Source organism: Anthonomus grandis, chromosome 8 (assembly GCF_022605725.1).
Source record: "Anthonomus grandis grandis chromosome 8, icAntGran1.3, whole genome shotgun sequence".
NCBI lineage: Eukaryota > Metazoa > Arthropoda > Insecta > Coleoptera > Curculionidae > Anthonomus > Anthonomus grandis.
The window spans coordinates 10,330,943-10,403,031 of NC_065553.1; the positions used below are offsets into that span (position 1 = coordinate 10,330,943).

Genomic DNA, 72,089 nt, shown 5'->3' on the forward strand with positions numbered 1-72,089 from the left:
ATCGCCGGATCTGACTCCTTTAGATTTTTTTTTGTGGGGGTATCTTAAGTCCAAAGTTTATGTTAATCGGCCAAACAACATTGAAGACTTAAAAATTAGAATAACGGAGGAAATAAGATTGATAGAACCTTCTGTTATCGATAACGTTTTACAAGAATTTCAGCATCGACTGGGATATTGCCAAGAGGTTCGTGGCAGCCATTTTCAACACTTAATAAATTAATTAAAATATTTTTATGTATTCTTGCTTGATATAAATAACTCTTCCAAAAATAGCCTTTTATTGTGTTCAATCGTCAACGGTCGAGTTTAGGTATAGGACATGGTACATGAAATATACTTAGAATTTGATGTAGAACCTAAATCTAAAATAAAAAATAGGTGTTTACATTTAAAAAAATTACGTTGATGACCGTAACTTATTTTTGGGCCACCCTGTATACATAAAATTATAGTAAGAAAACCCGCAGTTAAAAATAAAAATCGACATGTCCGAGCGTTTTTTTTTTGAACATACCCCTGAATTTTAAATGAATTTATTCCAACCTTTACGTTCGCACTGTAGAATAAATCATTTTAGAAATTTGATACTGTAGTGCTAAAGCCCACTTTACGCTCACGCTCATGCAAAGGCGAATGGCAGACGATCCCTTTTGGTAGTTGGATTTGTTTATGAAATTAATAGTATTAAGAACCAACCAAAACCAATGCTTCTTTTGACTAGTTTACAATTAAGGTGCACGATACAAAATACAAAAGCGCCACTTTAGGCGCCCGGCGCATGTACCAAAATTTTACACGCCATTTGAAATTTAAAAGCGCCACTTTGGCGCAAATGCGCCACACCTGGCAACCCTGGTACGAGGCGACAAAAAATACAAAATTTTCGCCAATAACTTCTAAACGGGCAAACCTACAAAATTAAAAGTTATCTTGTTTATAATTGGGAGAGCCAATAGTTGACCCTATTAGAAATTACATGGGATTTCTTATGTCCTGCCTGGCGGTGGAACACCCTGTATGTAATGTCTGTATAGATATGGGCATTATATCGATTAAATAATAGGGAGCTCCGATTATAATTAGGTGGCTAGCAAATGACATATGCTGCGTTCTCGTACTTCTCGATAAAGTCGGACGCTACCTATCAATTTACATGTTATAAAAGAAAATTTGACTTACTGTTACCAGAACCTCTGAAAATAAGATATTTATATGGAACATACGTATTATTCAAACACTTTAGGTTACCCCAGTAATATATTTCACCAATAAAAAGCAATAACCTAGCAGATGGCGACACAAAAAAATGCAGATTCTTAGCTCAATATAATAAATTAATTCTCTAATTGACCGGCAGATGTCTAGAGGCAGTTCTTAATTTTCGATTCTTAAAATCAAAAGACCCACCTAAGTCGAAATACTTTAATTTACTTGTAGTAAAAGAGAATTTAGTCATTTTGAATAAAACAATTTAAAAGTAATATAAGAGTATAATTTTTTCCACGAATAAACAATTTTTAGGCAAAATACGTGAAACCTAACCAAAGATAATATTCTTGGCGCCAAATGGAACCTCGTTCGTTTCAATGACAATCCCGTAATTTTCCATTCAATGAACCAATAACAAGATTAGACCTATATGAGCCACATGCGCTAAAAAGAGACACATCTAAATCGGAACATGTCAAAACTGATACAAGAAGTTTAATGAATCGACATATAAAGCCAATGGGGAGACTTTTGCCGCACAATTTTTGTTTACACTTTGAGTCAACCAGGTTGTGAACCCCTTTTTTATGCAGAATTTGTGGTAATAAGGCAGATTTTTCAGCAAAAACATTTTAAAAGGTACGTTAAGCTATGTAGTATTGATTATGCAATAAATGCTGACCTATAAACTTGCACTATAAAACTACATTTGAGCACAGGACTTGCATTGAACAAACTCAATTAATTCAGAGGCTTTTCATGTATTCTATTGAATGTATACGAATTACCACGAATTTCACATCAATTTAAAGAAAATCCTGCTTGAATATAAGCCGTTTTATGCTCTTTTCCTGCCAATATATAGTGACTCATTTCAGGGTTAATTACTTACAAGTCACGTTTTTTTTCAGCTTCACAATGTCTCTCTGCAACAAAGAAAATTACAATAATGAACTGAACATCAGAGTTAACAAGATGGTGCTTTCTCCCAGCAAGTCAAATATTATCCAGAAGGAAATCAACACATCTGGAGCACCCATTCAAGATGGTGACGATTACAAGGAGTTTGATCCTGAGTTAGAGCCTCTACTTCGAGAAAATCCCAGGAGATTTGTCATTTTTCCCATTGAGTACCCAGATATTTGGGAAAAATACAAGAAAGCCGAAGCATCATTCTGGACCACAGAGGAAGTTGATTTGTCCCAGGACTTGCAACATTGGGCAAGACTAACGGACAATGAAAGACACTTTATTTCGCATGTGTTGGCCTTTTTTGCTGCTTCCGATGGTATTGTTAATGAAAATCTTGTCGAAAGGTTCAGTCAAGAGGTTCAGGTTACTGAAGCAAGGTGTTTCTATGGTTTTCAGATTGCTATTGAAAATATCCACTCTGAAATGTACAGTATGTTAATTGAGACATATATCAGTGATCCCAAAGAGAAGGACTTTTTGTTTAATGCAGTAGAAACTTTGCCTGCTGTGAAAAAGAAGGCTGACTGGGCAATGAAGTGGATTAGCTCGAAAACTTCTACTTTCGGTGAAAGGTTGGTGGCTTTTGCTGCAGTTGAGGGTATTTTCTTCAGTGGGAGCTTTGCAGCTATCTTTTGGTTGAAAAAAAGGGGACTTATGCCCGGTTTGACCTTCTCAAATGAACTAATTTCAAGAGATGAAGGTCTACATTGTGATTTTGCTTGTTTGCTGTTTTCATACCTAGTTCAAAAACCTTCAAAAGAAAGGGTGACCAATATTATTAAAGATGCTGTAGTTATTGAGCAGGAATTTTTATCTGATGCTCTTCCTGTCAGCTTAATTGGAATGAATTGTAACCTTATGTGTCAGTATATTGAGTTTGTTGCTGACCGGCTTCTTATGGAACTCGGATGTGAGAAAATTTACAGTGTAACAAACCCATTTGATTTTATGAATATCATCTCCACTGAGGGTAAGACGAATTTCTTTGAAAAAAAAGTTGGAGAGTATCAGAAGGTTGGAGTTACAGGAAATGGACATGATAATGTTTTTACTACAGATGCAGATTTTTAATTTTAGTATATTTTTTTAATATTTTTTTACACTGCTCTACTTTTATTTAATTGCACAGATTTTGATTTCATGTTTATTTTATATCAAGTGTATGTATAGGTTCCTAATATTTTATTTTATAAACTTATAAAAGGGTGAATGATGATAGAATGTTTGATGTGTTTCTTATTGACTAAGATTATTTTGTAAATATATATTTTTTAGTTTAGTGCACTTCAATAAAAATCTACTATATAAAAGTGTTATCTGTTTTTTTTTCTTTATTAGAAATATCAAATATTGTGAAATATCCAGATTTGTTTTAATTGGTAATTGTGAAAATTAGAATTACATAAGTTTAAAATACTTTTCAGTGGTATTTATTAATACTAATTTACATATTAATACAATATAGAAGATTGGCCTGTCTATGAATGAATAATTTCATAATTTAAAAAAATAACTGAACAAAAGTTAATTGCCGATCTGTGATCAAACATCTGAAGCATTTGCTTCGATTTAACTGAAGTTATAGAATTCTGTTAAATTTAATTGATGTGTGGCGTCCTCTCTTTGTGATTTTTGAAGCTAACAAAAATACAGGAAACGTTTGAAGAACTTAGTTTAATTCAAGATAGATGGCAACCTGCTCAATATATTACAAGCCTGAGTTTGGCTAGGACAGTTTCTGAGTAGGTTTTTTTTTTGGTGTCTAAAGCCTTGTCCACACTATGTAACAAAACACGTGAAATAACAAAGTTCAAGTAAAAAAGTTATATAACACAATGTTAGACAACAATTTTCCTGCTTCATAGGATGTTATCAATTAGATGTCGGTAAAGATCAAACAAAGTTGTAAAGCTTTGTTTTATAACACGCTGCGACTATCCACACTTGCGTTATTTAACAGAACAGGGGCGTTTAGGTTTAGTGTTGCCAGAACTCTTTGGACTCACTGATTTTTCATTTGAAGTTGAAAAAAGAAGGCTTATGCTTATTGGGCAGTTCCAGCAGATGTTAAAAAAAGGGAGGAGTGGCGATGGAGCTGATGCACCATATAATAACAAACTGGACTATTTGCTAAATGATTTTATTTTTAAAAGAAAAAAATTTACGTGAGTAAGAATGAATTAAAGTTTACACCAAAACCTTCTGAAATTGTCCTGATTTGCTCTAATTTGGATTCAATGAATAAAAAGGTTTAGAAGAGTCTATATATTTTAATTTTGTTCCTTAAACAGTCGATGAGAGCGTGGCAGACTTTTGGCACAATATTCCAAATACTCTGTTTAGAAAATTTGAATAAGCTCAAACTCTGGTAGGACTCTTCACATGCTAAGAATCTCGACATAACCGCCATTCTTCTACAGATATAGCATCTCGAAATTTCGTGTCTTTTATGCCTATTTTATCGCCCGTTTGATTTATTCAATTTTTATTAATAGGTATTCAAAATCAAAACTTGTCATCCTTAGAGGTTTTAAGTGTTCAAAGCTACCATCACAATTATTATTGTCTTCTGTCAGTATGTCTAGTTAGTAAAACGTACTCATTTTTTTAGATTTGATTTGTTACATATAATCTGGATATCTCCGATATTTTATAACAAGTTATAAAACATAATTGTACAACAAATTTGTTGTATAACTTTGTCATATAACTTGTTTTGTTACACAGTCTAGAGCCGGCATAATATTCCTTGCCTTATTTACAAAATCAAATAAAAACCGAATAAATATAGTCGGAAAGTTAGTGTTGTTGAGAAAGTCAGAACTAAAAGTTATTTCCTGATCTTGAACCCTGAGTATTCAATAGAGAACTTTAATTAGAAACTAGAACTCCTCTAATTCTTCGCCAAGGCCTATTGAATTTATAAATAATCTTGGCAACCTGTCTTTTACTAAGCTGCTTTTTGTAGATGATATGAAACCGTATACCAGTGCTGAAGACACACGAGATTTGATGGATGAACTTACAAAAGACCATATTATTGAATATGGACACATATGAATCAGTGAACTTTACTAAATATGGTTTAATTTATTTTAGCAGGTCACTTAAGTTTATTTATATTTACAGCAGTGATACATCCTGATCTTTAATTGTCATTCATGTTATAGGACTAGGACTTTATATATCTTATTTCAGGACAGTATTAGAACATTCTTTTATAATCAGGCATCCGTAGCACCAAATCAATATTCTTAGATGTATTTTTTGCTTACAAAGTTCTAATTAGTTAGTTGTTCCTAGTCAGTTATTTAATGCATTTTTTGTTACTTGTATTTACTAAATACTTTATTTAGCTTCTATTTATAAGTAATTAACACTGTAGGAAAGCTAGTTTTTTTCTCTTTCACCATTTTTTTCGCAAGGATCTGCTTTTTTTACGAGTTTTTTATTGGGAAAGTGATAAAATAATATTTTTATTCATCCGAACCCAATAAAAAATTTGTTAAAACTCGGCATTTTTAATAACTAAAACCGAGACGTACCAAACGTAATAAAAGCCACAAATTGCCCTTTAAACGTAATTTCCGCAATTCCGACAAGTTATTACTGGGAAAGAAAATTTGATTGCAGATTAAGGAGGTTTACGTATGACAGGGACGTAGATAAGTTTTTGATAGGAAGAATAAAAATTGCAGTAGAACGAATATTTTGGTACAAACATTTATATAAGGATACAAGCAACTACAAAAATTGAAAAATATATTATGATTTTTGATTCAAAGTTATATGTTGGCGCACAGAACACAAATATAGGGTTGGCGCCTGACTTTTTGACCTGCAATCGGTTTCATACCCGCGCAATCTTTGGACTTTGTTCACATATTCCTTCTTCTACCTCCTTGCTATTCATTCTGCAAGCATCTGAAAATAGGAAAGAAAACTTAATACTTGATAAGAGTAGATAGGTTGTAATAATACTCTATATTAATAACTCATTTATTTTTTGAAATGGAGTTTTAATTTATCGAACATAATTTAATCTGCTTGCACTGCAAAATAATACAACTAAGAAGACAACTAAGACACAGGGTGATAAACTTAACGTAATTTTGGTTTTTCGTTTTTAACAAAATTTAGCCAATGAGTCTTTTTTATATGACAAATCATAAAATTAACCTTTTTTTAAAATTATGTCATAGAGGGCGCAACCACCAACATTTTGATTTTTTTAAAACACCGTTATGTTTTTACGCTTGGCATAATTTAATTTTTATTTAAAATATGCAGTTTCCAAACAATTAATTAACAATTAACTAAACAATATAGTCACTATCTGATACTCCTGATATTAGCAAAATAATTACTGTGCAATGCAAGCAATAAAATGGCACTATAAAACGAGCAAAATACATTTAGATATTTTAGAAAATTCTCTTTAGAGGAGACTGTGTGATATATATAAAAAGCATTTAAAAATGCGATTGTGCATTGTGCGTTTTTTTCAGGACTCTTCAGGAGTTTCTCAATTTAACCAAAAACCATGATATTAATTACAAGACAATACTAACGTAAATCTAATATAATATACTCCATATAAAATGAATCAAATGAATCAACTGTTCTAATTCACGTATAAAAAAGTCGATTGCTCATGAAGAATACTTCGAAAGGAAAATTACTGTCCTTTCATTACCAAACTCGGGATATAAATAGCAGTCCTTATATACTTGTAACTATATAATTTTGTAAATATTTTAAAGAGAAAGGTTCAGCTTGTAAAGGCTAAACTTAATTATTGCCCAGGTATCCCAAATAAAAAATATTTGGCCAAATCTTCTAACCCATGGCAAAAGTTACTTTCTACCGCATTTTGTTAGTGACTTTGTTGACCCTTGTTTTGTTTTATGTAACAGACTTTCCAGTTGTCAGGAACCGCTACCTTTCATCCCTTGGCATGTAATATATAATATAAAAAGTTATTTCTTCTCGGTTTCCATTAGTTCTGTAAGGACTATTTAACCGAAATGTCTCTTACAGAGAATTGCATATCTTCTGTACCTTTCTGTAACAAATAAACCCTCCCTTATGATAATTTAAACCAAAATAGCACAAGATTACGGCTTCATTCGCAGCCGGGGTCGTCTTAGGTACAGAATAGACTTTGACTAATAACTGGCAGAGATAATCTCTATTTCGCTTGAGACTTGACTCTAGTCGACACCCGGTTCCGCCAAGCAGAAAAGGCAAAATTCGAGCGGTGCAGGAAGCGTTTTCCGTTTTAAATTGAATTAAGCGGGAGCCGGGAGCGTCGTGTCCTCTGAACCGTTGGTAATTTGTCTCCGTGTAATTGAAATTTTCGTTAATGTTACTCTAATTATTGTATAGATAGTGCATAGCTGTTTGAGAGCAAGCTGCTACGTAATGGAAATATGATAAGCGATACATTAATTACCAATCTCCCTGGCAACTATAGTTTGGCAATACCAGTCTTTCAAACAGAACTAAAGCCTAGATAGTTAAAGTAATGTTTCGCGAACAAAACCAAATATGCAGGTAATTTTCAAAGTTGTTATAGGATTTTGCGAGCTGTTGTACTCTCTTAGTACTAATATTATATTAATGTTTGATTATTGTAAGCGTTGAGTGAACGTTCCCAGAATATTTCTTTAAAGCTGTCCATGGAATGTTCAGAAAGATTATACCATATCTGTAAGTTGAATATGAATTATTCTAGGATAAAAAAGTTCACCAGTATCTCAAATTATCATTATATTCTTTTTTAATTTTTTTGTTTTTCTTTACAAGGATTTCGATGTTTATAATTCCCAAGTTAACATGGTTCCAGTTGAACTAGTCTATAGATACCAGATCTTCACAGAGAATAGGGATAAGTACTAGAAAATGTAACGATTAATTCATTGTATGATCCAATACAATGTTTCAGGAATATTCAAATTACTGACACAAATCCTTTCCCACTCATTTTTCTCACTATGTTTTTGAAATATTCACAGATGGTTTAGAACATCTGTATAATGTTTGATGTAAAGTTCAATAATCTATAGAAGTTCTACGTGAACATTCAGTTAATCGTCATGGCACATTGCGCTCTCAGGATGATTAAAAAAAATCATTTTATCAGCTTTTTCCGTTCTTTAGGTGTGAACTTGTTTTATTTTAATGCAACTTACATTTTTTCACCTAATTATCTTAAAAAGAAATTTTTTGATGCAAAGTCACCTGTTTAAATTCTAAAATTGCTTTTTTCATGAATTTCCAGTTTTCTTAAATTAATAAACCTTTAAGAGCCATATGAGTTTTTTGCAATTTCAAATAATCCTTCACAAATTATACTTGTTCTATTAGTCTGTCCTATGGATGTCTTAATAATATCACTAATATTGATTTAATGACTAATATTTAAAATTATACTTTTACATTTTCTAAAAGATCTTTTGCGCAGACGTAAATACCACTTAGAGGTACAAAGGCTTATTATTTCATTTAACCTAATTTGCCCCTGAACTTTTAAAAAGGCCCAGAGCCCTTGTCAAGACTAATTATCTCATCCTAAACAGGCGCGTGGTGGTCTTGCTAATCCAGCTTTAAGACTTCTTTAAATAAATTGTTTTGAAACGGCGCGCATTTTAGGTCGTTTGCCTTAATTTTAATGAAAAAGTGTTTTTCTGCAAGAGAATGAGATTTACTTTGAAATCTTCATTAGGATAAGAGGGACAAACTTTATTATTTTTAAATACAGTCAGCTTTGCAAATAGTTGCCTAAGAACAGCTACTGCTTTGACGTCATTTGTGCATCCAAACAGAGGCGGTTTCTAGTCAATTTTGCGAAACTGCGATTCCTTGCCTCTTGGAGTAAAATTTTAATCCGATTAATTTTGTTTTTATAGTTTATTTATAACTAAGATTTTATTCCTAAGATACCTTATATATTTTACTTTCCTAAGAAAGTAAAATATATAAGGTATCTGTTTTAAGTGATATCAATATAGATTTCTGTCTCGGAAACGGTAAGAAATCCATCTTTTTAAACAAAAAATAAATACAATATTTCAAGAAATTTAAAATGCGTTGTATTTTTTATGAAAATGTTGAATTCACGGAAATAATTGGTAAGGGATATTTTATGTTTCTGCATCTGTTTTCCAGAAAAATTTGGAAAAAATCCCAGAAATTTAAAAATTGATAAAAACAAGAAAAAGTATTGTACAATTTAAAATCGGCATTTTTAGGATTCAAATGACCTTTGGATTATGATGAAAAAAACTGTTCACGAAAAATATCTATGTTATTTGTTGCAAACTACCAAAAATGTTACGCTTTAGGTCAAAAAAGTTACAATTGATGTGAAGTTTAAATTGAATGTCAAATAAATAAAATATATGCAATGGTAAATGCACAAGTCTTTTACCCTATAATTTTGAAATGTAGGCAGGCAATTAATTAACTCATAACTCGTTTTTTTTAGTCATATTTGAGTCCGTGTGCTTAATTCGCAAGCATCTATAACCAATTCCAAAAAGGCTATCTCACAATTCTCACTTAGGAATGGGAAGCATAATTTTTATCTTCCAACCTCATAGTCAGAAACCTCATGGTACAAGCTAAAAGCTCTATAATTCTGATTCCCGCATTTCGCATGGCTATGAAATCACTATTGCTGGAAAGAGTTTATGCACTAAACCTATGTATGTATTTTATTGAACAAAGATTTTAAGTGTATTTATGTGTATTCTGTTTGTTACTGTGTACGCTTTTTTTACTATTTTACTTTGTCTACCTTTTTTTGACTCCAGAAGCCAGAAACTATTAATAACAGTTAATATTTAGTACTATTGCGTCTACTAGTTTAAATAAAACTTTTAAGTCCTTTAAGATAAACCATCAAAATGGATGACGGAAAAACAATTAAACCCGAAGAAGTTAAGCCTTAAAAAAAGGTAAACAGTGACAAAAAACAGGCAAATTTCTTAAAGAAGTCCGCAGAGAAAAGCCCGGTTACATTGTTTGAAAGTTTGTGTCAAAAACTTTTAACTTTACCTGCTAATCCTTAAAACCTCGCTTAGCTTAAAACCGGGAAGTTGTCGAGAAGCGAAAGAATGTTACGGCAAAACTGCACAATTTCAGATAAGAACTTCGCGAAGATTGTAGCAGAATTTCCGCTAGAATATTAAGTCTTTGTTATTGCAAGAAAATATGTTTTGTCACATAATAAAATTCTTTGGAAATTAAGCTTAAGAAGAGATCTTAAGATTTTAAGGTAAAATTGATAAAGTCTTACAGAAAACAAAATATAATGTATAATAAATTATAAGTTTACCAATTAAGGGTGGCTTATGGCAGATAGGTGTTTCCGGGGTTTAAATATGAAGCTTATAAGTTCAATAGAATTAAATCAATTTATTAAAGTTAAAATGATGAAAACAGGAGGTGTATGTTAAGTAAATACGGTACAATTTTTAATATACCTCGCATATACGTATAATCCCCGCAAAAATATATGGCAACAAGGTAACGCAAAAATTAAGTAAAACTAGTAAGTATATTTGCAATAAATTACTAAAATTAATATTAAATTGTGAAAATCATGTGTGTGGCCTTGATTTTACGCTTCTAAGTGGTTATATTATTAATGATACCTGTGAAGCTTGTGATGCCTCAGGAAGGACAGTGACAGTTATAATATTGATAAACAAGTAATAAATACATTCTTTAAATTCTTTATCAAAGACAGTAATAAAAAACTGATATATAAAAACGTTCGCCCTAGCTCCATTTGATCCCTATGAAATTCTCTACGCCAATATTAAACTTCACAAATACCTACCTGTCAAGCTTTCAGTAATTTTCTACAAAACTACGCACTGACATTTCCTTAGATCAACTTTCTAAGGTATTACGGAACTTTCGTAACATGTCAGGGCTCGAAAATGGAAAAAAATCCTTGTCGAAATACGAATATCCAGTAGTGTCGACAAACCAACGACGGAAGAAAATATGGACTAGGTTAGTAATTAAATATTATCTTAGATATTGCAGAGAGCATACTTTTATTATTGTAACGCTTTTTAGAGTACATTATTAAGTTTTTGTTTAATAATTTTATTGAATGTTTACAAGATATGACTTTTGCCAATAGTTCACATCGTTATTTTATAATTTTGTTTCATTGAGTAATAATTATGATTTATTGGAAAATAAAATATACAGGGTGTTTTTCATAATTAGTTGGACAAACTTATAGGGGTTGTAGAAGGCCTCAAAATAAGCAAGATCAAAAAAAATCTTATTTTTCACGATAAATTTGACATCTCTGTAGATATTTTTCTGAAAATTAGTAGGTAGTTTTTATGCATCTAGTAGTATTTTTTAACACATAATTTAATTTTTTATAGCGTAGACCATGACTATTAGAGAACAAGAAAGGCTACTCGCTTTTGAGATTAAAATTTTAAGAAAATGCAGGTGTGGTGAAGTAAGGTAAATGACTAAACAACCATGGATCACTTACACCATAAGACCCAGAAGACTTGCATGTAATTAGAGCGGTAAATAGGGATATAGGGACTATTTATAGATGTACACCACATGCAAAAACGTCGCCAAGAGGACCTAGATAAACGTGGAAAGATAATATAGAGAGAGATGCTAATATGATGGATTTACGAAATTGAGAAGAAGTAGCAAGAGAAGAGCGGTACAAGAGTTAGGAAACAAATCTGATAATCTTTAACTTTTTTACTTAAAGAAATTAGTAATATGTTCTACCGCCTCGTACATTTATATTTCTATTTAAGTATCCTAATACCTTTAATGCCAATTTCGATGCTTTTCAACTTCTTATGTAGGCAAAATCTGAGAACCCATTCACAAACTATTACTGTAATTGTGTATATACCGGGTCCATACTGCCCGTCTGTTCTTCCTAAAATTCAGTTTCATTTGATCCCACATGATGTATTTAATTAACTAACATAAGATGCAAGCATCATTTAATTCTTACAACATTTATTCTTGTGGGTACAGAACTATCCCACCAATAAAACCTAAAAACATTTTTTTTGCCAGCAATGGTGTACCTTTATATTCTTTAAAAACAAGAGCGATATATTTAAAGGTGTTATCTAATGTAGCTGTAGGATTGCATAATAATTTCAACTTCGAAGAACTGCCTACAACGTTTAGTATAATAATATTAGGATTATTAATAAAAAACTTTAAAATTAGACTCACCTGTCTTGGAGTAGAGTAAAATGTCAAGAATTTGCAATTTGACCCATGTTAATTTTATAATAATAGTTTTATAAATCGTTAAAAATATTGTCAATTGCAAATTATATTTTGTAAATCTATCTTAGATTGTAATATATATACATATATATTAATAAATAATTTAAAGTGATAACTTTTCGTTTCTTTCCTTCAACCTTTTCCTTCTGTCAACTTTGTTTTCATACGTCAAGTTACTAAATGTTACAAAATTACATAATTTACAAGACATACCATTGTGACAATTCCCTAATATGTCAATTTTTCACAAAGACATTTTACACTGTTGCCATTTTTGACAAAATTCCAGAAAATTTAGTTAAAAGTCGATAGTTTGTGAAGTAAAATTTGTATTACTAATACAAAAATATTAATAATATTAATTGCTCTATTTTCACACATATTTTTTAGAAAATATTTTTTTTTTATTAAAAAAGATAACGATCCCATATTTGATAAAAAAAATTTAAAAGTATTAAGGCTGGTATGTCTAAAACCCAATTCAACCTAATTCAACACTAACCAACCCACTCGCCTGCGACTCGTGCAACAAAAAACCTGTTTATAAATTATTTCCTAATATAAATAGTATGAGATGGTAACACAAGTTACTAATAAAGTACTTTTTGAATAAAATAGACTCCCTGACCTGAAACCTTTTTGTACTAAAATACATATAAGGAATGAAACTTAGAAAATTGATTTACAATCTGAAAACGCTGGAGTATCCATAAGTACATAGAAGCATAGGAAAATCGTCGTCCATATAGAACATAAATTTTCATTCTTTTTACAAAATTGATCCAAGGCATTTTTTATTTTAATATAATAGATTTAAAGTAAGCATCCTAAACAACCAAAAATAACCTAAAAATCGTTGGGTTGTAAATTGCTCAATAACCAATTTTCTTAATTATAATATTTATTGTGTTTCATGGTCCTTTTTCCCACTTTTACGAAATTATTTGCTGTTTCTGAAGTTCAATTTACATTCCTATTTTTTACAGGTAGTTGATTAAATCACTCTCTCTCTTTTAGGAAGTTAGTCACAATTTTACAGCTATTTGGAATAATTTGTTATTCCGTCCAGGTACATAATATACAGTAATTTGCTATTTCTGACAAAAAGTTCAAATTATATTTTAATTTTTTATTCGCAGTCCACGAGGCATTTGCTCTCTTTTTCAGCTACTTGAATGCAAAATTCCAATTTTGTGCAAAAAATTACAATTATTTCTTGTCCTTTCCAGGTAGTTTTATATTATTCAGATAAGGAGTTATTTTATTTCCGGAATTTCATGCAATTTTGTCTGCCTTTCAGGCATTTAAAAACATTTTAAGGTTGTTATTTGTTTCTCTGCTGCATCTGGGCTTTTGAAGTCGTCTGAATAACATCTACTATAAACTTCTATTTTTATTATTCACTCTTAAATTTGTATTTTTTAATATATAAGATATTAGTTAAGGTTGTAACCAAATTTTTTGATTGAGCAACTGATTTTAAAACGAAAAGTTTATATTAACATATTTAGTCAACAAATCAATTTTCTTTAATATTATGGTACTACTTAATAATAGTGCTTACGAAAGCAAAAATCTTTATGTAACCTCATGTGAAAAAATGGAAACTAAAAGAGACAAATTTAGAAACTGTAGCGCCAAACATCTCTGGTAAAAAATCGGGAGAGCAACCTATAATTTTTTTATTTTAACTATAAATACTACTTACTACTTTAAATCTTAAATAACCATCCATAAATAATAAGATAAAATTTTAAAATACCGTAAAATTCGCAGCTTTCCAATCTTTCTTTTTTAGACTTTTCGGGAAAATCATTTTCCTTTAATTTTAATCAATAAAATTTATTTCAAACATTTAAACAAAAATCTAGTGGTCAAACAACCAAATGACTTAAAACATTTTTCCATCACGTTTTGGCGCACTATTTCATACCAAATCAAAAACATTTAACTCATACAATACCAACACTAGCTTTAAAACTAAACATACATTAAGATCATTTGTTATAAACTGTAAGGACAAAGTCCTTCAAGAACAAAAATCAGAAGTTTATCAGATAGGGTGCTTGAGTGAGAGTTGCAATGCATTTTACATTGCATAGACTGGTAGAAGATTTTCCACAGGTATTAGTGAACATTGTAACTTTCATCAAATCTAACTTTTCCAAACATATTTACACTAACAATCACAATTTTAATCCAGCTACTGATTCAATTTTTATATTTAACATAAAAGTAAAAAACTTGATGTGTTGGAAATACTAGAAATAAATAAAGCTACACAAAACAACAACCATTACTGTGTTAATGATTAAATACATCGTTCTTGCCCTTTACAGTTTCTTTTTATCTGGTATTTATTGCTTTCCTTCACAATTTACTAATACTTATACTTTTGTAGTACAATATTTTTGTAACACACCATCAGTTATCCTAGTGCTTTTAGAACTTCTTAACATAAATATCACCTAGGTTTAAGTTTAGTGTTTTCTTAACCATACTATTTAGTCCAAAAACTGACGTCTCATTACATCTTTATCAATAATGAACATAAAAATAAATAAATAAATAAATTACTTTTATTTACATAAACTCAGACCCTTGTGTGTGTGACTTGTGCCAATTTTAAACATTTGTAAGTGCGACTTCTTTGTTTGAATTCAACATGTGCTTAGAGGTAAGGAGGGTGTTTTGTTTACAAACATATTTACCGATTGTCTATTGTCAAGTTTACACACATTTTTAAATGAGGACAAAAAAGGAGAATAAATATTTATCATGTAAATATTTTTTGACGACGTCACTGGTAAAGATTCCCTATGTCGGTGGAATCAACAAGGCGATCTAGCGGCGTTGCGATGTTGTTGCCTTTTTCTCTAATACAAGTTATCTGCATTTATTTAACTTTGTTTTTTGACTTCTTTATAGAGTATCTTATCATATTTTATTTTAAAAAAATACTTCCTATTTTATTAGATAGGAACAGTCGTATTGTGTAATGTCTTGTGCCTTTCAAAATAACTGACAAATTTTTATAATAGCATCATTGCATTAAAGATGTTGCTGAACTGCCCCTAGTTCCAGGGCATTGCTAATTCTAGCCTTTCAATATTCTAAGATATTAATTTTAAAATATTTTCTGTGTCTTTTTGTTTCTTGTTTCTTTGTTCAAAACCAATTCCTTTTAGTATCTCCCTGATGATCATGAAGTATCATCTGAGTATCGCACCGCTATGTCCAAGACTGTGTGGTTTTCAATTTACCTTAAAAAAAGTAGGATAACGCTTTTTAAAATGAACGTCGAAAACTAAGCGCTTAAGCATTTGGCAAGTTCTATAATCTACAAAACTGAATTTCTAAAACATATTTAAGAAAGAGTCCAGAAATTCGTCCGTCGTTCACCCTCACTTTTCTATATTTTAACCCCCCGTGCCGAATGACAGTGGCTCTCTGATGCGATATGTGCTATATGGTTTTTTTTTATAAAGCCAGGACAAAATGCTATAAATCACAACGCCAGTAGGAAGTGGCAAAAAATTTAAGGGGAAGTAATGCAATTTTTTAGGATTATATACAGTCGGTTGGGCGGTGAAATACGCGCAAAGTCCATTAACAGTTTTAAGGCGGTTTTAAGCGATTTATAAATTATCATTTAAAAAATTTTTGCTTACCTGCTTTATATACTTTTATGTGTATTAAAATGGAATGCTCCCGATGATTCCGACAAAATGTAAGAAACTATTCGCAAACTATCACAGTTATTTGATATTTGCCAGGAATATGGTCTACACTTGTATATTTTAGACACTATAAGCATCCATGTTGCCTGTTTCTTCTTCCTTAAATTTAGACAAGTAAGATTTTAATTGTGTTCCTTGGATGAAATTAAGATTAAAATGTTTTCGAATGCTCATACTTCCTAACGAATTTCAGTTTTGGAAAACAACAATGTGTGATAAGTTTTTAACAATAAACATTATTTCTCATATACTTTGGCACTTATGAGAAATTTCAAGCTAGAAGAAATTATTTTCTGCATTCTTTTAGAGCCAAATTCAATAATGTGTTGCCGTCTATTTACACGAATACAGCGGTATGTTTCTGGTGATTTAGGAAAACCTGTATAACACAGATGTTGTTTGTTGCTTTACCTTCCCAGGTATGTGCGATGGGCAAAAATCATTCGAATGTGCAGGACTTGGGGATATATTGTTATTGGAGTCTACAAAGAACTATAATGTATTTACTGCATTAAGAGTAGTTGAAAGTTTGGCATAGCAAAAGGTGTTAGAACCTCGTTAATGTTTAGTTAAATATTAAATTGTCCTTGAAAAAATACAAAAAAAAGCTTTTTGACTCCTGACTCTTCTAACAAATAGAGATAGGAAATGGAATAATGGTAAATATCAATTTTACCTATAGAAACTTGATGCTGATAGACTATTTAAGTATTATGAAGTTATGGAACGAAATTTATAACTATGTGAGGCATACTTGTTTTAGCAATGAAAGTTTCTGTGTTTTCATTGTTTTATGACTATTATTCAAAACAGAAGGTTGTTCATAAATCTTGTGGTTGATGATAAACATTTCGTAAAACTTAAAGTTAATTTCACCAAAATATAACTGTTACCAAATCCAAAGAGTGCATTGTTGCTTTTTTTATATTAGTACTATTATATAGTATTTTAAACTAATTTAGTTTTTCTATTTCTGGGTAATGAACTATAGAACCAGTAATACCGAAAACGTTCAGCAATAAAAATCTGTTCTCTATCAACAAAGCATGTGAAGTCAAAAACGTAGTTAAGCATCATTCGTCCTCCGCATTGTAGCCTAATTTGCCATGCCAGTATACCTAAAAGAGTTAATTTTAAATTCATAGCTATCAATTTTAGGCCTAATGAGTACCAGTTACATTTAAGTAATAGAAAAAAGCAAATACAAATTTGTAAACTTAATTTTTTATTAAACATATTTCATTTATGACAGGATATAAATTTTCAGGTAAGGGACATTTTTGGTGTCGCACAAGATTAGGCAACTTTTTCACTTTTTATCTAAACGGGTTCAACATGTTTGGTAGTTAACGATGAGGTATGGTGATGGTTTGGTTAAGGCAGATCCCACATCACTTATGCCTCAAGCTCCAAAATTGAGAGCCGCTATTTTTTATTTTATAAATAAGTTTTCTAAACATCTTAAGGTAAAAATTTTTGTCATATGATGCTGATAATATAAAATACATTTTACAGAATTAATAACTGTTCCGATTTTCGTATTCTTTAAAATGTCCTAAGTAAAATTAAGACCTGGTGCAAAAATAAAAACTTACAACTTAATGCCTCCAAGTGCACAGTGAGTCTTTAGTCTGAAAATTAATTGTACACATTCTAATTATAAAATTGATGATAATATAATCCTAGGTCAACATATTCGGAGGACTTAGGTGTTACATTAAATACTTATATATATTTTTAAAAAATTTTAAGGGTTTAGTTGGTCAAAAAAAAATCCACGCTTTTCAATTTTGTTTTAGCTTCTAACGTTTCAGCCTATATTAGGCCTTTTTCAGGTAAACAGAAACCCCAAAGCTCTTTGTTTAATTATGATAAATAGAATATAGTGGTTTCATATGACGGTATTTGGTTTATTTGTTGTTGAGGAATATGTACCTGTTGGTGCGTAAAACAATGTACTTAACAATAATGATTGTTAAGTACAATATGCAGTAACAATAACGTAACAGGATATTGTGTATATTGTATAACTTTTATTTACTCAGCTTAACTTATTAAATGCATCTAAGTACCCAATGAAAACAAAGCAATGATTTTCAGAGGTTTAGTTTAAAAATTTTTTGGCGCCCAACAGACAACTGCACTATTATAATCACATATAATATTAGGTTAGATGATATACTGCCTGTATTCTGAAAACAACCTTACTTAGGATATTATCAAATAAGAAGATGTTCAGAGTACTGTGGATATCGAATCTGCGGCTAATTCAGACAAATATTTTCGATTTTGCCGAGAGCTCAATTGCACAAAAACAAAAAAATAATACAATTGCGCCAACTTTGAAAAAAATAGAAAAATAAAAAAAAGTTCATCAATTCTTTATTTTACATCACATATATTTAATAAAATTGTAATAATAAAATCTACTATATTTCTAAATTTAAAATACGAATCAACATCAATAGACCTTTAAAGTTTTTGCCATTCTACCGTAATCCTAATCTATATTATTATAACAACTTTTGTCTTTCCATTATTAAATGAAAGAAAACTTTCTGCTTCCCGATATCATATTATTACAATGGTAGTTTCAAACAGAATTCCTAAGTATCCTGTTTCAGAACTGACATTGTTTATGCAATCGCGTCGCAGACGCGTCTACAAAGTGCAATCAAACTTCGAAATTTAAAACTGACAATGTAAACGCAATTTTGAATTTTTAACTTTCGAAATTTAATATTCTTTTATGGGAGTCTGCTAGTTTTCGACGGGAGTGGTACACTGTATGTAATTTTGGTTTAAAATTATTATGTTGATTAAAAGACGTTTTTAAGTTAGACCTCTTAAAGGCCTACGATGCTTATCTTATTAAAAAGCTTTGCTGAAAATCAAATCCAATCACATATAATTTAATTTTAAAATTTTTGAATTTAAAAATTCCTTAAGTTGATCTTTACACTTGATTTTCTAAAAACTGAATTAATAATTTTAGAATCATTCCAAACATGAGAAGATAATGTTGGTCAAATTAAAACAAAAAGTTGGGGTGATTTTTTTGTGGTAAAGTAATATAAAATAATAACTCTATTTTATTGTGTGTTTGACTAAAGATTTGATTATGTATTTGATTATAGGTTACACATACTGAAAAGAGAAGAATTTAGATGTCTATTGTTACTGGCTACATATGGAAGGTAAAAACTAAGAGCTTTTTTTAAATTATAACTTAATTAAAGAAACATGTAACGCGCCATTGTTTTGAGTACGTTATAAGTCATATCTGTAACATTCATAGTATGGCTTCCAAATTATGCAGGCATATTCTACAAAACTTGTTATGTAGGCATAGTACAGCTTCCTCAAACAAGCTGGATAACAGAACTCTTTAGTGTGTCTTATTATGAACCTAATTCAATCAGGTATAAATGAAGGAATGAGGTATAGATGTTAGTTTTTGATCAAAGACTACTTCGAAGTCAGTAACCTCATTAACGTGTTTAAGTAACACACTATTTAATTTATACGGATACATGTTACTGTTTTCTTTTCTATGATATGAAAGAACCACACATTTACTTATATTAAAGTATATTTTATTCTCGATTAATTACTGAATGACATTATCCAAATCTTTTTGTAATTTCGAATAGTCAGTCAAGCTCTTTATTATCTTGTAAATCTTTTAGTCATCTGCAAACAATAAACCTGTTGATTTTTTAAAAACTTTTGTAATACTATATATAAAAAATAAAAATAACAAGGCAATTGGAACCTTGAGATACACCAAATGTTACACAGAATAAATAGCTGAAATTTATATACTTTAACATTCACCGAATGCTTCTTTTTATAAAAATACTTCTTGAGAAACTCTATTAAATTTTCATCAGCATCAGAGATCTCTTGGGTGGTATTTGTTAAATTACCTAAAGTAGACTTAAATACTTTTTTTACCTAAAGAGATTTAAGAAAGTCATACATGAAAAATGGATATGCTATTTTCACTTTAGGCGGGTATTTTTTTGAAAATTTTTTATTTTTTGGTAAAGTCAAGAATTTTATATAATTCATCATAAATCCATTCGACGCCGACGGCAGTATTAACGTCTTTGTATATACATTTAAAAAGCTGCAATTGGTTTGCTTAAAATTTTCATATAACAAGATATTATGATCTCTTTTCAAGTTATACTTAACATTAATATTTTGTATTTTTTTATGTTTCTTTTACTAAAGCGAAACCGAAATATTTCATGTGGGATGGAAAGCACCTTCAATAACATGCTAAAATCACTTTTAGATATACTGCATTGCTCTTGGCCAATAATCACATTATTTAGTATACGATTTTAAAAATTTGTTTTATAATTAAAAGGAGAGAAAGTTTTTAGTTCAGAAGTAGTAAAGTAGTGACGTAATAAAAATGTTGAGTCATAGAGATAATATTGCTCCTTTATAAAGTCATATAGTTTTCCGTATGCGGAATTTTTATGTGCAAGTCGGATTACTTATCCAGATATCCAAGCCGTATATGCAAGCTACTTTTTCTCTTATGTTACCTACGCAGAATATCTCTTTTATTTAAAATTTATATTTAGGCCTGTTAATAATAAACATCGGTAGACTCCAGTGTGGTGTCAGATTCGAATCCTGGCATGGGCATGGTTTTATTTACAAGAAGTTAAATAAATAAAGTAAACTAGATGCAGGCAATAAAATAACGCCGTCTACAGACCAAGAAAAAAAATCAGTAGTGTTCAGAGATATTCTGAACTGATTATATTACAAAAATGTAAATTATTGAAGAACGTTACGTTTTTTCTAAATTAGTCTAGGAAATTTTTGAAAATATTTTTTGGATGCAAATAAAACTCATCAGCAAGAACTTTTACGTGTTTCCACCCCAAAAAAATTAATGCGGCAAACAGAGTCCCTAATTCTGCCAAAACTTATATTCTCTCTTATTGCAGTAGGGATCAAACCGCATTAAAAGGGGGGCAAAAGTACGTAATATGTTCCAGAACATTTTCCGGATAGTCTTTCCTTTGGTATTTTATTTGACGTGTTCGCTAGGCTTGGAGCCTTCGCAGCATCAGCTAGCATTAAGCTGCTTAAAATATTATCGACCTGCTTTGGTAGTTTTTTTCACATGCTGGGAGAAAAAAGGTGATTTGCTGAATTTTAAATTTCAAAAAATGGCACGTATTTATCATAAAGACGTGACGCAATAACAACACTTAAAGAAAAAGGCAATTTTCCTACTATCCTTCATTCCGTTTTAGATAAAGTCAGAATGTATAAAACGATATTACGGGAGGGCCCAGACGTTCGTCTGGTTTTTTTAAAAGTGGAACCGGATGCCTTGGCAAAAATAAATACGAAGAAATATGAGAAATTTAGTTATTTTTTGGATATGCAGTGCCACGGAGCGGTGGAAATCTTAAAAGAGGTAAAAGGGATACTTATTTAAAGAATTTTATTTTTATTTGTCAGTAAGTGGTTTCATTTAAAATGTATAAAAGGGATGTTTTAAGCAATTTTAAAGAAAATTGCAATTTTTTAGTATATAGGGTTGCTCATCCAGACAACTTGTTATCTTCTTCTTTACGTCTCGTAATATTACTTTAATTATATAAGCTCAAGTAATATAAATAAAATCAGAAATAGATTTGCATAACTTATGTTTGTCCTCAGCTTTACCCGAAAAATAAAACGTTTTTAAAAAAACAACCATTACTTTATATTGTTATCATTTCGACCTCAACATAATATAAATTAGTTGTCTGCCTTATATTGTTCTAAGAATGACCTCAGAGCCATCGAAACATTTACATAAATAAGGAAATGGTTGGAATTTTGTTTTTGGCAAATATAAATATAATCTAGTCACGAAAACTATTAGCTTTAAAGGCTGTTTCAATAAAATGGCCAGATTTCAGTATTTAATAAAATATGGTTTTCTGTAGCAAAGTATTAAAATATTTATTGATTTAGAAAATATATACATTTGGGAATTATGCATGAAACAAAATATATGTAAATGGCCTTCACGGCTTTGCTGGCATATGCGTACCCTTTTGACGAAATTTTCAATATCTTTCGAAGAAAAACGGTCCAATTATTCCTCTAGACCAAAATGCACACATAGTGACAAGTTGTCAAGGCATTGCTTTCTGATGAATCATTAGTGGATGCCCTAAATGCGATAGTTTTACCTATTAACTGACCATCGAGGTGAAAATGGACCTCATCACTGAAAATGATTTTATTTGCAAAATCAGCAGGTTTCTCAAGGATCCACTTGGTGAGTGATCCACTTGGTGAATTCTATTCACTGTTTAAGGTCTGCTAGCAGAAGTTGTTGAGTCAGTAGGGTTTTATAAGCATGCAGCTGTAAATCTTTAGTCAGAACTCGCTGAAGAGTACCTGTTGAAATGTCAAATTCTTGTGACCGATAACGAATTCACGACTCTGGTCTTTCTGTCACACTTTCAACACAACTGCTGTGATGTTTTGTCCTGTATACGAGCTGATATCGTATGTTGTACATCACTAACCGAACCAGTACTTTTGAATTTTTTGAATATTCCTTTCACAGTAGATAAATTAGGAGCACTATTTAGACCGAACGTTGGATGCACTTTACGAATAGTGGCAATCACCATCTTGATAATAATTTTTGATAATCAGGGCGTGTTGTTCTATCATGATTTATCATCATTCATTCAACACCCATCTGTAAATTTTTGACTGTCAAACATGGCGCGCAATTTAAATCTTCTATTATTATTGAAATCCCCTAGATAATTTAACAATATTAGAGAGAATAAAAAAGTTAACAGCAAAAAGATGAAATTATAGTCTGGGAGAAAGATTACTTAATCATAAAAGACCATTTAAAGGTCAACGCAAACAACTTCCAAACTATTGCTCAGTTTACGAATTTGAGGCATAGTTTGTCCTAAAGAATAAAATAAATAAAATAAAAATAAATAAATCTGGCCTTTATTTGAAAAACTATACAAGTTTATGGCGAAGTCTAGCAACACTGCTATTCTAGTGTTGCTAGACTATAATAGTATATGAAAAGCAATTGCATTTACATGAAGCAAGTATTGCGAAATAGTAAATACAAGAAGATTTGTGCAGTGAGATCAAACACTCAATAATTGAATAAACAATCTATAGAGAAGTTTTTTGTCCTTTTCTCTTTGACCTGACACCATTTGAAGATTACGTAATAAGCAGAAATAAATCAATTACTAAAAAACATATAGTGAATGTACCCGCAACATTTACGTTAAACTTTTTACAACTTCCTTAGGTTTCTTATATATATTCTATACATATCTTATATGATATGTATAGTTCGGGCTCTAGGCAGAAGATGAGTACAATCTGAGAAAGAATGCAACATTGTAATAGAATTAATGTCATTAAAGTTTCTGGTGCTATATTTAATAAAGTAGCAACAATTATCAGCTTCTAGATACAATCGAATTGAACACTAGAAAAAACCCAAATCCCTGATTGGTCTTACACATTTTAGCGAACTACCATGGACATAAATAAAATCAGTCTATTGTTTTGTTTAAAACTCAATAGTTATAAATTTAGAGATGTTTAGGTTTATAACATTAGTCTAAAAGTCAGTACACTCATCAGAGTATATCAGCAGGGCAAGTGACCGTGGCTAAAAGAATGTTTGATGTAATTGATAGAAAAATAGAATAGCAGAATACCCAGAGATCTAAGGAGATTCATCCTATTAAATTTAGATAGAGAAGTAAAAAATACATAAGTAAATTTAGTTTAGTTGAATGGAAACAATGATTTTTGTGACTAGGTTTTAAGAATGTGCTCAGAATATATATAGACGAGCAATTTTTACATCTCGACTATCCCCATACTTGGGAATAAAAACAACAAAAAGAAAGCGAGTATGAGAACAAGTAAGCAGTTTTTAGTAACCTAGTAACTAAATATTATAGGTAAAATGCAGTAGTCTAGATAGAATAAAGCAACAGTTCCTAAGTAGAATTGGCGGTAGGTTATCAGAACCTAATTCTTTGAGAGGGACAAGATTTCTTAATTCTGTGTAAATATTTGAAATTGCTGTAGAAAAATTACTTATTATTATTATCACTGAAATCTTTCGATAACCTTTTTCATTAAAATAAAACTAGGTTTATTTATATAAAAAAAACAAAATAAAAATCATATCCATTTATGTTATGCTTGAGAAAAATTTAATTTTCTAAAGAGATCTAAAGGATTAAAAAACTGCGAATCCTTTAAATTATTTTATAACAAGCAAAGTTTCCAAATTGCGTTTATTGAAGTCCAGATTCATAATATTTTTATGCCTAAAGTATGGTACCAAACATGGAGCCTCGAAATCGGTAGAAAATAAAATTTGGAATTCAAAAGTCTATATTCATATATATACTTAAAAAAAATATATAAATATATAGTTTGACGCACTAGCATTCATGCGAATATAAAATTTATTGGTTCTTTATCACCTAATTATCATCAACTAGGAAAAAATTTAAAATCACTTTTTGACATCTTTGTTTTAAAATTATACCTAAAAGGCATCTACCATCGGCAAATTTGGCATGTTACAATACATCTACAGCTGGTATTTATTGGGTATAGACCAGGAAGTAAATATGACGGACTACCTAACTACATTTCGTACAGTTAAAACACGAATGGATATGGATGTAAAGCTTTTTCAACCCTACAACGAACGAAGTTATAATATATATGAAATATTTAAGCCTGGAATTGGTAGGGAGCTTCAAATAAGGTAAGTGAAGCGCATATTTTTTTATAAAGAAGTATTAGGGTTATTTTTCAATTATTTTTTTAAAGGCATATTGGTAAACTAATAAATAGTAAAATTATTTTGCACCAAAATGAATCCTATTATAATTCAAGAAAGAATATGACGGGGGTGCTTATACGATCTGCCAATGTGGTAAATTAATGCAGTCAAACTCATAAAAATTTTCATATTAAGTGAGATGCATTTTAGATACGATATCCATTCAAAACATCCTTTCATGACTATATGGTAGCACCAAAATTAATGAAATATGATATTTACAGTAAATTTCATTATCAGTTGTTTCTTGGACTTGCAGATATTCATGGTTTTAGGTAAATAACCAGCAATATTATTTAAATCCACTTCAATCTTTTTATTTTGAAGGTTTAACACAGTTTTACCTTTTTCCTGGTTTGGTAACACTTCAAGCGGTGAAGATGGTGGTTTAGCTAAACTACTATGGGATGACACCATAGACATTGGAAGCGCTGGTTGCATACTAAGACTTTTAGGTTCAGAAAGGATTGATTTTTATGACTTTATTATGCCTTACTACAAATTTAGGTAGATTAAAAAGCATAGAAGATTTACGAAAAATGCACAAGCTGCCTTTTAGGTCTTGTTTCTACTTTCGCAATCCCGGAATAGTAAAACCGAACTTCAAAGAAGTACTTAAGCCCTTTACCAAGCAATCATGGATTATAACCCTTTACGTGACTGCAATAGTTTGTGTTTGCATTGAAATTTCGTATTTTGTCGAGAAAAAAATGCGCGGACTTAATGAGAGGACTTGGCTTCGGTCTGTATTTATTGTTATTGCTGCATTTTCTCAACAAGGTAATAGATTGTTATATTCTTATTATATAAAAAGTAGAGCTTATTAATTTTATTTTACTTTACATTTCTTTAAAACATTTTTTTTCAGGTTTAGATACTGTACCAAATCAACTGCCTGGTCGAATAATATTTCTGCACCTTCTGATATGTTCTTTGTTGCTCTACAACTATTACACATCTAGTTTAGTTTCTTCCTTAATTAGTACTGAACCAGAAGTGCTTAAGACTATTAAAGAGCTTCTGGATAGTCAACTTCAAGTTGGAATTGAATATCAACCATATACAATAACATATATGCTTGATAGAGGTAAAATTAAAAAAAAAAATTAAATGTATGCACACGAATCTAAGGTATTTTTTAAAATTTTTGTACACGAATTTAAAATACATTTGATTCTGGCATAGCATATAAAAGTCAGGTTTAAGGAAAATTGTTTTTTTTTCTAATACTGGAGGACCGAATTAAAAAAAAAAAGTCTTTTAAAGTTGTCTAAATAATTTATTAACTTTTATAGATCTTTATTCAAAAGCCACAAATTTAATTTTACATTTAATTAATTTGGATCATGTCTAGAACTAAAAATATAGTGAACTGTATTTTTATGTAATTTTACGTAACTTTTAAACTGGAAATTCGATCGGTTATTATATCTCTACACAATAAAAGTAACATGGATTTCGGCATGTCTCTGTGCAGGGTTCTGCTTTTCTCTAGTCTTTACAATCACTTATGTTACTATCGAATTTAATAACAAATAAAGAAATATGTACATATTTGTTCAAGGATCAATAGCGGTACAAACTTTTTGTCAACACAATTTACTTACTATAGGAAACACAAAGCATAAAAACTTTTATACAGTAAGGTAAATTGTTCCATTCATGCTCATTGTAAATAGGTAATTTTGTAGATTCAGGTCGCTGTAGATTGTTGTAGATTCAGTCGCTTTCATTTCTTTACCTGTATAAACAATATTATATAAATTGATTAAGGACACGAATTTTGAAAGAACAAATAATAGTATTTTCTTTACCAGTATGTTTTTCTTTACTTAATATTTTTAGATATAAGTTGAATTTTAGTTTTTAAAGCAAAGACTTTCGAAAGAAAAAAATTCAGAGGAAAAATAAATCAAGCGGCCTGAATGACTAGGAACTAAATTTATGATTAATTAAGGCTTTATGTTATAAAAAAAACAGAAGGTGTAAACCTAAGAAGTAATGTACGTGGTAATAGAGTTATCAGCAGTTAGAAACCTCAATTACAATTAAATAAATACTCTCTGGAATGTAAAATAACTTTAAGCCATGAAAAAACCGCAAAAACCTCTAAAGTTTTCTTATTTCCATGACTATGCAAATATTTTTAGTAATCATAATATGTCGTAAACTACTAATTCCTTTGCATTTTTACAGAATTAAATACAATAAAATATTTTACCCGATTTAAACAATAATTTATTTTTTTTTAGTAAAACAAGATCACTATTTGGATCTCCTAAACAAAACGAAAATCTATCAAAAAGACACCCCAAACATTTTTGATGTCGACGAAGGCATAAACAAAGTACACAAAGGCGGTTTTGCTTTTCACACAGAATCAATTACCGCCTATCCAATAATAGGAAACACTTTTGAACAGGACACTATCTGTGACTTGGCTGAAATTACCTTAATTAACAGCGATACATCACTAATGGCTCAAAAAAGAAGCCAATATAAAAAATTGTTCCAGATAAGGTAAATCTAAAGCATGAAATTGGTTTCGGATTATTAAAGTTTTTAATCCGTTTTAGCTTGCGGAAAATGTGGCAAACAGGAATAATTAGAAAACTTCACAAAACTTGGGTAACGAGCAAACCGGAATGTCTTTCTAGTGCCCGGGTGATATCGGTCGGAGTAAACGATTTGTTTTTGCCTTATTTTATCTTAGGAATTGGAGTATTCTTTTCATTATGTTTATTTTTCTTTGAAATTTTCTGGAAGAAAATTCGATATGGTATGAAATGGATTTTAAATAGAGAAACGAATTATAGTGTTCAGAGCTATATAGATTAAGATAGTTTTTAGATACATGGTCATGAATCCTTAATGAAATATAATCATAGTAAGCATAACATTTATAGTAATAATTTATTCGCAGTAAATAAATTAGCTTAGAGAGTAGCTAAACTAAATAAATCGAATTTTATTCACAAATTGTTTGGGTTTTAAAATCAAACCAATCTTTGCACAAAACATAGTTTTTATTATTATATTAGCTTTCTATAAGAAATATTAAACTAAGTTATTTCTTAATTAAAAAATATAATATAGTGGCCTAGGAGTAACACTGTTTTATTGGTGCATATTTAGACATTTTTATTCCTTTCTTACTTGAATAAATAAATTTAAGATAAACACATAATCTAACTCAATTAATCTTTTAATATTTATCTTATTAACGATCACGTCTCTATACAGACTAGAAGAACAAAATTCTTGCCTTTAATCAAGTTTCTAAAAAGACATATCGATTGTTGATGCTATATTATATGATAAGAAAATAAAATTGCTATTCTATTCTTAAATCAATAGCAGTTAGAATGTTGTAGCAGTGTTTTGTGATATATCGAAAACTTTTGATTGTGCATATTATAGAACTAGTAATAGATGTTATTTATGTGTGCTTCAAATAATAACAGTATATTAACTTGGAGTGATAGAAATCCCAGAGCGGTTAATTATTGTTAAGTTCGAATAAAAATATAACATGACTCTAACCTACTAACCTATAACATTAAAACATCTAATATTAGACCTATTCCTTATTTGTCAACGATTTAAAAAATAATTGAAAGGCTTGAAACATTGTTGCAATAGTTCACTAAATTTGGCTTCTAAAATAAAAAATACGAAGGACAGAGGGAAACATACGATCTTCTAATTTTTGAGGTAAAATATTTTGGTGATAAATGATGAATGCAGTAGCCGCAGTATTTTGTGGTTTCTTAAAGGCTTTCGATTATGTTGATTGAAATTTTATGGTTTATTTGTAGTATTGCGCTATGGTGGTTTGCATTGGGAAGTGACATTGCAAGCACACTATTGTATTGTACAGTGTGTAGGTCTTAAGAGACCTAAAAAATGCCATTAAACTTTTTAGTTTAGTGCCAAAGCTTTATTGATACTAAATATTTCTTAGCACAATATTTTGATTTTTATCAAGTGTCATTTTTGTCCTTTGAATTCTGATCCTATTGAGCCTTAAAAGATGAGTTATACGGCATTTGGATAAATTGGTCTTTAATGTTTTTAAATTAAATTGCTGAGTTAAAAAGCAGGCATATAGTTTTCATGTTGAATTGATAAGACAATATCTAGAGTGCATATATCATATTTTTTCTATGCGTATTAATTTTTTGAGATTCTTTATGATATAACGAGACTGATTGAGTTGAATAATCAGCAAATTAAATAAAACGCTATCACTCTGGTAGGCGTTAATTTTTGCCTGTAAAGTAAAAATACTACCAAACTTGTTCACCTTCCTTTTTACATTTTTAAAATTACTTACAAAAAATTTTTACAATTACTTACAAAAAATTTAAAATTACTTACAAAAAAATTAAAATGCAAGAAGAAAGGTTGCTGCCAATTAAGGTGTAGGAGTCTAGGGAGTAGTTTTTTATGATGAATTATTAGGGCACTTGTCTGTCAAAACGGACGTTCCTTAGCGTTTAGTCTTGGGCCCACTATTTATATGTCAACGATCTCCCACAAATTTTAATTGAAGCAAAGTTCACTGTATTTGCAGACGATACAACTTTCTTGTGGCATAGCGCAGGTCTGTCTCAACTAAGCAAAAAAACAACTGCCAGTCTTTATAAAGTAAAAACCTTGTGTGACTCAAATTTGTTAAATTTTAATCTTTAAGAGCATCATTGAACATTTACTTTGAATAGAGGTTGAAAATCAAGGGTAACAGTATCCCTCTCTGCCGCATTCCTCGCTTGAAGGTAATTTTATCCGATAGTTGGTGTTGCAGTAAAAATTGGCAATTATACGAATATCTTTGCCACCTATCCCTTTATCTTTAGAATATATAGGATCTTGTCTTAAAATACCTTATCAAAAGCCTTTGGTTAACATCAGGACATTTGTGGATCAGGATATAAGCAGCAAACAATCTGATTTAAGCCAATCCGATAATATTCCGGTCTTGTAGATAAAATAAAATGTTTTGTAAGAGTCGTTATTTCCTCACTGTCTAACAGTTTCAAAATTTTAGTGCTCACTTGATAAAATCCAGTTTTTTTCCATTTTTGGCGAGTTGTATCACTTGATCTAGTAATTAGTAGTTCTCATGTGGCACCAATCATAACACATCGAAATCTTTTATCATCAAAAAGCTCCTCAATATATTCTTTCCACCTGTCAAGTTGGTCTTGTTTCTTTTTTGTCTTGTTTCTATTTTGTTCTTCTAGATAGTGAATTAATTTCAGTAATAGTCAGTATGCCTCGTAGTTTTCAATATTTTCTTATTGCTTAATATGCCACTTTACTATTGCTCGTCTTACTTTGTGTCTTATTTCAAAGTGTACGATCTTGTATTTGTTCTCGTTTTTATTTTTATAAATACGTCTTTGAGCCATAAAGTATAGAATATCATCGATCATCGATCTTTGCTTTGCCCTCTTCTCACCTCTCTCACTTCACTCCTTTCAATATGTCTCTAGATTTGCTCCACATTTCTTCCACGCCTCTTCACTCTTCTTTCTTCTTAATTTTCTAAAATACTTGTTATATATTTACTCTTGTAGTTTCATCCTTAAGTTTGTCTCTATTCATTGTAGATATACTTTTTTGCAAAAAAAGCGCAATCGTAATTTTCCTACTTAGAGATTATAGTCCGTTGGTACATTTGTGCCATGATATATTTTTGTAGACAAAAGAAAGTTTTTATATCTCTAAATGATATAGATAAAATCAATTTAAGTCATAACAATTTATTCAAATTATTTTGCAGCAGATCTCTTGATCTCTTATATTCGTCAGCAGAAACTTGTAGAATATGTTGGTGATTATTATTTGTTTTTTTAGCAGAATATTGCAACCTTGTGCCTTGGTCTTTACGTGTACCCAAGCCATAGTCTCCTATAAAGTTCTCCTGTTTTCTGCCAATCTTGATATTATAATCGCTCATAACAATGGTTATTTCGATATTTCGTGTACCCTTGTCAAAGCTAGTACTTGATCTGGATCATTATAAAAACTCTCTATTTTTTCGTCATCACATTCCGAGGGTTGAGGTTTGAAGCTGTATTATTATAAGTCTGTCCAAAGAGTTAACCACCTTCTTAATGGCTTTTGCAATTTCCTGTGGCAGTATTATTGCCACTTTATTTCATTTTGACATATATTTTATGTGAGAGATACAGAGAAACTCACATTCGCTTTCTAAATATTCGTAAAAAAGAAGGAAAAATTTTTTCTTTCGTAACAATTATATTATTAGCATCAAACTGTCTTTTAAATATCCTTTTTTTGTAGATTAGTGTGCAAGATACAAATTTATCAACAAAACAAAATAAAGGCCTTGGTATTAAAGAATGCTATAAAATAAGATAAAAAAAAATTATGGCTTATGATAGTTTAATAATGTTTCTTAAAAAAAAATATCTTCTAAAAAGCAATATAAAATAAATTCTAAACAGGTTTGTTCAACCCCCTTGCAGAAATAAAACTCTATTAGTATAAATCATTATTTTGGCGGGGGCGTTTCCCCATAAAATGACAAAAAACCCACCCTCACTTCCTATTAAAACTTTATAATTTATCGTTTTCCAGGACGTAAGTCTGCGACGAATAAAAAAGACGAAGTTAAGCAATATAAATTATGGATCAACTGAAATACCTAGAGCGTTAGGCTAAGTTTCCTATATATATTACCTTATGGCATATTGAATAATGACTTTAAAAATCAAATTAGAACCTCTTACTTCGATTGGAGTTCAGCTTTCTTTACGAAATAATTTGTTAATTAAACAAGACCCTGCCCGCTAGTATATTATACGATACCCCAATAACTTGGCGAAAACTCGGAATAAACACGCAGCGCTGTAAATAGGCCCTAAGAGTATTTTCATAATACTTTAGCTGATGAAAAATGGTATATAGCCTGAGCTTCCAATTATATTCATGTGACCAATTTTAACAAAAGCCCCTTATGGCACCTGGGCTGTTACCGCTCCCTCTAACTTAGCTGCATATGACGTTATCTAAACCCTGAAAAATTAACCTTTAAATTGCGTTAATAATGAATATTAACTGATTAAAATAAGCTAAGTTAAAAATAAAAAAAAGTGCTTTATTATGAGAATAGCATAAAGTTTTGAACACTGGAGCGCAGATAAAAATATATCTATAAAGAAAAAGAATCACCCTATAAACTTTGATAGCGACACATCGATCCCGAAGTTCAATTTTATCGCGATACTTCCCGAAAACTTTATTGTCTATAAAATCATAACAAATATGCTTAAATCAGGTTTAGCTTTGCCTTTTATAGAATAACATGTTGTTGAATTTCGTTTGGTAGACCAAATATAGATTTATTTTTATGTATTATATCCCCTAGTGGGGCCTAAACTTTCCAATATGTCACCTGTATTTGAAAGTTTGCTTTTGATTAAGTTTAAGACTATTTATAGCAGGGGTAAAATGTATTTTATCCCGTCAACTGAAAGGAAACAGCTTAACTCATACAAAATCTGAAAATATAATCTCTTAGTAGTAAGCAACTGCCAAAGAAAATATAAACTAGCTAAATAGTACCAATGGTTTAAAGAAGGTGATAGAGACAATTTTAGTAATTACAAACCTTTATCGAATCTTTCTATACTTTCGAAAATTTTTAAACAAGTTATTAACGCTAGACTCTCTAATTGCAATTTAGAAGGGTTATTATGGCTTTCGTCAGTCGAGTGATTAGCAGATTTAATAACAAATATTTCAATTAATTTGAATTTAGGCAGTGAAAAGATCTTTCGCTTAAGAAAGGCCTTTGACACCACGACAGACTACTGCAAAAACCTAAATAAATGGGTATGCGAAGCATCTGTCATGATCGGTTTTTAAAGATTGCAATTTCCTTCCATTGACAATTTAAATGATTCTTATTAACTAGCACAGAATACAAAATATATAAAGAAATACGAGCTGCCTTATAACGCGAGCAAATTTTCGCCCTCTACTGAAGGTGCAATAAATAGAACTAATTTTGACATTTGTAAGCCATAACTGTTGGCAACCCGCCTAACCAATCAAATTCAATAAAGTGCGGGAAAATCTAATTCTATATCACAACCTGCGGGTACTCCACTCGATTTCAGCAGATTGTCATCAATACAACAAAAAATATTAAAAAAATTGCACAAAAAGAAACAAACTTGCCTTATACAAATCTATTTTAACCATGCAGAAAACTAGCTGACTGCAATTTGATGTAGTTTCCTAAATTGGGCAAATATGTATAGGAAATAACCTGCAAATTTAGAAAGGTATATTGTAGAGTATAACTTGAACAGTTCTTAGAGATGGTAATTGGAAAAAGTGCCTTAAAGATTTGTAAAGCCATGGGCTGCATTTAAGAATTGACAGTAATTTCATTAAGATTCACTTCTATAAACTGAAACTTTTTATGGTTATTAAGACATTAAAAAAGCAATATGTGCTCTCTCATTTTCAGAAGTAACCTAGATTTAAATAACTTGCTCATGGTGGATTTATGGATATTACACATTGTTTTTTAATGTATAGCAACGATATCCTGCTGACGAGCTATCTTTTAAAAGACCAGCCTTAGTAAGAATGTCTTTTCTATTCTCAAGAGAAAAGAATATTTAACAATAAAATTTGTTAAAATATTTGAACAAACCCTGATAGTATTGATGGTGAACTAATGAATAATTAATGAATTGATGGTAAATCTAAATTAATACATTTCGAAAACAAAAACCGGTTAACTTTCATGTTTTTTCCATTCATTTAGCCCATGTTGTCTACACCAAGAAACCATATGTCTAGAAAACTTACACCATTCCAAATTCTATGCCTTTTTATGCTCTAATTCCAAAAAAAATTAAACTTGAAACTAGAAATTACGGTAAACAGAAAGCCATTAATTTCAGCAAATTTTTATTAATCCACGAGGCGATGCCTTCCCAAAACTAGCAATAAAAAAAGTAAACCATAGAGAAATAAATATTAAATATTTTATACTTTTAATTACTCTATGAAGTAAACGTTAAGACTGTCACTAAAAAATCGCTATCAAATTTTCCTAATGTCAAGTCATCCTAAGATGACCGCCGTCTGAAATTCCGCTTTGGCGAATCAAGTTTGATGGGGCTGTTAACTAGTTAAACATGGAACACTCCAAGGTTCTATTTTAGACCCTACTTTATTTTAAATATAAATTAATGTAACGATATTGGCAACGCCGCGAATACAAGCTGTTCTTTGTCATTATGGAATGACACGTGGAAGGTTATCAAATCTTCCGGAGACATGCTCAGGCGGCTGAATAAGGAGCCGCGTCGCCGCTAGGAGGCTAGTTGACAGTTCAGTTCGAAATATTGGCGCGACATTAAAATCAAAAATAAATAGTAGTAAATAAATACAATGTAAATAAATATTTCTAGAAGTCGTAAGTGATCATGTTTAGAAGTGTAAGTGTGTAAATAAATTAGTCGACTATTTTTGTGCATCGAGTATTTTAAGTCACACCCTGACGAACGGCAAAAATGCTAACTTAATTAAATTACTAATTTAAAAGGTGATTCAAGGGTATTTAAAAGGCTGAGCTACACTGTTCCCAAATTAGAGTTAGAAGATCGATCCATATAGAATGTTCTGTAGCTTCTCTGATTTTTGAAGATAAACTATTTTCTTTCTTTTTTATTACGTATTTATTTATGTATTTCATAGTTTTATTATTTTGCACAGCGTCTTTTATATACATTTTGTATTATATATAAAATACTTTTTCGTAAAACTAAAGATGGCGTTAACAAAATTTTCATAGCCCCAACACGCAAATAATTGCCAATTATCTAAAATTAAATGAATTATAATAATAAATAATTGATTATTATTAATAAAGAATAAAATACCTTGCAAACAGATATCATTTTATAAAAGAATAACATTAATCATTATTAATTCAAAATAGCTAAAGTATTGTTTTCATAACAATAAGTTTCTAACAACAATTTTGTATCTGATGCAAATGTTGCCCTATATAAAATTTATATGGGAGATAATTATATTTTATCAGTGAATAAGTTCTTTCCAAATCACATTTATTTCAATAGTTTTCTTTTTGGCTCTAGAAACCTTAATTCATGTTTTAAACTATGACTATTAAATTAATATGTATTTCGTTTCGCTTTTCAGATCCAGTGACCTTGGTTATGTTTTATATGACAGATTCTTAGATGGCACCACAGGTACTTAACTCAAAATAAATGCGAGATCAATATTCATTCTCACACTGATTACAAAACGAAGTAAGTTTATCAGCTTCTAGTTTGTCTAATTTAATGGTCTCAATCGCACATTTAAATAAGTTTACAGTTTTTCCATTGCCAGGAATTCCTTATTAGATAAGTATTGTAAATAAGCAAGCCAGTACTTGATTGGTATAATTCTTCAACAAAGGGACTTTTTTTTCTTGAGAGTGTCATCAGTTCTGTAATATGATTACTGAAGTTTGTAGTTGAAAGATCTTTATGAAAGAATAAATTCTTCATCCAATTAATTGATAGAGCTCCTCAGAAGATCAGGCTAAATGAAGAAATGTTTGTTGCCTTGAGCTACAACAGATAATTGATAGAGACCAGCATCTCGAAAATATCACAGGTGCTATATATACAGCCCTTGTCCTTGAACCACCTTTGAACCTTGAAATTCGACTCATGAAGACTGAGTACAGGTTCTATATCCCTGATGAACTGCAGACCATTCTAAAATTCTGGTCACAGGCCAGAAATGTCCTCTCTTTTTGATGGGATCAAACGTTCTCTCCTTCTGACCATCCGTTTTTACCTTACCAATTTTCTTTTTAATTTTTCTACATGAGAACGAAGGTGTTGCTTCTCAGAACATCTACCTCTTTTCGTTTCCTGTTCTTTTTATTGTATGTCTTACAGAACGCGGGTGAACAACGGTTGTCTTTTTAATAGAGACAATAGAGATTTTCATAGCCATAAGGGCTCATTTATCTTTAGAAATATAATTACGAAGTTCCTCAGAATTTTCATCACTGTGTATAAAATATACCCACATATCATATTTTTTCGTAACTTTCATATGATACCATTATTTCAAGAATTTATTAAATATCAATTAAATAAAAATAATAATAGAAAGAAGATAAACTGGTTCTGGAAAATAGGCCAAAAATCGATCAAAAAACTTTGACATTGATTGTTTCTTATCATAAAAGTCCTATTAAATTAAGCATTTAATTTTAGAAAATTGTCATTTCTTTCCATATTTATAAGAAAATGTGCATATTGTATAATTTTGAAACGTTAAAAAAAGCCAATTTTTATAGGCTATAAATATACAGGGCATTCTATTAAAAAGAAACATTAGTTTGATTTAGAACTCAAAAATAGTAAATAGGTATGTATTAAATATTATCGACACGCTGTACAGGATGGCCTTAAGAGCTTTGAACGTATGTTACGATGTTAGTGTTTTAAAAGAGTTTAAACATCTTTTCGCACCAACCCTCTTAGTCCTTAATACATACAATTACCACAGCTTTAAAAAAAATTATATTAGACATTTTTAATGTAATCTCTAAAAGATTTATGACAATTTAACCCCCTATTTAACCAGAAGTTATCATATAGTTGAAATGTTAAATTCAGCGTTTTCTATGTGTTTCCTCGCATAATTTAATCTCAGTTCCGCTGCTAACAAAAATTTCCGGTAACTGAGTTTATGCAGAATGAAATCGCTTTAGACCTCATTGTTAGAAATAAAACGATACAGAGTAGAGTGAGTTCATTCGAACGTATTTTCCGTCCAACTCTCTGGGGCGACACGTTCCTCGTTTATAATCAAATTCGAGTACGGAACGTATTTAAAGCAAACTTTTTACACTCTTTTGTTAAGGCGTTAGACCTGCAATTTTAGAAATTGAATAACTTTTTTTTTAATAACGTGACGCAGTAACTAAAATTACTAACTGTCAACTACAGATGTTGAAATATTAATTTATCTTCTGGCGATGTTTATTTCAGAATAACAAATTCCATAAGGCTTTTCCCAAATTGCATAAAAATAAGTAGTTAATGCATAAGACCCAAGTTTTAAGATAATCATCTTGGATTTCCTAGATCTTTATTATTGGATTGCACTTTGTAGATTTTCTCGACTTGATAGTTTAAATGTTTTCTACTACTCAGACCTTGGAAATATCTTAAAAGTTGGATGCAGGATACACAACACAGTAAGAAGTTTTCACCTTCATGAGAACCCAACGACTGGAAATTTACTGCGTGGTGTCGGATAATCGCAAGGTTGACTGTGAGTTTTGTGCCTTTTGTTTTCAAGAGAAAAGTGCATTAATATATACGCAATATCAAATATAAAACTTTAATTTGTATAGAAACAGAATGAACATAAAAAAAATTGCAGCATATTTATTTATATAATATTTATGAATAAACGAAAATATTACATATGTTTTCATCACTAGCATATTAAAAGTTAAATATTTAGTCCTTGGCAACAACAGAATAAATACACTCTGCTCTATATAAGATTCGTATTAAGGCTTACGTTGTCTTTGACCAAATTATTGCAACAATTAACAGATACTTCTGCATTTCGTCAATAGAGGAATAAAAAATAAATCCAATCATTTGCAAAATTCCTTGCTAGAATTTCCACTAATAAAACAGTCAGCCTATACCCGAAAAACATTACTTTATTCTTACACTCTTCTAATTTTTAGACTGAGATAGGGATATATAAACGAGAACTCGACTTTTTTCATCTTTCTCTATATCACCGTTCTATTCTCTTAATAGTGTCTAGACCGCCTATAAATAGTGTTTTTCTCCCTTAGTATGTCAAATTATACCTGACAAACAGCACTTTATTCCCATACTCTTCTAATCCTCAGACTGAGATAGGGGTATATAAATGAGAATTCGACTTTTCCACCTTTTTCTGTATCATCACTTTATTCTGGTAATAGTGTTTAGATTGCCTCGAAATAGAGTATTTCTCTCCTAATTTGTCTGGAAGTAGTCATTTTTTGCTTAACTTCTCAAATTATACCCTAAAAATATCCCTTTAGGAGAAGTTAAGAGAAAGTAGAGTAAACACTAGAAATTTGAAAAATTTGAGGAACAAATGACAAACACGTCTACTCTTTCAATAGCGCCATCTACTTTCCTCCAAACATCTTCTTAATCTTGTGCGCATACTTTGCAACACTAAAAACAAAAATCCAGAATTTGCAGAAATTTAAAAGAATCGTCGTTTATAGCTTTTGACAAAGGAGTCATCATTTCGTATTCAGTGCGAAAATATTTATTCTTGCCATCGTTTCAAAATAAGTACCTATGGCGCCATCTAACAGTCATCAGTAATGTTTTAAAATGTGAATAAGTATATTAAAGGCAAAAAGGTAACAAGCATGCAAACGATACAGTGTTCAAACAAACATAAATTTAGAAAGAAATGAAACAAAAATAAATTAAAATGTACAAAAGATATTGTCATTTCTTCTACACGTCATCCTGCATATGAATAAGTGTACTTTATTAATTAATTAAATATTAAATAAGAGAAGCCATTTGCCTAAAATTTAGTACTATTACTATTTTTTTTTATACTTTACAAGTTTCCAAAAGTCTATCGTAAACCACAAGTATATGACGATTCCGACTCTTTGAAATCTGAAACCAAAATATAATTTGTTCCGGCCCTGATTTTTGAATATCTCGATTTTGATCTTGTTAGCTTAAAATGTGGCTTTTTCTCGTGAACGTCACCCGATATATATCTAGGGTTATTTTAGGGGTTAAGAGGGGTCAACTTATATGCTCGAGGTCCGTTTTTTTTACGATTGAATCTTCTTCGGAGCCACTGCTTCGCTTCCGGCTGTGATTTCAACGAAAAACTTTTAGGTTTGTAAAATTAGATTGTGGATTTTCTCGGATCTGAGGGGATTTTAAGGGAAAGTGGATTTTAATGATTTCTTTTATCTTTGTGTTTTTAGTATACATATAAGAGGTAATAAAACTAGGTTTTCGTGTAATAAAAAATAAAAGACTTAGAAAATTAAATTTATTTATTAAAGCCAGAAATATAGACAATTATTCTGTGAAGCTAATTATTAATAACATTTTGTTTATAAATAAATCCTAAAATATATATTTAAATGATGTTATATGCATTCGTTTTTTATTTTTATATTCAGAAAAAATACTCTTTCTTGTTTGTTGAGTTAGGTTATGCAATAAAATAAAATATCTATCTGTAATAAAGCATACCAAGAAAATTACTTTAAATATTCAAACAATAAAATTTATATTACAATTTGTATGTAAATGGCACAAAAAATTATTAGTTATAATTTAAAATTATATGACTCTAATAATAATTCATTTTCAGCTATAAAGTTCTAGTTCAAATTACAAATTAAAAAAATACTTTGCAATATATTGTAAACAATTAGTACTGAAACAAAATATCTGAGTAATAAATTATATAATGATACCGCATTATACGCAAATCACCACTAAAATAGATCAAACTATTATTTAGATTATCAATTTTCATAAATAATTTTAAGTACTTAAAGAGTTAATATTTAAGTTTCAATTTAAAAATAAGAGTATTAGTAAAAAGCAACTAATGTAATAATACAATACACAATATCTGCTCAATAGAATTACATTAAATTAAATTAAATTTTTTTATTACACTTATGCACATACTCTTAATCCAATCTTTTATAATTTAAGTAATTAGACATGATCTGTTAATAAAGAGCAGCAAGTAAATTCTGGTCAGATAATAAATATTAACAGAGGGCCACCACTTTAAGATATGCGGTTACAAGTAAATCCATGAATTTCCATTAATTTTTTAATTAAATGCCATAAGTCTTAACAGTTTAACCTAATTCTCAACACTATATAAAAATTTAAAAAACTGATTAAAGATTGTGTGCTAAATTTCTTGCTTTAGCAAATATATTGCCTTTCTTTATTGAAACAAATTAAAGTTCTCCAGCTACTTTTCACTTTAAATTACTTTTGAACATTCACATTTCGTTAAGGCTAAAAGTAAGTTTCTGCGAGAACAGAAACTTCAAGAATGTATAATATTCCACTGCCACACATTTGGCAATTAAGTGGAAGCTAGAAGGACGAAATGTGAATACATTTACAAGAATTAAGGATAATTACAAGAAAGTTTATCTCCCCGCCGGCCAAATGTTAATATAAATGTTAGGCGTAAAGCGAATTTACGTCGTTGAGTGTTTTAATTTCAAAATGAGAGTTTAAACTGATTTACTGACTTACAAGCCTCAGTGGTTGTAGGATTAGCTTAAGTTTTGCTTTACTTTTTATTATGAAAAAAAACCTTTTCATCTATCCATACGTTACGATATATTATTATGAAAAGAAAAACCCCATTTTCATAGCCACAATCTAAAGTAATGCCCGGAAAATTCAAAAAATCCATAGGGTTTTATTAAAAACAGCAACCTGCTAACAGAAAGAATACTGGCAGAAAATTCATTTTGAGGCAGGGGATCATTCCCTAGTTGCCCTGAGGACACCTATACAGGATTTGTCTATCGTTTTTTTCTACCTTCACCGGCTTTTCGTCCTATTACGGTAAAAATAAACATCAACATATCTTTTTTTAGTTTGATTTGCTTTGTTATCCTTTCTGGTGTTATTTTATAGCCATACAATATGTAAATATTTCTTTTTTATAGAAAAAATATGGCTTTTTTCAATTACTCATCTCTGCTAAATGATTAAATTAGATTTACAGCTATAGGATATTTTATATTTCAAGTTTCTATCTTGTATATTGCATCTGATGATTTAAATTATAATAATAATGAAGCGGCTTTTATTATTAATAAAGGGGGCGAAAAGAGAGCCAGTCAACTAGTTTCTCAAGAACCCAAAATAATAGCTTTTAATAAAATTTAATTTTATAAAGAAGATACTTGAATTAACAATCAAGACCACCTAAATTAAGCACCCTTAAAAACTAGAAAAAAAAAGATGTACAGCGGGACATTTATTTTTATATTTGCCAATCACTTCACCAAGTTCCGTCAATAACCTATATTCTGGTAAAAAGGGCGGATTTAGCATTATTTATTGTAGATCTTTGGACAAAAAATTATATATAGCTTAATAACTCAAGAATCAATTTGATTGCTCACTTTTTGGTCATCGATGTTCTAGGAAATTTTCAGAGAATGTACTAAATATGTTTTTTTTAGGAAATTCAATTTCAGAATATGCTCCCATATTTCTGAACCATAAATGCTTGAAGCCTTTATATTCTGTCCGAATCTCAGATATGCGTCAGGAAATAAGATGACCATATAAGATTGAATATACAAAATCTTTAGACATAAAGTTAAAAATCTAAGGCTGCGACGAACTTCAAATATCCTCTATATACGTATGTGAAATAAATTGGACTTTTCGATTAAAACTAACTCTAAGATCTTGTATATGTTTTGTCTCGCAATATTTGTATTATTATATGCTAATAGTAGTAGTAATGGTGGGTAACACTGACCGGTGGATAGATTTTAAAGACTCTTACCGCCAACCCCTGAAACCCCATTATTACTGCTGGCTGACCCTTTTAGTATCTACTCTACTCTTAAGCAGGCAACCTATTCTTCTAATGAAGAAAAGCGAGAATTCATGGTTTGTCTCCTGATCCTATCCTGATCCAGCTTTCGCATTCTCCTATAGAATGATATGCGATTATAAAATTATGATGTTATAAAATTAACAGAAAAACAGAACTTGTTTTGGGAGAGAAGAATGTTATTGCTAAGATGGTCGAAGGTCTTAGGGAAGTTGGTGTATTAGTAATGTCAACTAGGTTACCCTCATCAAGACATTCCGTTGATCTATTATTCATGAAGATTTTTATCTACTTATTCTATAATTAGGTTAAAAAATATAAAAATAAATATTTAGAACTTTTGAATTTGGTTAAATAATGTAGATTTTAAAGTATAAATTCGGTTTTAATTTCTGATAGAGGCGAATCGTTTCAAAGCCCTTAGCAATATTGTTTGTTAATGTGATGGGTGCATAATAGCTTTGGTAGTTTTTGGATTTTTTTTGTGCACAAGTATGATTTTTGCATTTTGTTCGACGATTGTAAATGTTTTAGTCTTTAAATTTAATGGATAGTCGATATTATATCAATGTCGAACTTTTTTGATATTCTAATCCATTTTATTATTGATTATCACAGTTTCCATACAAATGCATACTTAGATCTTGACTTATTTAAGCAAAGGGTTGTATTTCTTCAATCTACTATAAATAACTTAATCAAATGGCAATGAAAAACACACTTAATAATTGTGTTTTCCATCGTCATTATTTTTTTTTTAATTTCATGAAAAGAGCGTTAATTTGCAAATTAACTGCTATTTCTATGTAAAACGTAGTTCGTTTAGCATAGGCAGCCTTTAATAAAATAACGATTTCTCATCTTATAATGCTAGCAAAACTCTACTCTCTTTGCTCTTTTCAACTGTAAATTGAAAGCGGCTTTTGAAATTGCGTAAACAGCAAATAGACTTAAAAATACAAAAAAAAATGCGAAATTCCACACGTGGAAATTGAAAAACCGGTTTTCGCAAACTCGAAAAATATTTCTTGTGTTAGTGTAAAAGCAGTAGTCGAAATTAATTTTCTCTCGTTTTAACCGCATGTTGAGTTTTGTTGAATAACGAAGGAATTTTTTATAAAAGATCAGTTAGTTTTTACTTGTTTATGGGTTTTAATATTACCTATTTTAATATTATATTATGCGTCCTGAATAAGGGTATTACAACTTTTATAGATTTTTTATGGAATATAGACATCATATCTTCAATATCAATATCTTTATTTCTATAAAATGTGATGAAAAGGGAGTGATTAGCATTATTCTTGAGCAAGTTATATCTACATTTTGTAATAGAGAGGATTTTAAAGATGAAATTAATAAGAAGTCACCTCCTTATTGTAACATCTAAGCTTGTTTAAAATAAGGTTAATGCTTATAAAATCCTTAGGCAATTGCCTTATTGAAATAGTTTCGAGATTCTAAAGTTCAATAAAATGTTTTCTTGTATTTTTGTTGTTTCACTGCTATTACATGATTTTGTTTGATTAAATGAGAAAAAAATTCTCGCTTTCCTGTCAAGGTTAAAACCGTTTTGATGTTTTAAAAATTTTGAATATTAGGATAGCTATAAAAAATTACAAGTAGGTCTATTTACAAACAGAGCAATTGCAAAGTTCTTTGAAGAAAAATGTAGAAATGTATATGTAATATTTAGAACTAATCCCAAATAACTGCCCAAATGAAAAAAGCATGAATTGATTTCTGTGATCTCAAGAATGTGGTATGAGACAAACTACATGGATGACGAGTACTGTGTTCAATGCAAAGCGGTTGCAATGAATATGGAGTCATAAAAATTTATTTATATGGAATAAGCATAAGGCACATTAATGTAATTAGTGGGGTGGTACAATTTTATTAATGTGCGTAAAGTACTCAGTTGACTGATGCACTTTTTAGAGAATTGTCGTGTTAGTCATGAAGCACTAATTAATCCAACAAAATCATTTGTCAGTAGAAGCAGTATTATAGGAAACAGGTAGCACATATATACTACATATATATACACTATACAGCCTTCTTTTAAGGTTAGTTTATCCACAACCCAACTTGTTGACTGAAGGTCAAAAATAAACTTAAAGACTGATTTTCTAGTGTTAGCGTGGTTCCTTTTTCATTAGATAATATTTAAGGAAGTTCAGAAAAATTGCTATTTATTTATGAAACTAATAAATATTAATTATCCAGTGTTGACAAACTGCATAAAATCTAATGATTGAATATGCAGAATAAACGTAATATGCACTTTGTATTACATATCTTTAACTGTATTAGTAATAACAATCAACTTTATTTGAACCATAAAATAACATAAAGTACTTCATTCATCGCTTACGTTTACTAAAATGTTTACTTAAACATAGATTTAAGGTTTTTATATAAATTATATAATTTAGTTGCATTTTTTTAAAAGCTTTAAAATATTCAGTTGACAGAAATAAGACCAGAAATATTTAGTCTATTTATAAATATTACATCTGTATATTTCATTTCCTCCTAGATAAGGCGGAGCTTTTATTTATCCCAGAAATCTAGGTTATTAAAAGGATTATTCTATATGAGGTCCCTTTCTGTATACGGGGTCTTTTGTAGGGTATTTATTTCTATTACATTAACCTAATAAAGGAACCTAACTAATAATAAACTTAAAGCTCGATAATATTTGGAGTAGATCTTATAAATTAGCTTAGACACTAGAACATAAAAGCTTCTGATGAAATTTTAACTATTGATTTTTAAAAGAACCTAGAGATGTTCTCTTATTTGATTTCGGAATTACTCCTGTTGCTGTAATAATTATTGAACTAGTTTCGTATCTCTCATTTACCATGGTCTTCGGATCTAATGTTTTAGGACAGTAATATCAATGAGACAATTTGAGCTGATCATTGGGTCTGAGGAATATTTGTTATATGGTACCTTATCACTTAGAAAATGTATTATAAGAATTCTCGCTATTAGATCATCTCTGGATAGACTTTGATGATGATTAACTAACTCTGATCTGAACAAAATTTAGACTTTTTCAATTTGGAATAACTTCATCTGGTATAACCACTTAAAACCCAGTTTACGGAAAATCTGTCGACGCTATTGTGTTAACGTATTTCTATCAAATATCGTTCATGTGCCGTTTATATAGTATCGGCTCTATAATCTGGTGCTGTAATGGGTTTGTACCGAGATCACCCAAAGTTTAAGCGGTTCTGAGTTGCCTGCTTCACATGTGGCTCGATGAATTTCGAATGTCTCATATTTCCTTGAAAAGAATGATTGCAAATTAAAAAATTTTGACTTTGTTTGAAGTCTATGCAAATTTCTTTGCAAATTGTCAGTGTGGGTTTAAGTCCATTCTACAATAGTATTTAAAGCATTAAACAAGTTTTTGCTACTAAGATTCCTTTTAACTAACGCATCTGTTTTTTTTATACAAAGTTGCTTGTTAATTCATTTCATATAATTCGATCAGATTTCTTTGGTGACTTGATGCCTGAAATCTACGTTCTCTATTTGAATTATTATTGGTTTTTTTAATATTATTATTAACAATATTAAAAATGTATCTTTCTAAATTGTAAAAGTATACAATTATTATTGATATTTCAACGTATTTTTAGTAAAGTCGGATAACAGAACTGAAATTTTTTTTAATAAAGTAATTTTTTATCTGTAATGTTTGTATCTAAGTGAAGCAAATTAATAGCAAGTTATCTTGAAATTTATCCTTTACGCTAACTCTAGTTGCGGATATTTTAAAATATACATATATTTACCTGGCTTTATACTCGAATGAGCATAAAAAGAAGTAAAAAAATATTTCAAATGTTTGAATGCTTACAAAACTCTAATCTCGCCCTCTCTAAAGCGTAATAAAAAAGTAACGTTAATTGAAAATAAACTTAAAAGGCGGAAAAAAACTCTGATATTCTATTCATAGAAACTGGGAAACCGGTTTTCACGGACTCCAAAAACATTTTGTATGTTGGTATGAAAGCAGTAGTTCTTTAATTTTGACTGCCTGTAAAGAGTTGTTGTACAACGAAGGAATTTTTAATAAAAAAGCGCTATATTTTTTTATCGATGCATATTTTCTTATCGTATTATATGGCCTGACCCGAGTATACTTTTACGACAAAATATTATTGGATATTTGGGAAACTTTTCCCCGTTTGAAAACTTGGCATGCCCTACAATGTCAGTGTACCGAAACTGATAAGAATTATATGCGTTTGCTGTATTTGTTCAATTTATAAAAGTTTTCCCTCCCCTAGTAATCATAAAAGTTGTAATTTGTGACGTGAACGACGTTAGAATTTGTCATTTTGTGTATAGGGGAGAGATGAGGAGTTATAACATATATCATTGGTTATTGCCGTTTTTATCACTTGCCCATAAAGAACTTTAATAGGATCTAATTAGCATTTATCGTTTGATAAAACTTGTGAATTTACATACTCGATATTTAATAGTAAATAGTTAACAGTCGAACAGAGAAACCTAATGGGTAAATACGTAATCTGTAAATCCCATCTATTCGTCCTATTCATCAGAAAATCGTAAACAAATCCCAAAATAGCAGGAAAGCGTATGCTCAATTAATGCGGCTCTAAAATACCGAGAGTAATGCAATTTCGCAGCATGCTGCACCATTATGCGTCCATGCCGTAGTGCCAAACAAGGCGTATGGAATCAGGGAGCTGATTTAAATGAAAAAAACATTGTTTTTTTTATTCAAATAAAAAGGGAAGGTGTGAATATTCATATTTTATAAACATAACTGAAAAATCTAGGAGTTTCTAAAAGTTTTTAAACTCAGATTTTAATTTCACAGAATTCTAAATAGTTTTAAAATATAAAGTTTAGCTATTGTGTATACTAAATGTTCATATAAACATCGGTACGCAACAGTTTTGTTTTTAAGCTAGAGCATATCAGTACTAAAAGAAATGGTTATATTGTTTTAAAAAATTATAAAAGAATGCAACGTATGTTGTTCTAATAACGTATGGCCTGTGATAAATACTCCATGATTTACAGTTGCTTTTAAACCCTCCGTGAGCGTGAATATGGATAAGGTTATCCAGCGTTTTTTGAAAAAATTGCATGATATCGACATGTTTTATATTAAGCATGTTTAGTTTTTAAACATTGTACTTATGGACTTTGGAACAAATTAGTTAATTTATTTTCTCGAATAATTCTTTTGTTTTTGAAATTTCTTTTCTGCTTATTTTAGGGCTCCAACTATATTTAAGTATTGATTATTACTGATTGTCATAATAAGCCGACCCCGGTAGCACCGTGGGCAAAACGTTCACGGTGCAATCGTGTGGTCTCGGATTCAAATCCTGGCATGGGCATGGGCATATTGTGGTTCGGAACCCACGTTAAACTGTAGGTCCATAAACAACAATATTGGGCGGCCGTCGAAATACGACGCGAGTCCATTGTATTTGAGGAAGAAGAAGAAGATTTTCATAAGTTCACTAATTAAGAAATCACACATATAAGTAACGCTCGACGGTTGATGATGGTTTCCACAAACTAGTGTTGAAACTTTCATCAACATTCACGCTCGACTATATGAAACAGGGAGTTTCAAAAGATCTACACATGTTATAGGAACTAACTGCACTAAATGCAATCGAAAAGGACCCTCGAACAAGTAGAAACAAGTACACGAAAAATTGTGCACCCACTAAACTTAAATCGTGTAACGGTATGGAAAATTTTGAAAGATTAGCCTTATCACTCTATAACGTGAACAAGCACCTTCTCTTCAGACTTAGCGGTGAAAAGTACTGAAGGTTTTTGAAATTTGAACTACCTGGATTAATGGAAAAAATCCTCGTAGAAAACGACGTCGCATGTGATAAATCTATTCCTAGAGCCGACTATATCGCCCGACATTATTCCTCTTAATTTCTTTTTATGGGGACATTTGAAATCATTAGTACACAAGACTCTAGTTTAAAGCATCGAAGACTTAAGAGTTAGAATTGTTAATCATGATGCCTGTATTGAACTTGAAGGCGGCTACTTTGAATATTTAATTTAAAGAAACCTATTCCATATTTTCTATTGTCATTTCTTTCCAAAAGTACAGGATATTTTTATTTTCGTCCACTTTCATATTGAGTTTCAGCAAATTTTAAAACATCCATCACAGGATGTACCAACTGTTCAATAAATACATTTCATTATTCTGGACGTACTTACATTATACTGGACGAAGTATCTAAATTATTAAATTTGATTGTCCACATATCATACCATTTATTAAGTACATAATAATTAATGACTGTCTAAAATATTCTTATTTTGTAGATATATGGAAGCATGGTTTTTTGCGACCTTTTCCTAAAATTAAACCTTCTGGTAAATATACCAATTGCCGATCTATTAGGAGTTCACCGACATTATCAAAACTATTGGAGAACTCAGGTTTGTGTTGCATAGCGATGGCTTTGTATTACTGATGAACTACTATGATCGTGTAATGAAAGTAAGCTAAAGGTTCTGATTTTACTTGATTACTCAAAGGCGTTTGATTTTGTAAACCATGAAATATTGCTATTATTTTAATATTTTATTAGATTCTGAAACCGTGCTGTTGAATTGTTTAGATCATTTCTTAGTAACCGTAGGCGGCAAGCTATTTTTGGAAATAAATGATCAAACATTGTAAAAGTAAATACAGGTGTACTTCAAGGAAGCATCCTTGGCTCTCTGCTTTTTACGATATACACAGTCCAATTTCACCAATATCTAAATTTTGCAAATATCACTTATTTGCATATGAGCAAAGAAGATTATAGCTACGCAATTGCGTAGCAAATATGCGTTGCAAAATTGCGTAGCTATAATAATCTTTGATATGATACAAAATTTTAATCATTCCCAATAGAAGATTTAGCAAATGCAACTAACTTAATAATGGCCGATTTAACAAAACTAGTTAAACTCTCTGAAGACCATAACTTAAATATAAATAGCACCAACTTTTCAGTAACCATATTTGGTAGCAAACCTCAAAAGGAAGTATTCCTAGCTCAGCTTAAATTAAATACTGCTAACACCACGTTAAAAATGAAAAATGAAAATCACTAAGCTTAATTGTGAACTCTGACCTTTTTTTCTCTGACTATGTTGCTTCAAAATTAAAGAGAGCTAAAAGCTCATCTCAAGGCAGATATATAACTTAAGAGAGATGAAACAGTTAAACTGGAGCTTTGCCATTTTCTCGTGTTATTGCAATTCAATCATTGCGATAGGTTATGGTAGGTGCTTGAATTAAAATGAATCTAACGTATACAAAAGGTGCAAAATTCGTGCTTGTGTTGTAATTTTTGGAATCCGGAGAAAAAAATAATTTTCGCATAATATTAAGGACGCAAGGACGCAAGGAAGGCACATTTTGCCTGTGTGTGTTATAAAGTTATTAAATTTGAATCTTCTAGTTACCTCTAAAAAAAAATATTAAAAATTTTTTACACGAGCGACATTTACGAAATACAAGTTCTCTTACTGTTCCTCGCTATCAAAAAGACCTTTTTTAAAGATCCTTTATACAGATATAACGTTGCTTACGTGTTTAATTCGTTAAAAATTGACTCATTTGATCTATTTTTTTTATGCCTATTTTGCTGATCTATTTTTTTATACCTTATTCAAATAAAAACTAAAAAAAATACTTAATGCAAATTCAGTAAACATCACTTAGGCTTGCATCATGCCTATTTATACTTACTCTGCCTCCCCACTCATTAACTATTCTTGAAAAAAATTTAATTGTTACTAGTTATTTTTATTACTAGTATTAGCACTTCATCCTTTTAATTCTACTATTTATTTAATTGGTGGTTTTTTTGGTTTAACCACATACTTTAGATTTTTTCAAAACAAGAAATTTAACTAAGAATGTGTATAAATTATAGAAAAGTAATCTACATGTTTGCGGCTTCTTAATCATTAAGAGTAATTAGAACATAAAAATTAGATCATGTCTCTTGAGATTTTCTTACTTTATTCTTAAATGCGTTTTAACTCTTTCAAAGGTCTGTACTGTACCGCTACTCATTTACCAAAGCAAACGGCATCGTAAAAAAGGAACATTTTAAACAATGAAATAATATACAAACAGATCTTGTTGGTATTATACTACAGTTCCCAATTGTACACAAGAGACTTCTCGTTTCCGAACCGATTTTCCTCCAAATCGCTTAACAGCTTCGAACAAACGGGAACGTCGGAAATTGGATTTGGGCTATGTACCATTATCTATAATAGGTTATCTTGTTCGATTACATATTTTAAGCTCACATACCCGAAACCCTGCTTAACTAAGTTTCGAATTATAGCAGTTGTAAATGCGGAATTTAATGCTATTATAATGCTGACGGAGAGTGCTCAATTAATGAACCTCTGTTGTTCCTAAAGACAGTCTGAAGATTTCTCAAATCTAAAGGGTTTTCAATTGCTTGCTCCAATAAGAAAATATTTACTTTATCTTTCGCAAAACAATGTGTTTTTTCTGAAAAACTAAAAAATAAATTCGGCTTTTTGATTACGTAAAGGGAGTATTATTTATTTTTGTTTAAAATGATACTATTATCTTTGTTTTAGGTCAGAGTTCAAAAAAGCCGTATAGTAGCATAATGAATCCACTTCCATTAATGAGTTTGTTCAATTGAGCTTTCCTTATTATTATTTTATTTTCCTTTTCCCTTAACATATATGAGATAAAAAATAGTCGCAATTTAAGGGCAAATTATTGCCCCAATAATACAACACATTTTATAAACATTAATTGAATCGTACAATATGCAGAAAATTATGTATTAGTAATTTAAATATTCTTGGAAGAAATGTGAAATGTCACATGCTTTACCACTGTCGCCTGTTCTGTGGTAAGGTCTGTAAAACTTATAATTGTAGCAATAATTGTGTGATTTTTGCAAAAGCATATTTTTTATTGTCAACATTTAAAGATGTCTATATTTTTACTACTTTTTAGCATATAAGAACATAAAAATTTGGCAACAGTTTTATAAAATATATCAAAAAATTTTTAAAATGAACAAATTACTTGGCAAAAAATATCATATTTACTTTCATAGTATTTTTTCATACCCAAAAAAAATGCAACTATGTTCGTTGGCCGAAAATGGATGAGTAATAAAGTAAGCATTAAGTATAGTTAATAAAAATGAAATCAAATATGGAGGCAAAATAAAATATATAAGAAATTACAACGCCATCAGAAAATAGAAATATTCTGACAGTAATTTTAAAATTACCAGATGTACTTTTGTGACAAGACAATCTTTTATTGGTGCGTCGTTAAAACTCCAACCACAGGTGCATACAATTATGAATTTGTTACAATTGTGAACTTTGAACAAATGAAGAAATACTACTTATTTTTCATGATTTAAAAACCTTCCTTTAAAAACATCTTTTTCTAATGGAATATCTTTTCTAAGGAACACCTAAATTGCTCTGGATTATAGTAACTGCTATCAAGCATTTTACCGCTATGAAAGCATATGAAATAGCATATGAAAATGAACTTAGGGTACTAAACATCAGATCATTTTAAGATTAAATAAAAAGAGACAAAAAAGTAGATAAAAGAGAAGTAGCTAAAACTCAAGTGGATAAAATAAAATAAAGCTTTAAAAAACGCAACAACAAATATCAAATTGAAGTCCAAAATTAAATTTTATTTCAATTTTTTTTAAATTTAAGTCTTCTGACGTGCATTATGCCTAAATGTTTTTCATACTTATGAAGATACAAGTTATTTAGCTTTTGTTTCTCAAATCCAATAGCAGGCCGCCGAACTAAAAATAAAAAAACACCTAAAATAGTTAAATAAACAACATTTGTGGTATGAGAATTTTGCTTAAAAGACTGGAAAAATGTGGAACAACCCTTATGTTCTTTTAAACCGTGAGATTACGTATATAGTAGAAAAAATTGGAGTATGTAATTATGGCAAATTTAAATATAAAATCTTTTCTATTTATATTTATAAATAGATGATAAACATTGAGTAAAATAATGAATTGAATCCAAAATTTAGTTTAATCCAAAGATTTGCCCTATTGCAAGAACAAATCAATTAATTAATCAAGAGTTCCTAGTTCAGTTGATCGATTGCTGTAAGCCATTTATGTTAATAATGCATCAATAGGAAATCTTATCATAAAAACTTACCCTTCTGATCAAAACTAAAAAATATTTGTTACTCTGTATATCATTAATTAATTTATATTCCATATTTTATATCTTAAGTTTGTATTCCATGAATACCTTGAGATTAAAAAAAAAAAGGCGGAAATATATTTAAGAAAAAACGTATATTTTGATAACCAATTTAAAAATACTAATATCTCTTGGTCTTAGTACGCAGCTTGTGGTCTGACGTTTCGTAACACCAAAAAAAACCTAATTAACATAAATGGTCCCCTGTAAATGCGAAAAAAAGCCTAATGGTAAAATTATTTAAAATGAACTGGCAGCAATTGGTATTGTGCACAACAAACAAAGAGATAAAAATCGAAATTCTGACGACTTTCAGGCGGATAACTGGTCTTTTCTCGACGCCAAATCAAGATACATGACACGTCCGCAAAGAACTCTTCCTTGTTCAATTGCCAATAGAATTAAATGTTTTGGATTGTTAGCTAATAGACTTAACGATGACGTTTTATTTTTTTTTCAGTAACTTATAGAAAAAGTTATTATTATATTTATTAAAGTGCTTAAATCAATCTCGTTTTCCTTCTACCGATGTAAACTAATATAAAATCTAGAGCAAATATTTCAATACTTGAAATACACACCCATCAATTACGTTTTTTTCTATAGTGCATGCCTCTTCCAAATATGTGTTTCTACTTATGTGCACAGAACTTTAATCACATCACTTTTTGATTAATAACCAGTTTTTATTTATTGATTTTCTAATGAAGTCGGCTAAGCCATAAATTGTCCGCTTTTTTAGCTATAAACATGAAAGCATGAAAATGTTTATTTATCTAATAGGCCTAACAATTACTATTCTGAAGTGTTTAGATCATGTTTTGATGGATTCCTGCCTGGTGAAGTGAAAGTGTGGTCTAGATTCTTATACCAGAAATATTTTTTCGCATATAAATTTAGATTGCTTTAACATATTATCATACATCCTCGTTAAGTAAAATCAGTAAAGTCCAAAGAGAAATTACATGGTACAAAAACACCTTAATATATTTATCTCGAGCTTAAATGGCATTCTACTAAGAATATAACGCTCCATTGAACAGGCAATATTATAAACATGTTGACTTAAGTCGTGAGGCACCTGTCTTATAGTGAATTGCCAAATAAATTCTATTCTTTAAAACCATGCGCTATACGGAATTCAGTTGAAGAGCTGCGTTCCTAAATTCTCTTAGTATTTCTATACGAAAAAAAGATCTGTTGCAATATAGATGTAAAAACAAAAGTAAAAGTTTTTGACATTACATGGTTTTTCAATTTTTGTGTACATATTTGTGTATATATTTAATTGTTTTTATGAAAGTTTAAATTCTTAAGTTATTAGTTCATATCTTATGCTATTATCTTTTCACATTTATATTTTAAGAAATGGAGCTCCTTTAAATCTAAAAATATATTTTTTATAATATATAAATTAATTATTCTTATCTGAAATAATATATATTTATTATCTGATATGATCCGTTGAACTAAGTAAGCTTCTAATTATATAAATCTATTAGAAATAACTCTTTATTATAGTTTAGATATTTTTCAGGCTATAAATAATGAATAAATACAATTTATAATGATTTTGAACTAGTTCTTCCTTGACTCTACTTAAGTTTTTAATTTTTTTATGATATTCTTGCCCTTTTTACTTTAAATTAAAAAATGTTAGACCTTCATAAAAATTTATGACAAACATAATCCAGAAGATCCTTACATAAACATATATTAAATATAAATCTAATGCTTTTATTAGCAAAATTTTCATAACCATTGAATTTTGTATGTTGCAATATCCTGAAAACCAAAAACCAAACGCATTTTCACATGTTGATTTTTGATATCTCCTATATTTTTGTTGAAGAAAAACTACGGTATAAAATATATGTTTCCACCTTTATGTCTTAAAGCTTGTAGGAGAAAATATAAACCGGAATGTTTATTGAAAATTAATAAAAAAACGTGAAAATTATCCTTTTTATATATTATTAGAACAAAACAAGAACAGAAAAATATAATTTTTTTATTTACTTTCTTTATATAAATTTTTGAAATATCTGCTATTTATTAAATGAAAGATCAAATAAAATAAGTTACACTTTGGCCCTCGCCTCATTATTTCTACTAAATTAAATTCGTGCTTTATTAGTCGAAAAATGAAAAATTTTGTTGACAAAGTAAGATTGGTATAAAACTGAATAGAAACCATTAAATACATACGAGACAAACAAAACCAAAAAAATTAAAATATTAATCTAAATCCAAGAATTAAAAAATACAAACATTGATTTCAGAGATAATTTATATAATAAATATTACAATGAAACCAAGATTAAATTTTAAAGTGCCTTCTGGTAAAATTCTTCCATACTGTAATAAGCCCTTCCCAATAGCAAAATTTTAAGTAAGAGTCAAAATATATTTAAGGAATTCAGTGTTTTCAGGTTTTTAGTAAATTATTAAATACTTTTTTGCTTTTATATACAAGTGACCTTTTTACCAGTGCAGATCTTGGAAGTGGTAGAGGCAGAAGGTGATTTTGCCTTGTGTCGTGAAAAGTGACAGGAGTGCAATAGGATTTAAAAAAATAAGGGTATGAGTTTCTAATAAGTTTTCCAATATACAAGGCCTTCTTTAATTTATTTCTGTAATAAGACGAATAGATTTCTTTTGGATCATAAAAAGCATGTTCAAAAGCCCCTTGTTAACTAAAATAATGACAAATAGACTATCCGTGCCAGCTGATGCCCCAATTCCTGCCTCACAATCCCTGTAGCAGAACATCCTGATAAAAACATTATACTTAAGGTTTTCATATAGTCATCAAAGCGTAATTTTTAATCAGTCAGAATGATCAGAAACTTAGTTATTTAAACCTAAGATTACCAAAGAGCAGGTTTGCTTGGAACTGAACTATGCATTAATAATGTTAATGTCGTTCTTCATGGCTTGATGCAACACTTTCATCGTCGTTTCTCGCAATAATTTTGATATATTCTCTGCAAACAGGGTTAATTCTCCAGAGATATTCAGCTCAATAAGGTCATTTATATATACCAAATAAGAATAACCCCAGAACTGATCCCTGTGGAACTTCGCAAGTAATTCTTGAGAAAGATGATTTCTTCCCTAAATGCACAACTGACTGATCCCGATTTCTAAGATATGACTTAAACCAGAAATAAAGTCACTCCTCGAAAGCCATACTTGTCAATTTAAGATAACAGTAATCCGTGATCCATACAATCACAAGCTTTAAATAGATCACATAAAACCCCTACTCCGATATGTTGTCTCGAGTCACATTAAAATAGACGTTCTCCAAAATATCGTGAGGGTATTCCGATGCCTAAATAAGCATCTATGGTCTCGACACATTATAAGTAATATTTGTGTTTATCTTACTAAAAACTTTATAAAAGAATTTTATTTCAAAAAGGTTTACATTTACAGGACAGAAAGGTTTACATCAGTTTCTATCACGTGGTTCCTTCATCGTACGTCTTCCTCGCTCTACAAGAACTGTTCGCTAGCGTAACTGCACTTAAGTACTGCATCCGTCTTTCTTGCGCGAAAGAAATGTATAAACGGAGACAAAGATACAAAATATAGAAATAAATAATTAAAAAGAATAGCTGATTAAGACAAGAAACTTCAACAATATGTACATACATATGTAAAAAAATTTATAGTTTAAAATAAACAGTAAGTTGCTAAAATATCTATCGCCTATGTTGTTGGAGATCTATATTGTTGTAACAAATTCAATTATTTTTTGATACGTTAAATTAGAAGTCTTTGATTAACTGTTCTTAAGAGAATAAAAGAGTGTAACTCTTACGTAATAGAATATATGCATTTTTAAATATTTAATTTTGTTTTTTTTCTATATAACGCTAATAGACTTAACTAATGAAACGTTCGTTAAAGTAAGGGTTATTTATTAAAGAAATTGGTAAAATTAAAATTAAAATTGGTCACTAATGTCACTATATACTTTATAAGAACAAATAATAAATATATAACTAATAACAATGCTATAATAAAAGAATAACAAATAGAAATTACCAAACAGTAACGACAATAAAATAAAAGATTAATACAAAAAAGTAGTAAACATTGAAACCTTGCAAGTACCTAGAATAATTAATAATGCCGATCTGTTTAATTATTGTAAACTGCTCCCCCACACCACGTGATGACATTGGAAACCTTAATAGGCCATAAGACTAGGCTATTTAACAAATCAGATTAAGAGTATGCGGACGTCAAATAAGCAATTTTACTAAATAGTCATATTGCTCAGATTGTTCGGAGTGGACAAACAAATTATGTGTTTTTGAACGTTATCGAATAGGTATTAAAAAAATGAACAATATAACATATAGGGTTGAATTGACAACTTTCCAGGGAAATTTGTCACGTTCCATAATCCCTTTTCGAAACTCAGATATCGCTTTCCAATAATCAAATCATGTGAAATCTAGCAGTAAAAAAATTACAAAAAACCAAAAACTTCGATAAACCATTAAATTACTCACACTTTTATCACAGGAATACACTCCTGATAAATTTAAAATACTTATCGGTACACAAATAACCTAACCACTAAAAATTAACTCCTACAACTAAAATATTAAATAAAACTGTAAAATAAAAGCAAAACATTACAAAAATAAAAAAAATAATCAACTAGTTGTAATCTTCGAACGCAGCTACATTAAGACAATATGATCTCGATCTCAGTATGCTCAGTTCACGTTCCCTTTGTTGGTGCTGCGTAGCCTGAATTTAAATCCGCATTAATGCAATAATTTTTGCTTATTGTCGTTGCCTCAAGAATTTATATATCGCTTCTTTTTTTTCTTTTTGTGCCGTTCTTGTATACTATTTTAAAATAAACTTGAGGAATATTTTGCCTTTAAACAACTGTTTTAAAACATGTTTTTATATACAATAAGGCTATTACGCACCCTAATTAAAATCTTTTCTTATAGCACATTCAAAATCAAGCCATAATAAACCAATTAATTAATAATAGGTAAAGTATGTCTTGTATCGGCCACTTAATTTCAATTTGCCAGGCATGTAATATGATGAGAAAGCAAACACTTAAAATCCCTATAGCCTCTGTAGGATGCCCCTTGCATTAGCATTAGTTAATGGTTTTTGTTCGAGAGCCGGAATTAATGTAATATGCCCTCGAACCCTTAACCCCCAAGCTCCCTATACCTTCTCTGCCAATGGGGGTCAAGAGGTTATCGTTATGTAAATGTTTTTCTTGTAATATTTGCATCAGAATACTTTAGCAAATTTACATAATGCATGCATTTTTAGATACTTATATTATATAGAAGATATGATACTTTATGGGTTTATCTGCTTATGTAAAATGATGTATAAACCTGCTTTAGTTCACTTGTAAAAGGAAATAAACGACCTTAGTCACGTTTTCCGAGAGTGCTAAGCGTCCCAGTAATAAAATGCACCTGTCGCAAAAGATCTAAATGCGTAGAGCTATCAAGGATATTATTGGCACTATCGGGAGAAAGTGATATCGTTTTACAAGAGATAAGTATAAAAGTTTTAATGAAATATTGCGTCAAGATGATTTTGGAGCTTTTTTAGCATTTGCATACGTTTGTTATTATTAATGTTACTATACAGAGTAAAAAATAAGACTTTCTTTATGAAAAAATATTGTAAGTTAACTATACTTACCTGTATCTACAAATTTATATTAACTGAGATTCAAGATGGCAAAGTTTGAGAATAATATTTTCTTACTTAAAATAAAACAAACATTTTGATATAAAACTTTTACTTGAGTTTTTTTTTTGAGTTTTTTAGAGCAAAAAGTCGATTCTTGTATGTAAAATATAGAGTAAATTATACCGTAGTAGTTTTAGGTTTTGCATGAAAAAAATGGTTTTGCTATCTATTTTGCGAATAAAAAACGATTTATTGCGTCATTTCAATGTAAATGACACAAAGTCCATGTTTTAGGTTGATTGCATTTAAACTTATTTGTAAATAAAGCAGTGCAAAAATTCTTCAATTAAAATGATTAGATACCTATTTTAGCATTTTCTTAAAAATGTACAGGGAGATAAAAAACATTTTTTTTAAGAAATGTGATTTTTTTTCAAAAAATCGTTTCAACATGCCCATAACTCAAAAACGAAGAAAGCTAGAGACATGAAAATGTGTACAGATATTCTTCAATTAAAATGAATAAAAACCTATTTCAGCTTTTTTTTAAAAAAATTTACAGGGAGATAAAAAACAATTTTTTTTCGAAGAGATGTGATTTTTTTCAAAAAAAGCTGTCAACATGTTCATAACTCAAAAACAAAGAAAGCAAGAGAGCCGATGATTTGTAACTAGGTAGCTAAAAAGTTGTACAGATATTCTTCAGTTAAAATGATTGAACTCCTATTTCAGCATTTTTAAAAAAAAATTTAAAGGGAGATAAAAAAATTTTTTTTTGAAGAAATGTGACTTTTTTTCTAAAAATCCGTTCAACATGCCCATAACTCAAAAACAAAGAAAGCTAGAGAGCTGAAAATTTGTACAAATATTCTTCAATTAAAGTAATTAAATACCTATTTTAGTGTTTATTTAAAGAATATACAGGGCGATTAAAAATATTTTTTTTTTAATTAATTTTTTTTTAATTAAAATCCTATCATCATGCTCATTACTCAAAAACAAAGAAAGCTAGAGAGCCGATAAATTGTAACTAGGTAGCTAAAAGTTTGTACAGATATTCTTCAGTTAAAATGATTGGACTCCTATTTCAGCGTTTTTTAAAAAAAATTTAAAGGGAGATAAAAAATTTTTTTTTGAAGAAATGTGACTTTTTTTCAATTAAATCCTTTCAACATGCCCATAACTCAAAAACGAAGAAAGCTAGAGAGCTGAAAATTCGTACAAATATTTCTCAATTAAAACGATAAGATACCTATTTCAGCGTTTTTTCTGTTTTTAGGCGCATAGCCATTGTTAAATATATTATTATTTAATAGCAGCTTAAAAATAGTATTTGATTGTTTTAGATAAGATAACAAATTTGTAACCCAGAGAAAAACTGTAGTAATTACCGAGGGTTTTAAATACTAAAAAAAGGTTTTATACTCGTATATAGATTGTCTTGAATTTTATAAATAAAAATAAGTGCTTTTAGCCTTCAATTTTTTTTAGGACTAAAACGCTATTTTTAATTGCGTCTATATGCCGAATATCTGCCAACAAATTGCGGTGACCGATTTTCTAAAACTTAAGCTTGGAGTATTTATTAAAACTTGACCTTAATTAAGAGTAAAAGTTTATATTTTTAATGTAACACCCTGTGTTTTACAAACAATTTTTTTATAATATCTTATGTTAAACAAATTGGGTTATCTTAATAAAATTTGCAAATTTCAACATATTATAAAAAACTTACAATTACGTCTTTGTCAATAAATACAAATTAGGTTTCGTAAGTTTTTCTTATATAAAAAAGTAAATAAATGAAAATATTAAATTTTATATACAAAAATCCAACCAACATTTTATATTTTTTCTGACCATAATATTTGGTGACATAATGAAAACATAACGGAAAAAAAACCCTAAGTATATTATGTGGATTGAGGATTCTACTTTCAGTTATTGCAGATATCCATTACATTTATTAAATTTAGCCCACTTGCTTCAGGCGGTTTTTGCTTATTTGCTTCGTCGAGCAGCTTACAGTTTCACAGTCGGTATAAACTGGAATTTTTCCAGACAAAATTATAATAAAAAATAAACGTTATGATAATTTATTTAGAGATAATGCTAAAACCAACTACATCTTCTACATATTTCACTCTTATATATATTATCAAAAAAGTTTAAGCAATATAAATTAGTAGTATCAAAGCTGAAGTCTAGTTTAATATATCTTTTTTAATAAAAATTTTATAAGCCTTGTATTTTTTTTGTTTCAGTAATTTTTAATATAGCCAAAGGGATACAAAGTTCTAAAAAAAACCTTATGTTGATTTTTAATTTGGAAAATGAAAGTGGAAAATCAGACTCAAAGAGTTTTTTGTTCGCGAATGTTTTTGTGTCAGATGTCAATGTAAAGGGAACGGAAAGTAAAAAAAAAAGATATTTTTGACGAGCTGGTTTAAATATTATGCAAGAGGGAGAAGCTTTAAACGATGCTTATTATAAAATAATTTTGGAAAAAAGCCTTTAGGTATAAGTCAAGATGTAGTATATAAAAATGTAATATATCTTAAACACATTTTCTTAATATTTTTTTATCAAACTGTGAATATTTTCTTATATAAAGTTTTCAGCTAAAATATGTAATAACTGCATTGAAAAATATATAGGATTCTTTATTTCTTTGAAACAGTATTTTTTTAAAGTTCACTGATGGAATGTGCTTCAACCTATACGTAAAATTCGTGTAATATAAAGTATATTACAAAATGCATTGATCAAAATTATATAGTTCATGCACGATTTCTTATAAAAAATCGCACACACTAATTGAGTCTTAGATCGAGAGGAAATATTCACTGAAAATAGAGGTCGAGTGGTACCTTGTCAAAGGTAGTCAAATTCACTTTAAATTCATATTTGAGTGTGGCTGTTAACACCTATTTTTTTAATGTACATGTTTCGTTTACACAGATAGTCTTATTATTATGTACAAGGGTCTCATTTTATATACTTTTATGGGGTATACGAGTAGACATAATTTTTCAGGTTAACGACAAAGATGCCGTTAGCAAAATTTTTACAGCTCTCTTAGTCTTTAAGATACATGCCATTTTTTTAAATTTTACGTTTTGAAACCCCCTTCATATAGATTTCAAAAATATATAATAGTATGGGCTTTTCCTCATAAATACGCAAATAAATGACAATTTCCTAAATTCAAATGCATAATTCAATAGTAAAATAGCAATTTTTCATATAGGGAAAGTAAGTGTATCGAACGAGGAAGAAAAAGGAGAGTGTTTTTTGAGTAATTGTTTTATAAGCTAAACATCCTGGAAATTGTATGGTTATCGCTCTAAATATAAGGAAGTTAAATTAATTTTTAATACCAAATATGCTATGTTGCATTATTAATTTTAAAATAATGATTATTGCTTGCCAACTGTGGAGGCACTATAGCTCAATTTGAATCTTTAGAACTATTTAAATATAGTTTTATAGTTACTGTGTGAAATCACATAGACAATTTTGTCATAAATAATTGAAAAAATATGTTTAATCCAAATTATTAAAAGAAGATGTTTATTTATTATTTTCCTTATTCCGAAATATTTTTTGTGCTCATGTTTATAGACTTAAACTAGGACGGAAGAAAGTGTGTCGGAATATGATTGGATTTTAGGTCATATTATCATTTTATTGCTATTAGTATATTTAATAAACTATTTAGATTTTATAACCCAATAGCTTTTAAACCATTTTTTTCAATTATTTGTCACAAACCAAACTTACCTTATTAACGTGATAATTTTACACAAGCCCTTATTTATCTGCGCTCTGTATATTTTAACGTGTGATATAAACTGTTTATTTTTAATCCAATACCTGATTTGCTTTATTGTGGTTTAAGAGCATATCAAACCTAATTAATAAATTCCTTTAAATTTTAAAAACCCTTATATTAAAATTATTGACCCATTATTATATTTTTTCCTATTAATATATCGAATATTTAATAGGAATAATATTTTTTTAAAATTTAAAGTTAGCTATATTTGGTATTAATTATATTATTTATTAGTCATATTTTTTATATTTCCGATTGTTGTATCATTGTATATTATTCTATATAGCCGCCATCATAATTGTATTTTATCCTATGTACATAGTGTATCAAAAAATTGTGTAAAATATTATATATTTGTTCTTAATTTTTGTTTTATTTAATAATTCCTATTTGTCGTCTAAATACAGGTTGGTGACAAAAAAACTTTATCACTATATTTTCGAAGTTAATCTGAATCGAGTCGGAATACTAAAGTATATTTGAATTACAATTAAATACAAGTAAGTTTTAGCAGTTGCCTTAATAACAATCATCAAAAATTGATATGTGAGACTTTTATTCTATTTTTTTTTATAAATTGACATTGTAAAATGCTTTTATTACTTTTCTTTCCTTTATTATTTTAAATTATTAATAGAGAATATTAAAGAACTGAACTATGAGTAATTTTTGTACATTAGTATTTGCAAAAACATAACATTTTGTTTGTAATAGTTACCTTAATAACATAAAAGAAAACTCAAATGCACAACTTTAATGGATATGATTAATGGTTTTTTAATTTTTCATAGATATATTTGACATTAGAAGATTTTTACCTACTTGTCTGTCCTTTAGTACATGTTGTATTAATTTTTAACAAGTTATACTAATTTATGAAGACTATTAATTTATCTGCTAGAATTAAATTGTCTCACGAATACCTAAAATTTTAAACAATTAAAAATAAGTAAATTGGAAGAAAATGGGAAAAAAATAATATACGCAAAAAGATGACATTTACTTAAGATCTTAAATATTATTAAAAATTATTCTAAGATTTTGATTTAATATTAAAATATTTTTTGTTATTGATATCTTGGATCGGATCAGATGACAGATCTGGTATAAATAAGAAACAAAAACATGAGTGTTTTATGTGAGATTTGGATACTTTAAAAGTATTGGTCTACATATATCTTATCTTATAATAAAATGTTTAAGTCCCTATACATTTAAAAGTTCCATATCCTAAATGCGACTAAACCAAAGCAAAATAAGTACTCCAATTTGCTCAGATATTAAAGGTTTTGGAGGACATTTAAATCATATATTATTATAAACTAATATTATACATTTTAGGCAAGCTGAAAAGTGATGTGGTTAAAAAAAATTAATAAAACAAAAGTACAATGTTCATAAAAACTTATAAGACCTTACACACTTATTTTTGAACACTTCTAGATTAATCTGGTTAGGTTTCTTAACTTGTTGTGCCTAAAAACAAGTAGCTGGTCTCCACTGGTAGCAAAAACGGATCCAAAAATTACTGAAAAGCTGGTAAATAATAGGATTTCTAAGTATTATAAAATTTATCACACATATTTATGTTGAATTCTAAGTAAGATAAAAACACAATATAAAAATTGTCTCTATTTTAGTACCTCTAGGCTAAATTTCTATTCCTAATTTGATGTTAATTTTGCTTCTCTAGATATTCGTGAGAAGTTCTTACTTAAGGTACGTTTATTTGTTTTGCTAAAGGCTTTAGTTTTTTTCTGAAATGTTTTTGGTATTTGAGAATCCTATTTCAGCATTTATAAACATATATCAATAAAAATTTTTAATTTAAGCAAGTGAATATTTTTGTAAACATTTGTTTATATATAATAAACGTTAATTTAAACTTTTTTTAATTTTACTTCTACAACTGATTGCAATTTATTAAAAATAATTAATTGCACATAATTCGTCTTTTATGTCTTTGATTCACTGTAAACACTATAGATGGTTCATTGTATCCACATGTAGTATACAGTGAACAATATAGGTTTTTTAAAAAAATGCAAAAAAAATTACGCTTTATTTTAAAAAAAGTTATGAAAGTTGAAGTTTGTAAATTATTAACTTCTTTGCTCTCTTAAAAAAAATTAGTAAAAGGAAAAATGGTTTACTGTGGGTATTTACTTTATGTTTCTTGGGTCCAACAAACGTTCCAAAAATTCTAATAGAACTGAAACGTAATAAGTATAAAAAGAAAACAATTCAACCTGATTCACTCCAGGATGAAAAAATTAAATATGACAACTACAGATTTTAGCAACTATTGTCGCTCTTTAGAAAACCATTTACCGTTCCAACTCGACTTAAAACGCCACCGAAATTTCTAAACATTTCACGTCCCTTGTTCTTCACAATCACTTCCCCATAACAAACAATTCAGATTTAATTCGGTATTACCAACGCTACGGCCACGGTCCGGCACCTATCAAAACCAAAACTCTCTCCAGGTTTTATTCGCGGACCGATTTAACCCCGTCGTCGAATCCACGGCAAAACTGCCATTACAACAATTATTGTTTCATCCCCTAATGAAGCCGAAACAAAACCGGCTAGCCGCATCCTGAGGGTAATTTCGACGAAGGGGTAGTAAGTCAACGGGGTGCAGAACGTTCCCAATCCGGGGGCGCATAAAGTACAAAAGCCATTCTCGCCTCCGATGCCGCTCGTGTGTTAGATGTAAATATGTTGTCGATCCCTTAATGTCCCTTGGGAACAGGGCTGGATTTATTCGAAATCTGTTTACGGTACTTGTATCACAAGACAAGTGGTTACTTGATTAAATATTCAACTTAATGTATTTGGAAATTAAAACTATCATTTTATTTATATATACAGGCTGAATCAGGAGGAACGCTTCAGAATCCAGGTGAGTATTATATTATATGCTGCAGGTTTTTGATAAACATGTGGTGTGTTATGGTCAAAAATCAACTCACAGTAAAGGACTACTTATTTTTTTTGCGAAATAAGATGAAAGCATTATTAGAGAAAGCTTCTTTAAACATCAGAGTGCAAATATATTATCAGTACAAGAGTTTCCAGGACTATGGTCGCGGTGATCGCCAAGATCTCCAGACCTCACACTAACTCTAAATACTCTCTCCCATATACCATATACTCTCACCAACCCTACTTAATGCCATTATAGTAAATGTAGTTTCGATTTTGAATATAGGGATGCTGCGTTCGACCCCCCTCCCCACATAGATATATTCTTGTTTTATTTATTTTTAAATATAATGATTACTTAATAAAAGGCAAAGAACGTGTAATCAACTTAATACACCCCTTCGTCTGTGACTTTGACTTTGTGTTTTTATTTTGTTTTTTTTTTTATACTACAGAATATCCATTTGACGTACTATCCTATAAGGTTGTTAAAATATCCATTAATGCTACATATTGTTGTCTACTATTCGCTTGTACGTCAAGTGATATAATTTTTGTCATATAAATGGCTAGAATAATCTTACTGATCGTAGTGGATATAATCGCAGAGTCACTTTTTGTATCAATTTGTTCATAGAGGCTTTCGGGACAAAATACAATTCTAAGTAAAGTATAAATAGGTTTTATTACTTTGTCTCATATATTATCTTTGAAATAATAGATTAATCAATATTAACAAACCTACTTACCATAGGCTTAGATTAAGATAATCTTACACTAGTGTCAATAGTGATCTAGAGGGCCTTTAACTAATGTAAATGCTGATGAGGACCTTCTAAAACCAATGATCAGTCGACAGACCGATTGGAGTTGTTTTGAGAGGAGTTAAAGGTCGCTGGACCTTGTCGACTAGACTGTGTGACCATATAAACACCTAAAACAATATGATCTCAACACTCTCAATACGAATAATACCTTTGAACAAGATTTTTAGAGTCATGGTATTCACAGAGATCAAGGTCGATATACCTATTCTTGAAATTTTTTGTAAATTTATTTGTCAAATTGCTATTATGTACTTTATTTTATTTAAGGTTCTTTTTTAAACAATTTTTTAAGTAATAAAAAAGACAACAAATGTTTAAAATAAGATTAAACTTAAATGTATCGTTAAAGTCGTTTCTAAAAATTTCCTCTGCTAAACTTTAAAAATTCCAACTCAACATCGCTTTATAAAAAACCTACTATTTCCGAATCATGAAATGATTAAAATCAAAGAAGATAAATTTAGAGATAAAAGATGCTCGCAAGTTAATGCCTTTGGGGAGGCACAAATCTATCAGTTCACCCGCTTAGAAAAGTAGGTATCAACGTCTAAATGTGGATTTACGATTGCCATCCTCTTTCAGAGTGGCAAAACCCTCTCTGTGCGGGTGTTGTTATTTCGGTTCGAAAGCCGAAAATCGAAACGGATATTCGACGCTTCGATACCCATAAATTCTAATCAGCGTCCCGACGGCAATGAGCTTTGGTTCTTACTAGAGATGTGTACGTAAAATCGAATTATTGAAACTATACAATACGATTTTATTTCGCGAATAGTTAAACTTAAAAACTTGTGCATCGTGAATTTATGTATTTCTGTACCAGTTATATACAAAAAAAATTATTATATTTTTTTGTAGAAACAAGCCAGCTATGTTTCCTATCATTTGTTCCAGTTTTTTTATTACATTATTATATTATATACATTTAACGACTTTATAATATATGAATTGAAATAATACATTTATTTATATTGTTAATGGTTAAATGCGCAAAAATAAATTATTCCCCCGAAGAAAAATAAAATCCCACAAAATATAAAAGCATTTTATTAAAATAACCATTATATATCGGAGTCTATTTTACCGCAATAAAAGGCGATTTTCATTTCCGTTTCCTAGCTCGGTCCTTTTAATATTTTTAAACCTTCCGTTTTCCTTATTCATTGTTTACTCAGTTCTGTGATTTATTACCTGAAATGCAATTCGTATTGGCCTAATAAAAAGAAAACGGCATATAAAAACTTTATTAATCTATAAGATGAATTATGATTAGAAGTAGGTAATGCCACTGGGTAGATAATGCCACAAAAAAACTTGATTCCATGGAAGTTAATGAGGAGAAATCATGCAAATTTTTTTCTATATTTATTTAACAGTTTTGTTTTGTTTATTTATATACTTACATAGTATATTTTACAGTGCTTAGATTTTCAAGCAAACCATTCTTAATAACTTATTAAAAAAAAATAAAAAAGACACCTTTATTTAGATATACAAAGAGACGTTTAATTTTATATTGGACAAAGTTCTGTCAATCACCTCCTCCTTTTCACCTCCAGCTAACCTCACTTTGGATATGAACTCAAATAGGAATCCCCATCGTGTGACACATAGTTTTTTTTCAACCTTAGTTTTTTTGACTAGGGTTGTAGTCTTAGGATTGAAAAAAATAGTCGACTCTATTATAGAATTAGTAGATTGCTAGTAAATAGCTTTTTGAAAAAGTATTTACTAAAAAGAATTTAAGTTAGAGGCTTTTTCTAAATCTAATTTGATAATTTTTGCATTATTTATAATTGGTTTATTTTTAATATATGGAAGATAAGGTAAGATTTTTTTTTCAATTTGATTACAAGAGTAACTGATATTCTTCTTTTACTATTAAAAAGTCGCCATCAGCTCAATTTCTTAAATGAGCATGGTATCTACATTTTTTTGTTTCTATTTTAATATTTACTTTAATCACTTCTATTTTAAAAACGCAATTGTTAAAGAATAACCAGTGTTTGTTGGATGCCAAAAATAAGACAGTGATTGTACAAAATACATATGTAATCTTAGGTCATAAAGACTAAAACTACTGAGAATATTTATGTCTATATTTTTACATTGTTGTTATTTGTTCTTTTTTTTTAATAATTTGAAAGAAAAACGCGTTAAAAACCAACAATCAAACACCAATTCTAACAGTGAAACTTAATTCGTTTTGACAAAAGTCTATTAAAAATGTGTGCAAAGGTATCGTCTGATCGACCTATTCGGATATTTCGAGCCTTAGTTTCAGATAAGATTCGCCTATTAAAATTTTTTGAAACTTTGCACAAGGGTTTGCCAGATTGGTCTCTTCAAAAAGTTATCATAAATTTTTTCTATAAAATTTGCAGGGAAGCCAATAATTGGCCTCCTTAAAATGTACATCAGTTTTCCTATGTTCCGCTTGGCGACGCACCACCCGGTATATTATTTATCAACTGGTTTATCTAAAATCAATAGCTGGCTGCTAAGCTTATCTGGAAACGATCTTAGACATTTCTTACAAGTTATATCAGTTATTCAGGAAATCAATTACCTTATTTGATGCTTTGAGTTTCCTTTGCCAAATTGTGGTGTCATTTCATGATGGTAATAAAGAGAAGTCTTAATCTTAAAGCTAAACCTATTTATCTCGTTAAAGTTTATTATAAAAAAAGACAAAATATTAAATAAAGAAAAATCGCCTTTAGTTCTACAAGTTTTTTTGTTAATTTTAAAAAAATATTTTAAGACTGAAAAATTATAAACAAAGATTTAAGGCCTAAGTTGAAAATTGTTCAAAAAAGCATTTTTAATAGTTCAAAGGATACTTTTTAACAACGTTTAATTGAAAATTTTCCCCTATATCAATACAACATATTCTTATTGATTATATTCGTTGTCGAAAAACTATCTCCACCCAACTTCCAAAATCCATTTTCTCGAAATTCGAATAACCCCTTTGACGAGGATTTCTGACCGGCAAGTAATTTAAACAATTTTGCCAACTGTGCCAATTCCAAAGCGGAAAGGCTAATGGCATCAATTACTCCAGGCAAGGCTCAAACTCTTGGGATATCAATTTAATAGTTGCTTGTCAACTATGTGCTGTTGCCAAGAAAGGAAAGTTAGAAATAGTTAAATACTAACTTTATTGAATATGTTAGAAGCAATGCGCATAAGGTATATTGTAAAGTTTAAAGTTTTTAATGATACTTGTTTTGAAAGTTTAACTTTTTGGATATTTATAATTAATTGATGTAAGATATTTTTGCTTTACAGGATCTTGATTTTAAAATATATCTCCTTTAGTATTTTAGCTTTTAAAAAGTGTCAAAGCTCTGTTTTAGAAACAACCGACTTAAAATGTCCTCACAGAAAAAAATCCAAAGAGTTTAAGTGATGTAAGTGATATGAGAAAGAACGTACACAGTGGATCCCTGAAAAAGCCATTGTCTAACTGCAAGAAAGTAGTGGTATATTTTTGAATGTCTATGATATTTTCTTGCAAAAGTATTATTTAATTTTTTTTATTCGCACAATATATATATACAAATTATATACAAATAATTTTAGGACCAGACAACCGGAGGACAAAAAGGACTCCAGCGTGACCACAGTAGCCGATAACACAAAATACACAAGTCATGTGGATCTGTGCGCTGCATTATGCAAAGCGCATCTTGTATTTTCTAGGTATCTACTACTAATATATCTATACGTCTTTAAATAAATTTAAATACAGCTAAACAAACACATTTTTTCAATCAATATAGGCTCAATAATAGTACATTATTTCCCAAATGACAAGAATGTTAGGTTCAATTTCTCTATCTGAATATTTATTTGCATTTTAAAAGTAAAGATTTGAAAAGTAAAGATTACGCCAGGAGTTAGGGTTTATATTTATCAGGTGTTTTAGGTTAGTATTTACACTTTTGGAAAAAAATGTGCGTCTTATATATTTAGTTTTATTTAATTTAAAGAATTTCTTTATTGTTTTATTCAACAACCCTGTACTCAAAAATATTATTATAAAGACGTATACAAACAGTTCTTATTTAGAGAGAACCCTGAAAACAAATGCCCTAAAACTCTTTTGTAGCTAACATTAAATTTTTACCAGCTTCTAGAAACTCGTCACGTTTTAAAGATTTGATACCGGTTATAGTAAATAAGCTTTGGTATAAGCACCTAAAAGAATACGTGATTAAAAAAATTGATTATAACCGTTAACTTAAAAGTTGATTAAAGCCGCCTGGAAAGATTAAAAGCTAATTTCAACTGCCTCGAATAAACCAAATCTGATTTCAGCTTCCTGGACGAAATAAAAGCTAATTTTAGCTGCCTAGAATAAATAAAAACCGATTTTAACTCTCTGGATGAATTCAAAGCTAATTTTAGTTTCTAGACTAAATAAAAGCTGATTTCAACTGCCTGGAATAAATCAAAAATTATTTCGACTGTCTGGATTAATGCAAAGCTAATTTTAGTTTCCTGAAGTAAATAAAGGCTGATTTTAATTGCCTGGAATAAATTAAAAATTATTTCGACTTTCTGGATTAATTCAAAGCTAATTTTAGCTTCCTGGAGTAAATAAAAGCTGATTTCAACTGCCTGGAATAAATCAACAATTATTTTGACTGTATAGATTAATTCAAAGCTAATCTTAGCTTCCTGGACTAAACAAAAGCCAATTTAAACTGCCTGAATTAATTCAAAGCTGATTTCAACTTCCTGGACGAAATAAAAGCTGATATCCTATTCTTTGGCTTAGTTCCTTATTAATTAGAGCCGAAATAATATCTTTAATTTTATTCTCAAATAGGTCTTAGTGGGGTTAAGATCCAAATAATATAAATTTTGAATTTGAAGCCTTTGAAATTTTCGAAATAGTTGAATGATCGGAGTTTATATAGTCTTTAGAAGCAGTTACACTTTCAAAGGAAAACCACACATAAATTTGTTACTTGACTAATAAGTTCAATGACACACATCTTCTTAATAGAATAGAATAGATTTCAGATTATTTCATTTGGCTTTTCCGATATTTTATCTTCTTGCAAAGAATAGTTGCATTCAAATTGTGGAATGTTTTACTAAAATCTAACAGCGCTAAAAAGGTTAGACGCCGTTCATCTATACCTCTCAAAATATTATTGCATATATGCAGAAAGGTAGTGGTGGTGCTATGTCAAGTTTGGAATCCTGACTCCATGGGTAGTAATAATTTTATTTGCTCAACATAAAGCTTTATTTGATCAGACGTAACTTTCTTAAGAATCTTGGATAATGATGGAAGAATACTTACCGTTCGATAAATGCAAAACTCATTTGGATTATTTGTTATTTTGAATTATTTAGTATAGGAATAACATCAGCCAACAGTTTAGGAATTTACAGTAACTTAATGAGGTATTGACTAGTAATATCTTCGAACATTGAGAGGTTAGAAGTAGCGTGTCGTCGAACTTTATGCAAATTTAATTGCTTGCAACATCTCTGATGCAATGATGCCAATTGCTAAAGTAGAAATTGCAGAAAAACTTTTTATAACATCATAAAAATTTCACTTAATTTGACAGACACAAAACAATACTACTATTCCTCCCCAATAAAATATCAAATATTTGTTTAAATAAACTATGACAAGATACTCTTTAATAAAGTTAATAATCAACGCTAAATGATAGTAGATAATGTATTTTAAAGAAAACGGTGACATGGCAACGCCGATCAATTCTCTTGTCGATGCCACGGATACAAGAAATCACTACCAGTGATGCCGTTAAAAAATATTTACATGATAAATGTTTATTAAAAATAAAGTATGGTTTAAATTTAAGTACTATTACCGTTTATGAACTATATATGTGTTTTTTTAATGCATTTTATTAGAGTAAAGGTACCTACTTAATAAAAAGCATTTTCATGTAAATTAAATATTTAATTGATTTTTTAATAATTCATATTTTAAGGTACAAATTTTAACATTTTAATAAAACAAATAACAGGTTTACATCACTTATTTTATGATATCAGATAATATATACAGGATGTTGACTTATTTAACGATATAGTATTGTTATATGGGAAGATAATCTACATAGTGTCTTTATTGAAAATATGTAATAACTATAGATATAATATAGGCATAATTCCTATGTACGCTACATAGGTATTATGCTATTTTTCTGCCAAGAAAATAAAACATGAAATAAGTCTTGTTAGAATAAACCATGGACAAAATTACTTTTTTTCTGTCTATTATTAATTAGGTATTAATAGTTAACCAATATTTAGGTTTAAAAATATATTCTTATTTCAGTTATACTCGTATTTCACATACACACATTTACATTTAAGTTTTTATTTAGGCTTATTTCTAAGATCCTCTAATCTACGTTAATAAAGACGGTTTCCCCATGATGTAATGTTATGAAAGTATCGGTATTTATTTGTGAAAAGATCTACTCTTAGAATAGGTTATATCTATTTCTATGATTTAGTTTTAATCTAAAATCTAATACAAAGAATTTATAATAAGTGTTAATAAATTGACAACAGAGAATCGGCAAATATTTTTGTAAACAAAACACCACTTTGCCCCTGAGCACCACTCAAACAAAGTT

General features: G+C 29.6%; 2 protein-coding genes and 1 long non-coding RNA gene across 3 annotated transcripts; 2 read left to right on the forward strand and 1 right to left on the reverse strand.

Moving 5' to 3' along the window:
* Positions 1–1,680: 1,680 nt before the first annotated feature.
* LOC126739840 (ribonucleoside-diphosphate reductase subunit M2 B) lies at positions 1,681–3,495 on the forward strand. Its single transcript, XM_050445655.1, has 2 exons — positions 1,681–1,851; positions 2,124–3,495. The coding sequence occupies exon 2, from the start codon at positions 2,131–2,133 to the stop codon at positions 3,253–3,255; it is 1,125 nt and encodes a 374-aa protein (XP_050301612.1). The 5' UTR covers positions 1,681–1,851; positions 2,124–2,130; the 3' UTR covers positions 3,256–3,495.
* Positions 3,496–5,929: 2,434 nt separating this feature from the next.
* On the reverse strand, positions 5,930–12,129 carry LOC126739876 (uncharacterized). Its single transcript, XR_007661719.1, has 2 exons — positions 12,014–12,129; positions 5,930–6,108 (listed from the first exon to the last, which is right to left on the reverse strand). It is a non-coding gene; the product is annotated as an uncharacterized LOC126739876 (long non-coding RNA).
* Positions 12,130–21,531: 9,402 nt separating this feature from the next.
* Positions 21,532–28,028, forward strand: LOC126739774 (ionotropic receptor 75a-like). Its single transcript, XM_050445584.1, has 9 exons — positions 21,532–21,687; positions 24,836–25,053; positions 25,119–25,224; positions 25,282–25,406; positions 25,459–25,565; positions 25,639–25,911; positions 26,000–26,218; positions 27,384–27,651; positions 27,708–28,028. The coding sequence occupies exons 1-9, from the start codon at positions 21,532–21,534 to the stop codon at positions 27,967–27,969; spliced, it is 1,734 nt and encodes a 577-aa protein (XP_050301541.1). The 3' UTR covers positions 27,970–28,028.
* Positions 28,029–72,089: the final 44,061 nt, after the last annotated feature.

Excerpts from the sequence above, each read along its gene's own strand:
- LOC126739774 (XM_050445584.1), top strand. The coding sequence starts at position 21,532 with ATGTATAAAACGATATTACGGGAGGGCCCAGACGTTCGTCTGGTTTTT. Across the intron at positions 25,225-25,281 it reads TTATACGATCTGCCAATGTG|ATACGATATCCATTCAAAAC; the intron begins GTAAATTAATGC and ends GATGCATTTTAG. Across the intron at positions 27,652-27,707 it reads AAAAAATTGTTCCAGATAAG|CTTGCGGAAAATGTGGCAAA; the intron begins GTAAATCTAAAG and ends AATCCGTTTTAG.
- LOC126739840 (XM_050445655.1), top strand. The coding sequence starts at position 2,131 with ATGTCTCTCTGCAACAAAGAAAATTACAATAATGAACTGAACATCAGA.